This window comes from Aythya ferina (genome assembly GCF_964211825.1).
Source record: "Aythya ferina genome assembly, chromosome: 13".
NCBI lineage: Eukaryota > Metazoa > Chordata > Aves > Anseriformes > Anatidae > Aythya > Aythya ferina.
The window spans coordinates 12,871,127-12,932,074 of NC_140311.1; the positions used below are offsets into that span (position 1 = coordinate 12,871,127).

General features: G+C 38.6%; 3 protein-coding genes across 4 annotated transcripts; 2 read left to right on the top strand and 1 right to left on the bottom strand.

The window, feature by feature from the left end:
• Window positions 1–9,950: 9,950 nt before the first annotated feature.
• On the top strand, window positions 9,951–19,771 carry TMEM185A (transmembrane protein 185A). Of its 2 annotated transcripts, none has more exons than XM_084534355.1 (7): window positions 9,951–10,108; window positions 12,578–12,754; window positions 13,684–13,891; window positions 15,397–15,480; window positions 16,409–16,585; window positions 16,913–17,036; window positions 18,826–19,771. In XM_084534355.1, the coding sequence occupies exons 1-7, from the start codon at window positions 10,071–10,073 to the stop codon at window positions 19,068–19,070; spliced, it is 1,053 nt and encodes a 350-aa protein (XP_084390481.1). In that variant the 5' UTR covers window positions 9,951–10,070; the 3' UTR covers window positions 19,071–19,771. The 2 variants fall into 2 exon arrangements, with proteins under 2 accessions (XP_084390481.1, XP_084390482.1); XM_084534356.1 differs by lacking the exon at window positions 9,951–10,108 and adding an exon at window positions 10,684–10,833.
• A 441-nt stretch (window positions 19,772–20,212) lies between these two features.
• LOC311443831 (EOLA-like protein) lies at window positions 20,213–22,944 on the bottom strand. Its single transcript, XM_084534357.1, has 3 exons — window positions 22,848–22,944; window positions 22,308–22,580; window positions 20,213–20,672 (listed from the first exon to the last, which is right to left on the bottom strand). Exons 2-3 carry the CDS (start codon window positions 22,558–22,560, stop codon window positions 20,458–20,460), a joined length of 468 nt encoding a protein of 155 aa, XP_084390483.1. The 5' UTR covers window positions 22,561–22,580; window positions 22,848–22,944; the 3' UTR covers window positions 20,213–20,457.
• Window positions 22,945–23,637: 693 nt separating this feature from the next.
• LOC311443874 (uncharacterized protein) lies at window positions 23,638–57,397 on the top strand (the record flags this gene model as incomplete). Its single annotated transcript, XM_084534448.1, has 5 exons — window positions 23,638–23,904; window positions 24,043–24,143; window positions 54,850–54,975; window positions 56,423–56,449; window positions 57,343–57,397. The coding sequence occupies exons 1-5, from the start codon at window positions 23,887–23,889 to the stop codon at window positions 57,395–57,397; spliced, it is 327 nt and encodes a 108-aa protein (XP_084390574.1). The 5' UTR covers window positions 23,638–23,886.
• Window positions 57,398–60,948: the final 3,551 nt, after the last annotated feature.

The window sequence follows — 60,948 nt, forward strand, 5'->3', positions numbered from 1 at the left end:
GAATAAAAACGCTTGAGAACCTTGTTTCCCCAACAGTAACTCACCCAATTCAGTACCTAACAGGTCAAGAAACAATCAACAGGGTGCTCACAAACCGGCACTATCCTTAGTACAGCTGCAGGATCAAATAGATTGTGCTGGGTTACTAAAAGAATGAAGTGTGTGTGTCATTCTGTTGGTTAGACAAAACCCAAGGATTATTTTTGTCTAACCTGACAAAAGAGATAAGTAGGTCCTTGTCAAAGAATACAGTGCAGCAAGTTGCTGGTTAGTGTTTGTATCTCTGTAAAAGCTGTGTGGATATTGACGTTTAACCTGATCCTTTCCTTTGAGTACCCTGCAGGAGGAGTTTATATTATATCCAATTACTGATAAGATGAAGCCTGATTTATAATTGTCCTGCATCACTGCATGAAGTAGATGTTGCACAGTGTTACTACACCACCATGCTAGTATTTTAAACCCACACATTCTATTGCTGCAAATTAGTACAGGGCTGCAAGGCATGCTGAACTGAACTCACCTCTTATACACAATGCTAAGATTATTTGTGCTATCTGGCTTCTGAAAGAACCACAAGGAGTCATGGACAGAAATCTCATTTGAAGCCAGCGTTATCTGGATGTGCAAATGCTTGAGATTCTTGGAACACCTGACCTGTCTCAGTACTGAAGTTCTTAATCTGAAAAATGCTTTGGGTAAAATTACCAGGTGCCTTTTCCTTAAAAAGGAGGCATGGAAATAGTTGGAAGCTTAGTCTTGCATGCAGAACTCCCACCAATTTTCCTAGGCATGATGTGGTAGGGACAATTAGTTCTTTCACCTTACAGACCTTGTCCTTTATGGTGAAAGGTTCAACTCCTAGAGAGATCTCCTTATTTAAAATACAAATCTTTAGTAAAGACAGGAGCTTTTAGTTTTCATAATAGGTGAGAAGTCAGCCTTTACCTAGACCTGTTAATTCATGTGAAAAGCTCAAATTGCTCTCACTTCATAACATGTAGGGCTGATCAAGCAGAGATGCAACCTGCAGTGTCCCCCTCTAACTGAAGTTCCTCTGTCAGAGCTCTGACATCTGACAAACAAACACATCAGGTCATTTATAAAAGTATAACCAAGTTGTTTAGTTTTTGTTACAGGAAAGAGGGAATTTACTAAATATAAACATATCAAAAGAACATTTCCTTTTGACAGAATGTAAAGACTTGAAATAATGTTCTGAATTGTAGTGAATCAAAATATTCTGCTCTATAAATGAATGATTTAGCTACTGACAACGTGCCTTTTAAAAAATGTTGAAGTTGACAAAATCACAGACAATTTAGAGAAAACAACCAAAATTGTACTGCAGTTGCTAAACTTATTAGATAGAAAACTTAATGTTAAGCACCTCTATATGTTTGTGATAAGAACACAAATTACAAAGTTAAATTACTTTGTTTTGGACTGAGGCGGTGCTATTAGTCACACAGTAAACATTAGAGCAAAACCAGGGGGAATTTGTATCAAATATTCTATCCATATCATTAGTCTTGTCTTAATGCATTAAAATGAAATGCAGTAGTTAAAGGTATATCAGAGAAAGCTGTATTCCTATTACATAAACCACTGAATGTATTTTTCCCAATGGTAAACTTATACAATTTGCTATTCAAAAATACTGCAAATTAAATGTTCTTTGCTCTTTATATAAGAACACTTCTGTTACAAATACACTTTTGTAATGGTAAACAAAAAAAAATGTGCCGCTTTGCCATTAAAAAAAAAATCCTTTTATTAATTCTAGTCATAGAATAAAGTACTGCAGGGCCACAAGTCTGCACTTTGGTTAGCTGCGTTGAGAATTTGGATGACTATTACTTTTGGCAATTAAACAAGAACAAAGTGTGAGCTGAAAGAAAATATGAAAATCAGCAGTGTGCTAACTTGAATAGACAAAGTTCAACACTGATCTAAAAAAACAAAACTCTCCAAGGGATACGACAGGAATATCAATGAATAAGTCACGTAGTGACACTATTCAAGGAGCTGTTAAAATCAGTAAAAATTAATTCTCACCAGTTCTGGATTTATTTACACTTAATAAAGAAATCTTATCTAAATTCCTGGATGAATATATAATGCTCTAACTAAAGAAATCTAAAGCCAGGTCAGATTGATTTGTGTTCTCCAGTTAATACGAAACAGACCTCACCTTGACTCTATTTGAGTCAATAAGGATGCCACCAGTACTGGTTTTTGTAAGAGCCATATTGGGCTGCCACTTCAGGGGTAGTTTCTTGGTCACTATGTGCTGAAATCTCTAATGCTGTAGCAACCCTACTAATCATTTGGGTATGGTGGTTATGCCAAAAATTAGAAATTCAGTTTTGGTTTTTAAGAATATAGCATTATATACATTTTTGTTCTTATCCACCATCAAAGCCTAACAGAATTAAGAAGGCCTGGAAGGCAAGCACTGACTGATGAAATCACCACTACTAGGAGATTGATGGGTTTTATTTTAGAGAAATAATCCAATACCCACTTTTCCAGCTTTACTTCAGCAGCTCCTAAACACAGTGGAAGGGAAAAAAGTGGCAGAGAGCTCAGGCAGTGAGCAGTAATTTGTCAGCTGTGTAAAAGCAGGAGAAAGACTGCATAAGCAAAGGGGTGTGGAGCATAAATACTTTAAATGAACTTCCTCTCGACAGGAAGACAAGTACTGAATGAAATTGGCAGAACGGATTAAAATTAAAGTGTAGAGTATAATTACAGCAGATGCGTTTTTTGCAGGTGATGTTAAAACGTTGCATCAAATCTTGTTTTGGCCAAATAGCTGCACAATATGTTTTCTAGCATCCTGCTGGCACAATAGCTTACAAAATTAATAGTTTTTTGTTGTATGATTTGCTTTGAATAACAATCTTAGTTAATGTTAATACAAAAAGTAACTAGCTAACTAACGTGACAGTATAGGTAATAGTTTCAGGCTGGAGGATACTGATTTTAGGGGCACAATACCCAATAAATGCAAATAAAATGATTTTAAACATTTGTCCTTAAACTAATTTGCCAAATAAACCACAAAACAATATTCTCACAAAAATTACTTAAACCCTGATTGAAACTGAAGGCCCTAATTTCAAAACTAGGCAGCTGCATGTTGTGCCAATGACAATCACATCTGTGTAGATAATAGATCATTACTGGTTTTAACTGTGCAAAATTACAGGCTGGTCTAAGGATTCTCTAATAGGTTGAGTGATATGTTCTTTGCCAATTATCAGTAAATCTCTATTCTTTGAGTAAATGTTAACAGTAAGGCCTACAGTAACATCAACAGAATTTCAAGTTGGGATTTTCAAGCCCAGAGATTAGTTTTTTGTAAACAATTTACTGTTCTGTCATAGAGCGGGAGTAATGATCCTGGAAACAGTTCACGGCTATGCTGTCATCCACCTAAGTGAATTATTACTGAACTGCTACCCTTCCTTTAAACGTTACTGTATTCCAATAATCTAACAGTGACACTTCGAGACATCCGTAAAGCAAACAGGACACATGAATTATCATGTGTGTTAGAAAGGTGTCAAGGCTGACTGTCAACAGAAAAGCAAGCTTGACAAATTAGAAAGCTGATTCAGGTTGTGGGTTTTTTTTTTTCCTTCACTTAACTTCATTCAGCCAAGGACAGGGAACCTCCTGGTTTATGGTTTTTATACAGAATGACTACGAGTAGGTATCTTATGGAAGCAGTAATGGCACTGACTATGAAACAGACACTACATGATGTGTTTTTTGAACTAATTTGATGTACTAGGCATGTGGAATGAAAATGAAATGTCTGTTTCGTCTCCAACATAAATCACAGGGGATTCAATTCCTAGTATACAAGCCCCAACCAGCAGCAGACAGGAAGTCTTAACAAAAAAAAAAAAAAAGTAGACAACATGCTGCTTTTTTTTATCCCCTCTCCATATTTGCCTCCCACTCCTTTAAATGAACATCAAATGTAAATTCAAGAGAAATCTTTTAAGTCTTCAAGTTCAGACAACACTTAGGCTTTGCTTTGCTGCTCAACTCTCCTCAACATCCTCCAAACTACAACATCCAGCCCTGGCAATCAAGAAACCCAAAACTACTGAAAGACCTAAGAAAGCCCCTAAAGATCCCCATTGACAGGTTACTTTTACTTCAAGCCAAAAAATTAGCTTTCCTGAGGTAACGTCCTCTGTGGAGGACTGAAGTAACATACAGAGGTTTGCTCTACAATTTCCCACATTTTACAGACTTTTACAGCTAGGTAACCAATCTGCCCTAGGGTTTCTAGAAGCAGAAAGCAGCAGGGCTGGTGTTTGTATGCAGACAGGTAATGTGTGGATCTGTGGCAGCTATTTTATTTTTGACTAGTGATGGTGCTGGAAACTATTTGACTGCTTTCCAGTAAAAACAGCAAAACCACCACTACACGTACTCTACCAAAAAGGATGATTGGGTATAAAAACACCTTTATATTGGTGAATACTGTCTTTATTAAAAATAAATATAAAAAAAATACAGCTGACTTGAATAGCTAAAAGTTTCATTAGCTCAATAGTTTTGTCGCATGGATGACACAGCACTGGCATTTTTACTGTTATGTTACAATGCCCAGTGAATGTATATTGACAAAAATATATATTTACAAATAGCACATATGTGTCATTTTTCATTGCAATCACACTTGGTCGTGACAGATTTTGGCCTTATATTTTAACTTAAGCCTGCTGATAGAGGGGCCTGTCAGAGCCTTTAGTCTTTCTGCTTCATTTTAATCTGTAAAACACAGCCCATTGTATCAATCAATATCAGAGCCTTACTGTGAGCATAAATAAGAGCTTGTAGCATTCTTTAGAAATGTTGATGTACTGAAGAATTTAATAACTTCACAGTTCAATATCACCCAAAAGTTTGTGTGTTTCCTGCACAGTTACTTTAAGCAGAGGGATACAACATGAAGTGATTGTTCTTCGTCCCACAGAAGTGCTCAAGGGCTTACCAACCTTCAGGCACAAACTGTTGATCAGAGCAGAAAAGGTGAAGCACATCAAAGGGGAGAAAGCCAATTGTGACTCACTGCACCAATAGGTTCCAGGTAGGTCAATGGTTGGTGGAGGACAATTTTTGGGAAGCTTTTGCTCAGGAGCAATGACAAGTCAAAAGTATTATTAATTGTCAGCAGTATACTCTTCAAATGTTTACATTTTGCACCACTTCCAGCCTCCTGAACAGCTTTTAATCACCTTCACAGAAATTCATTTCAGGTATACAGGAATGTAAAAGAAATATTGAAATACTCCATTCACACACAGTCCTCTTTAAAACATGCAATTGAATGGGCTGGCATGAGGGGATCATCAGGCACTTGCTTCTTCAGCCAAAATCTATGAAAAAACAAGGACTAGTCCAGGACTACAAGGACTACTCAGCTCCAGGTACATATAAAGGTTATATACCTTTCTGCTCAAAATTTGTTCACTCATAATGCCTGTTGTATGACAGAGGCCACAAAATGAACTTCTGAGTCTTCTCTTTTAAGTTCCACTGAAGTATACAAGAATGGAATAGTCAGAGCCTTCCTTCCCAGAAGCTAGATCTGTACTCTGCAATAATTTTTAGCCTAAGTAATTTAAGCAGGTAATGTTATCAGCAAGACTGTACAAGTAGCAGTACAGAAATTTAAAATTATTCCATTTCAGTGCACGTTATCTACCCAGCATATTCAGCCTGGCAAGTGTTATTCCTTGGGTGCCTGCTGTGGAGGCTCCCTTAGGCAAGCAAAGCAAGTCCTGTCACTCAGGTAAACAACTCCAAGTACATGTATGTACATATTCTTTTCACCTAGCTTTTCTCAGAAGACAAATCATGATTATCAAGTAAATACATTTTTCTTTTGTGTAAATAAAGGTATTTTCGTTTGTTTTTTTTTTTTCCCTGTTTTTTATATATGAAACATCTAGCCTTTAATTCCTTCGCTTTCATGGTGAACTTAAAAGGTCTTTAAACAACAGTAACAAATATCATTTCTGCCAGCAGCTTTACATCAGATTAATACAGAATGTGATCCTTATATCATTACATTATCGTGCTCTTTACTAACCACAAAGAAGGCAGAATACTGCTGTCTTGCTCTCTCGGAGCGCGCTCTGCCATCTTCTCACCCGCCTAAAGGTACAGGTATTCTTCTTCTTCATTTCCAAGTAAACTTAAAGGAGCTGTTCTCCAGTGACATCCACATGGGATAAATCCCCTGCTGTAATCTTCTGGCAGACAGGTTTAATTGAGCCTTTTCACTCAAGTACTCTAATTTGGGGCTTGATTGTGCCAGGCGTAGAACACTGGCAGAACACAGACATACAAGAGGATGTGTATGCACAGGAATAACACAGTATTTCATATGCACTTCTTCTGAGCAATAAAATTTTAATATACTTTACACTTGCAGAGGTGGAAAGGCTGCTGGCCTAGACTAGTGGCTATGTAAAAACAGCTATTAATGGATAATATTTCTAGCTTTGTACAGCAATCTACTAAAACACAGAAAACACGAAAACTGTGGTATTCAGGCGTACAGGTTACAGTTAGATTAATCATTATCTTAAGCTACAAGAGTATCTCACCTGAACTTAGCTACAAATTTAACAGGAATTTATGATATAGTAAGTTTTGGGTTATTTGAAAGTCACAGCTTCAACAGATGATTTAAAGTGGGGTGGGATGAAGATATCACAATTAATTATGTCTCTCCTATCTTCTATGAGCCAGGAAGAAAGGCAAACAAATCATTGTAAATCTTAAAGCAATCAAGTTCGGACTGAAAGATGGACTGTTTATTTTATCAGGGGAGAATGTATTGCTGTCATTTTCTCATTAGCAGCTCTGTTAGGTGCTGTAAACTATTAGCTGTTTTCTCACAGCATTATACGCATTTGGATGGCATTGTGAAGGAACATGTAGACTAATTGCTCAGATTAGGCAAATAATTTTTACTTCTGTGGTATTGGATTTACCTGAAGGTGAACTGTTGAATGGGAGTGACTGATATCAGAGTCCACTGTCAGCATACCATGGTGTTTTGGTTTTTGTTAGTTTTGGTTGGGCCCAGTAAAACACAACCTTCACCATCCAGGTCTCAAACTGCTCTGCACTGTGTCTCTGTGGTCTGGAACTTCACAGCAACCCTGCAAATGGAAGTTAACATTCTTTACCAAACTTCCCAGGTACAAATAAAGTGTACAAAATAAAAGATCATCTGAAAAGCTAAAAGCTACTTAAAGAAACTTACTAGTCAGGGAGAATACAAACCAAAACAAACAACAAAAAAAAAAAGGGCTCTGATTAGAAATGCCACTTAGAGTTGCCAGCTACGTACGCAGACATGCACACAAAGGTGCTCATCTGGGCTCCGCAGCACCTGTGAGCCCTGGGCTTGGTGCTGGCTCCAGCCTCCCAGGGCAGCTCGCCTGCACTCAGAAACAGCCACTGTCCCCATCCCTGATAAGGTACTGGATCGCATAAAGGATGAGTAGGGTGGTGAAAAGGAAGGGTGCAAGGAAAATGGCTTTGGCCACCGGGGACATGATGGGCTGCATGTCCCCAGGGGAGGGTGGGAAGCTGGGCGCAGTGAAGAGGCACTGATGCACCAATGGATGTGTCTGTGGTGCATGGACACTTGCACCCCAGGGAAACCTCCAGGGCCCCCACTGCACGGCCCTTTCTTACAGCATCTTCTCTGTGCTTGCTGTGTCCCCTGCTTCACAGCCCAGCTTTGTTGTTCTGCCTGTGAAACACCTCTGTTCTCCCTGCAAGCAATGTCACCCAGAGCGTTTGTCAGATCTGACAGCAGCTGCTAAGCAGCCAGATCTTAACCTTTCCTTTGGGGAAAAGTCCACTATCCCGCAGGGGGTTGAACTGATACACATTTCTTCAGGGAAGAGGCAGATAAAGTGGAGATTTTCTCAGCTGTGGCACCTGCAGGTTGGGTCTGACAGCAAAGAGCTGTTTTCTTTCTATCCTTTTTTTTTTTTTTTTTTTTCTTTTAAGCTTTGTCTCTCTGTAGCTTGCGATTTATTTTCTAGCTCTTTGTCCCCTGTAGGAACAATTGTGCTGCCTGGGCAGTCAGCCAAACATTGTAACTGCTGAAGAAATCTTTCTTGATTTACTCCTACGTGAATATTCTTGGAGTAGGCATGCTGCTTTATTAAGCTTCTAAATCATTAACAGTTTTCAAGTTAAGATAATTCCTTGTTAATATTGTTTTGACTTTGTTTTATAATTGCATCTGGCTGAGGGTAATGCCCACAGGTACTGCCTTGTCTAGGAGCTGCTTTATGTGTTGCGGAAGATGTATTTTATCTTGAATAAATACATTATGCATAGCCCTTCTCTTTTCCGAACTAGTACGGCTCAACTTTTTCAAAAGCAGAATGAAAAACAAAGTACTAATTTTCAATTCTTTAAGCCTGGTAACTCTTCAGTTTCTTACACACTTGTGTGCTGTCCTGCCACAGGTCCTATCACATGGGTTCTTTTTATCTCATCAGCCTCTGGAGCCTGCTTAACCTTCGGCCTTGCCTTGCCTTGCCTTCACTTTCCTTCCATTATGTTTTCATGCTTCTCGCTCATCCTGATTGCTTGCCAGCTTTCTCACACACCCTCCCCACTACCACTGCTTGTGCCAACCTGCCCTTGCTTTCTTGTGTGCTGTGACATACCCTTGCCTTATTGGAGTTGAAAATATGCAGAAAGCTCCTGGTGTGGAAGTCAGTCAGGTATCTGTGCTGCTGCCAACAGAGTTAAAACCACACCTGCAATTTGCTGTGAATATTTCTAGATTAATCGCATTTTTGAGTTGATCTGTATTAGCTGATGAATGCTGTCGAAGGCTAAAACTAGCTACAGCTTTTAATAAATAATCAAGCTGCACATAAGCCTAAGTTCTTAGCTGGTATAAATTAGCAGCCCATTTAGCATTGGATGAAGACTTAGACCATTTACTTTCCGGTTCTTTTTTTTATTTTTTTATTTTTATTTATTTATTTATTTTTTTTTATTTATTTCTAGTTGGAGCTAGAGAGCTCAAGAGGTCAAGATATGATTGCTTTTCCTTTTGTTAGCATTTTACTTGCCATGCAATCTTGATTAGTGAGGAGCTACCGGTATTTTAAGTTCAGAACAATCACCGGATGATCTGTCATGGTATAGATTTGTCATATAATCTGTCCTGACCGACTTTCATAATTTCATAACCTTTGTTACTGTCAAGCCCATTGACTTGAGTTTGATTAGCCTGTATATTCTGGACAGGTGCACAAACTTCATTTAAAAATGGAAAATCTGTTTCTTCGTTGTTTGTTCTGGCAGCTAATTAGTTTTACTTAGAATGAAAAAACACATCTCTGGTTCTTAACCAGAGCTTGTTTAGCCTAAGCCCTCAGCCTTGATTCTCGTTATGCCTTCCTAGCTCGGCTGAAGTCTTTTAGTACCTAGCATTTTCTCTCCGTGAGGACAATTTTAGTGTAATCGAGTGACATCGGTGTCTTTCAGCCAGATTCACTCAGTTCCTCGTGACATTTTTCAGAGCCTTTAGTCACTCCCCCAGCTCTCATCTCCCACAATTTCCACTCAATCCCCATGTCCTTGATGTCAGGACACTTCAGAGGCTGATGTGACCAGTTGCAGAACCCCCACTGAAGCAGCTCTCAACCCTTTGAGCACCGCCTTTCCCTTTTACCCCCCCTTATGTATCATGGAAAGCTGAGGGAAGGCTGAGGCAACCTCCAGCCCTTCAAGCCCTGCCCACAGCCACCCCCTGACGAGGCTTCGCGCTCCGCCACCGCGCATGCGCAGCACCGCCCGCGAAGCCCGCTCGGGCCCTGCCCTCCGCCCGGCGGAGGCACCGGCGCGGTGAGGACCCGGCGGGCGATGCGCATGCGCGGGGCGGGCAGCCGGGGGCCGGCGGCGAGGCCAGGCCCGAGCGGGGCGGGCGGCGGCGGCTGCGCCATGCGCGCCTGGTAGAGCGCGGCCGGAGCGGGGCCGGCGGGGCCGCCATGAACCTGCGGGGCCTCTTCCAGGACTTCAACCCCAGGTGAGGGCGGTCCCCGAGCGGCTGAGGCTCCGCGGGAGGCCCCGGGCCCTGCCCGGCGCTGGGGGAGCCCCGCTGGGGCCTTCTGCCGTGGGCTGCGCCGTGTGGGGTGGGGGGAGGCAGAGCGGCCCGGGGCGGGCACCCGGTGTGAGGGGGGGAGCTGCGGGGAGCGGGGCCCCAGGAGAACCGGAGGGGGCTGGGCTGCGCTTCGGGGTCTGCAGACCAAGGTGGTAGTCACCCCAAATCCTGGGCTCCTGGCTCTGCAAACTAAGGTAATAGTCACCCCAAATCCTCAGCTTCTGTCCCTGAAAACTGAGGCAATAATCACCCAAAATCCTGGGCTCCTGTCCCTGGAAACTAAGGCGATAGTCACCCCAGATCCTCAGCTTCCATCCCTGGAAACTAAGGCAATAGTCACCCCAAATTGGGCTTACACAGTCCTGCCGAGTAGCTATGGATGCACGCAACTCTTAAAAAAAAAAAAAAAAAAAAAAAAAGCCAAGAGACCTAGTTCAGATTGGCTTTGCTGTTACAAGATATTTTAAGACCGTGGAATAAAGTCTTCGGAATAACGTCTGCAGGTTGGCACGCAGCGCAGGGAGCCCTGGAAAATCTTGTTCATGAAAGAGGCCGTGCACGATCGCAGTTACAGAAAGCTGCGCTCAATCAGTTGTCTAGACGAGCGGAAGCATAACAAATGCTTCAGGAAATGCGTTGCTGCAGAGGGGGTGAGACAAACGCTCAAAATACATGTGCCTGAAAGTAATGGAAAAGTAGGGGGAGGAAGTTTCAGAAGCTTATTAGGCTTTGTTATTGCTAAGCAATGCTTGCAGCTTGTTTGGATGCAGTCTAAATGATGAATTTATTCATTTTATTCATCCCTTTATCAGGGAGTGTAGTGATAGGACAAGGAGCAATGGCTTAAATTAAGAGAGTAGGTTTAGATTAGATAGTAGGAAGAAATTCTTTACCGTGAGGCCCAGAGAAGCTGTGGATGCCAGGTTTTGGGCAACCTGGGCTGGTGGGAGGTGTCCCTGCCCGTGGCAGGGGGCTGGAATGAGATGGGCTTTGAGGTCCCTTCCAACCCAAACCACTCTGATTCTATGAATGAGCAAGCTGAATGCTCCACTAATGCAGATAACTGAATCTTGAATGTTTTGACGCTTACTGGAACATTCAGGGGGCCCTGGTGTTTAGCCACATGATGTTTCACTTCTGCTTTTATTGAGGAACCAGGGAAAACACAAACTACACAAATACCGAACACTGGAAGCGTGTGAATGGCCGAGGCAGCTGAAGGATCTCATTGCTGCTGTGAAGAGTGATTTGGTTTTTATCAGCCCGTCCTGAGGTCTTCCCGTCAGGCATGCTAGGTGGTGCTGACCCAGTAAAGCAGCTTTTTGTAATTAAAGGGCACCTGAAATTGTGCTGAAAAGAAACAAAGCTGCTTGATATCTAAAAAAGGCGGTGCTGATTTAATGGGCATTTTATCGCTATTTGATGAGAGTGGAAGTAGGCAGGGTGAGTTATGCTGTTGGAGTAAAGGTAGTAGTCCTGACTCGCTGCTCTACTCCGCAGTGAGCGCTTACTGTTCTTTAGGTTATCCAGGCCTTAAAATACATATAATTATCTCGCTGAAGTGGTGTTGAAGCATAATGATGTGTTTTCTAAAGCGATCTGTGATCCTCTGCTGAATGGCACTCTAAGCGTGGATGACTTTTTCCCCTTCCTGTAGTGTGAGGAAATCGTGTGCTGTGTAATTATTTTGTCTGACTTCTGGGGGTGCAAACTATCGTGGTGCCACAGTTTGCAAGTATTCTGCAAACATTGATTCATTCCTAGGCTGACTTGTTTATAAAATGTATCAGCGTAACTGTTTTAAACTTAGAGCAAGGATCCTCAGTTAGAAATCAGACTTTTTGTTAGTAACTTCGTTAAAAGTTTAACCTGCTCTTGTTTTAAGGGAGTAGAAAACCAATCTGTGTTTATATCACAAGACTGAACAGCTTTTCATCTTCAATCAGTCTTTGACATTCAAAATTAAGCTGCATAATTTATTTAACTTTATCCGTGCTGTTTTTAACTTATTTCATTTGATTTGTACGAAAGAATGCGCTTTCCAGAAAGTGTACGACTGGCATGTTTCTGAGCCTCTAATAACCCAGCTCCTGAGTGGATCCTTGTGGGAGGAAGCTATTTATAGGAGCCCATTCATTAAGTTTGTCATGCAAGAATGCTTTTGATGTGTTCCCTTGAAGCAATGGTTTTATGAGTGAAAGAGATGATATGCGATATTTGTGATGAAATATTTGACTATTCAGATCCAATTTGATTCTTTGCAGAGAACTTTGACACACATTTTTGGATTGGAAGTGTTCTGATTAAATTTTAGCTATGACTGATTTCCTTGTCCTCTAAAATCTTTGTGTTAAGTTGCATGCCATAATTTCTGTTTGTTTGTTTGTTTCCTAGCAAATTTCTGATTTATGCCTGTCTGCTGCTTTTCTCTGTGTTGCTGTCGCTACGTTTGGATGACAAAATTCAATGGAGTTACTGGGCTGTGTTTGCTCCGATCTGGCTCTGGAAGCTAATGGTGATTGTGGGCGCCTCAGTGGGAACAGGAGTGTGGGCCCGGAACCCGCAGTATCGGTAAGTTGAGGATATTTATTTTGCGGAACAAAGGGAACGGTGTGTGTTTTCCATACTGAATCAAATTCCTAAATAGGTTTTCAAAAAACATAAGATCTACCATCCAGAAGGTTTGCTTTTAACATACAGGTTATGATAATCATTTCAAATAACGTATGCAAGCAGTGTTATGCAGGTATGGATGTCTTCGTCCTAGTTGCAGCACTTTATCACAGTCTTCAAGAATACTGTCTTGAGGAAGCTAAAACTTCTCATGGGGTGACTCTCTGCATCTTTCCATTAGAACGCTGGGAATTCTTTGCTTTAATATAATCTGTGCAGACATGTATCTTTAGAGGTACCAGGAATGTGCTATATTTAATTGGGTTACTTTCTAAATCAGCTTCCTGAAAGGTACAGATCAGCTTGAAGAATGTTGGATTTTTTTTTTGGCCTTGTCATGTGTATAATCTCAGCAAACAGATGCAGGGATATTTGGTGATTCTTGAATATATAGCAAAGATGGAGAATTCTCAGACACAAACTGCAGTTTTACAAGAAATAGTCACAGACTTTAACACACTTGTATGTATGTAACATTTGTAAAGTAAGATGTTTTGGGGAACAAATTTTGTAAATTCCTCTTCATTTTTTGTCAAAGTTGCTTAACTGTGATATTTTAATTGTGAGTCTAGGATAAAGTAACTTCCAGACCTTTAAATGCATCAGTGCTGATCCTTTTTTGAAGGAAAAATGAGGAGCAAGTCCTGTTGCTTCATCAGCAGTGTATTCTAATAGTGGCTAGTTGGGAGGAACATATACATTTGTTTAAAAATCAGGGGTTAATATCCAAAAATTAATTCTCGCAAATGAAATGTCTTGGGACGTTTGCAGGATGGCGTGCTTTCCTGTTGGCATGTAAACTGAATATTTCTTTTACCTCCTTTTAGAGCAGAAGGAGAAACATGCGTGGAGTTCAAAGCGATGTTAATAGCAGTAGGCATCCACCTGCTACTGCTGATGTTTGAAGTTCTGGTGTGTGACAGGATCGAAAGAGGAACCCATTTTTGGCTTCTGGTCTTCATGCCATTATTCTTCGTATCTCCCGTGTCAGTGGCAGCTTGTGTATGGGGATTCCGACATGACAGGTCCCTGGAGGTAACGCTTTGTTATGTATAAAAACTGGGACAATGGAAGACTAGGAGTCTTTTGTTAGAGTGCCTCTCAGTAAAGCGTGATATGGATGACTGCATCTGTTGAATTAATTGTTTGCACTGATTACTACAGTGCAAAATTAGGATTGGGAATAATATATATATATATTTTTTTTTTTTACTAATCTCTTCTAATTTTTTTCAACTACCAAACTGCAGCATTTTAAATCTGCCTTTTTATTGCATGTCAAAAGAACCTGCTACAAACTGTGCAATATGAACTAATACTAGACATGTAAAAACCGAAAATTACTAAAACAAACAAAAAAACCACCTTCCACTGACAGTAAGCACTGTCCCTAGGCAGAATTGAACTTCCAAAGCCCTATGTAATTGGGGCTGCAAATTTCTTACCTTCCCAATCAAGGTGATTAATTTGTCATTTGGGAGTGCAGATGGCAGGTATAAAACAGTAGTTTTCTGTGTTCTACCTCTAGCTCCTTTCCTCTCTAACGAGAGATCCTTTTGGTTTTGGAAGAACTTCCACAGTTGTGGCAGCCTTGGTAGCATATATCAGTATCATGGTGGGGCCAGAAAAAGCTTTCTTTAGTACGTTACTATTTTTATAGTCAATAAAGCAACATTTATTTAAGACATATTGAATTCATTAAATTTTGAGCCTAGGCGCTCCAACCATACATGTGCTTGCCATACATAGCTCAAATGTTAACATGATTCTTAGAAAAAAAACTTTAACAATTGATCCTCTGATGGCTAGTTATTATTTTTATTCTTTCTATCTGCCATTGCGTTTTTCTGCTTGGTTGGTCTTATGCTAGAGCGTGGGTTTTCTGAGGTGTTTTCTAGTCATTTACTCTCTTGACTAAGCTAGCGTTACAAAACTACTTAAAATCTAGTTAACTCCATTTAATTATACAGTAAATGATTGAATTTACATGCTGTCTTTTATTCTTCCCAAAACTGACTTAAAACTGGACTGCTCTTAGTTTAAGTTGAAAATTACATATATTTAATACATTACCGCAACAACTAAAATACATCTTAAAAGAAAGACAAACTTGATAGTTTTGAATTTAAGGATTTCTTAGTACTTTAATTCCAGCAATATTTCTTACCTGAAGAAAACAGCTGAAGTTGTTTTCTGATTCTTTGTTATTTTGGTTGTGTTCTTTTTTTCTCCAACCTGATTAGTTTGATTTTTTTTTTGTTATTATTTCTCTGCTCATTCTCATAGGTGCTGTAGGTAGAGCTTTTATTTTTGTTTTAAATACCAGGAAGGCCTTCCCTCAGGGGATACCTGCATTGGCATTTACCATATTGGGATCACAGCTCCTCAAGTTTAGGGATGCTTAGTAATATTTAATATACATGCAAATGATATTGCAGTGATAAGTATAGGGTCAGAAAAGCCCTTTAACATATTCCTTAGTTATTTCAGAGATAACTTTAGAATGCTAAGTGTTAATTAACATTTTTTCTCTTTTCTAGCTGGAAATCTTGTGTTCAGTCAATATTCTACAATTCATATTTATTGCACTCAGACTAGATGAGATCATCAGATGGCCATGGCTTGTATGTAAACTGTGTTTTCTTCTTAAACTTGTTTAAATACTTAATTTCATTCAGATATTTGCTACAGGGAACAGTTAATGTATGATCAGCGTCCGTGATCTCCCTTTTACTTATTTAACAATCCTTCACTGATGGTCTGATGCTTCATTCAGTAGTCAAGGGAAAGGCTTTTCCTTGAGTAAGAGCACAGCATTCCTTTCTTCGGGGGAAGAGGGACATGCCATCAACTGTAATTAATTAATTTCTGGTCAGATGTTGGCAGGGGGAGGGCAGAATCCTAAAGAAAAGCTTCCAGTTGCAATACTAAACCAGCCAGAAAAATGATTGGTGAGTTAGGGCAAGTGTTGGTAAATATTGTGTGGTAATTAACTTGTTTTGTTATGCTACCATGCATTGAAATTGACCTCCTGTGGTCACTGTCAAAATATGCTGAGATGTACTGTTCCAAGTAGCTTTAGAATACAAAAGCTCTGTTCCTGTGTCTGGCTTTGTGTAAACTGCCATAAATCTGATAACCTGTCAAGATTATGACTGCCCTTACTATTTTCAAAAAAATGTGGAATTGATCTCATTTAGAAACACTTGGAGTAAGGTGTCCAATGTAGAAAATGCTTGCTAAAGTCAATTTCAAGTACTGTTTGAACTTACTTTTTAAGTTTAACTCTATTGACTTAATTTTAAATTGTTTCAGCTTGATGGGGTTTACAGCGCTTACTGAGGAACCCCAAAGAGCTGATATGGCTTTTAACAATGCATGTGATTTGCAAAGCTTTTCTGCTAGAGTTTAAATTAGTTAGACCATTACACTTGATTCTTTTTTATGCTTAATACGTGGACTTGCTTTATTTAAAAAAAAAAAAAAAAAAAAGACAAACACATCACTGGCTGGGGTGGAAAAAGCAGCTAACTTCTTTAATTTATCTTTCAGGTTGTTTGCGTTCCATTGTGGATCTTGATGTCCTTTCTGTGTCTCGTGGTGCTCTATTACATTGTGTGGTCTGTTCTGTTCTTGCGCTCCATGGATGTGATTGCTGAGCAACGGAGGACGCACATAACAATGGCAGTCAGCTGGATGACAATTGTAGTCCCACTGCTCACCTTTGAGGTAGGATAAAGTGTACGGTTTTATATATCTTGTTTTTTATTCAGAGAGGGGTGAATGTTGCTCTCTTTGAACTCGTCAAAATGAAGATACCACATCTTGTTCGGAATAAAATATTAAATGCAAATACGAAGGGAAAACCAAGAATTTTGTGCTTTTGAATTTTCATGTGTAAAACGCCTCACATTGGAACCGTAAAATCATATTTCTGTGGAGGCTGTTTTTCCTAAAAAATGTGTTAAGTTAAAGATCACTGTTTAAACGATGCTTGGAAATGGGAATTACAATGGATATTAGAAATTGATGTTGGTTTTTTCTTTTCTCCTTTAGATTTTACTAGTACACAGACTAGACGGGCACAATTCTTTCTCTTTTATACCCATATTTGTTCCTCTTTGGCTTTCACTGATAACTTTAATGGCAACAACATTCGGGCAAAAAGGAGGAAATCACTGTAAGTACTTAATAATCATGGAAACTAAGAGTGAAACTCGAGACAAAAATGCATTTTACTAAGACATCTATTTTTAAGAAGCTTTGTGCTGTGTTTATTTCTCATAAAATAGTTTAGATGCATTTGTTACTGCTCCCTTGAGATGGTTCTCTTAAGTTTTCAGTGTTTATAGTGTATCTTGGTCTTTGTTATTGATCTTAAAGCATGGGCTCTTCTGTTTGGATGCGTTGAGATCCCAGTGGGGTTTTAAGTTAGCTTTTTGTCCTTCCTTGTTCCTGGGGGTTTCATTCTCATGGGACATGACTAAGATCTTTCTATTCTGGGTTCTGAAAATAGTTTACCACCTACCATTGTAATTGGCAGTAGTAGCCTGAAGGAGTATTCTCTGTCCTCTCTGGCTAATTAGTTCTCTCTGCTGCTTAGATATGACTTCAGTTGCATGGGTGGCCAAGTGTAAATTTACCACGTTTTTTATTCCCTCAATAATTACCATTGCTGGAAAGAGCATTTGCCCTTTTAGCCATCTAACAGTACTGACTCAGTGCAGTTGAGTAGTTCTTACTACCCAAATTGCAGTTAGTATTGTTTTGTGACAAGACAATAAAACTTATTAGGATTTTTCAGAGTTGAAAGAAACCAACTGTGATATTAATTTCATAAACTTCGTTTTGGTCCAGTTGTGAAATATGTTGAGAATTTCTCTCTTCAGTGTGTATCTTCACATTTAGCTTACTCTTTTTTTTTTTTTTGTATGGAAAATTGTTCTGGGTAACTTCATTTATTATTTTTTTTTTAAAGCATGCTGTTGATGATTTGTAGCCAAATCAGTCATTTGGAAAGCCAGACATCCCTCTTATATTCTGTAGGGTTAGTAAGCACTGATTGTAAACTTAAAAAAAAAAAAAATAAAAAATTTAAAAAATCTGAAGTGATCCTCAGAAGACTTGCATGAATATCCACCACTAAAGAGTGCTAAGTGAAATACATCAATGGCCATCAAGTATGATCTCTGCAAAAAGATGGGTTGTATAGGATCTTCCCTGGCAAATACTCAGTCCCTTTCCTTCTTTCACTGAAAAAATTGCCTTGGTGGGCAGGCTGTTCCTTTCAATGCTGACCTTTTGGTATTGGTTAACAGAAGAGTGCCATCTGAGTTACAGGTGCCACTTATTGAATGCTATCTTTAAAAATCTTTGCAGAAAAAATAGATGACAAACAAAAGAGGTACTGTTGTTTTAATCTAGTGTAGATAATACCAAGGATGAAATGCTCATGTCATCACATCATATTTAGCAAACAACAAAAATTTTGGGGGAATACTGAACACATACACTTACCAAGCAATGTCAGCCTATGCCATCACAGCCTCTCTGGTCCTGTAACCTGTGTGTATCAAATGAAATTTGGTGTGAAAGTCTTCCTGTGTGACATTGATTGCTGGAGAGATGCAAGGCCTTTTGTGTTCTTTCTGCCTATATACTGATGTCATCTGTCACCGCTTAATACACGAGATGCTGTGGATTCTTGCTCTGGTGGCTTAGCTCTAATACATACATATGCACATTCAGGCACGTGCGTAGATACCTGACCTTCAATGCTGTTATGATAGATGTGACACTGAAAAGCAGCACTAACATAAATTTTAAGTTGTTCATATGGAAACAATTGAGAACTGAAGTAGGCAGATGAAGCAGTTCTTGATTTCTTTAATTAAATTCTTACCTATTTTGTAATCATGTGAAATCATTTTTTTTCTATTTTGTAATCATGTGAAATGATTTATTTTTAGGGTGGTTTGGAATTCGCAAAGACTTCTGTCAGTTCCTGCTTGAAATTTTCCCCTTCTTGCGAGAATATGGAAATATTTCCTATGATCTTCATCATGAAGATAATGAAGAAGCGGAAGAAACCCCAGTTCCCGAGCCACCAAAAATTGCACCAATGTTTCGAAAAAAGACTGGAGTGGTCATAACACAGAGTCCGGGGAAATACGTAATTCCACCTCCTAAGTTAAATATCGATATGCCAGATTAAGATGGCAACAGCCTGTTAAACTGGAACTGGGAATCAAAAGACAAATGCAGCTCATCTCATGCCTTGTCCCAATTACTTAAAAATAGCTATTGCTTGATCAGTGGCTTGGATCAGAGAAATCAGATCTAGAAGATAAATTGAGGTTTTTCAACAGAGATTTTGTGAACCTTCCTAATGGCTTGGTTGCACACTTGCCTGTATAGTATTTATATGAACATTTTAGCAGTGTAATATATTGTTTAAAGTCTCGTCCTGTACAGTATAAGTATTATCTAAAAGTATTTTTTTAAAAAGCCTGTATGAATTGCCTATGCTATTCCAAGTGTCTTTCAGGTCCTAAATATACACTTGATTTTCATGTCTGTGCTAAGTACGTTGGAGATGTCTTGGTATAGTACCTCTTTCCTTCTTTTCCTGTTCAGCCACAATCGTTACCTTAACTGCAAAAGCACAGGAGTTTTGCGCTTCTAAGGCAAGACTGGAAAGCTTTTGGGGGGGTGGAATGGAATGTATTGCAGCTTTTAAATGATGCTTTTGAGATAGCTATGTGAATTGTTAGGTAAGTATTTCAACTTTTGCACTGGCTTGGGAGTTAAGTGTTGCTTTTGTTGCTTTTCCAGGTTCAGTTTTCTAGCTCCTTTTGAGCAACGTGTACACCGTTCTCCCATTAGTTTGGCAGTTTAATAAACTCTTTCCTCTTGTGTTGTGTGTGTAATTTACACCAGAAGTATTAGTTACAGGTTTTATAGCTGGTATAAACATGGTAACTTGGTCTTCATTACCACTTTTTTTGTATAACTTTAGAAAATGACTGTTCAAAAATGTTAATACAGCATTTTCTTATTTGAGAGATCTGATTTTTATATGAAGGCTGTCGGTCACAGAGCCATATACTGCAGTCTGCTCCCTCCATCCTATGCACACATACCTAACCCATGAATGAGAAAATCTGGTCTTTTTTAATTTTTTTACAGTGTGGGTGTACATCTTATACACATATCCTAGCCGGTAACAATGATAGAAGTCTGCTCTCAAGCACCATTTCTCTGGAGAGTGTTTCAGATCTTTCTTCATAATATGCCTCCTCATATAACATTATGCTTGTATTTATTCACATTATAAATTGATACACAATAACTATATATTAGAAAACTCACATTTATTTACAGTTGCGTGTATATCAAAAATCTACTAAAACAGCAGTAATTCCCAGCAAGGGTCATAAAAATGAGATCCTGATGATCTTGCTTCAAAATAGCAATTCTTGCTACTTCAAACGATTCATACTGGAAGGAATACTAAGTAATTGACTGGTATTCAACATGGTGACTTGTGAATAACCAGTTTGCATTTAGGCAGGAAAAAATACAGCATGGGGCAACTCCTATCATTCTGAGGGGATCAGTTCATCAGGGATGTTCACTTGCCACACACCTCTAAACCCTCTGGCAGGAATTGGTTCCAGGAGCCATCTAGGATTTGAAACAACAGTCAAGTATTTCTGATCTAGATTACTAAGGACAGCTTTGTTTTCCAGCTCCAAAACCTTTTCAGGAGGTAAATTTTCTGGGTATAGTGATGTCTCTCCAATGTCAACTAATCCTGTATTATAAAATGAGAACAGTTAGTTGGTGATTGAATTCCTAGAAAAAAAATTTCCACAAGTACACCTCCCAGAGGACATATAAAGCAGCTAGTGTACATTACCAGAAGGTTGAAGTACAAAGCATGCATGCTTTAAGCAAGGTGTCAATCGCTGCAGAAGACAGCCTCTAAGACTGAAGTTAAGCTGCTTCAAGAACAGTTGAAGCATGCAGTAATAACACAGCAATAGATGATTCTGTTAAAAGAAGCCTGCATCTAATGAGACAGAGATGCTACCAAAAACTGAGCTACATTTGGCTTGAAGTAGCTTCATTAAAATACAATTGACTGCTCATATCAGGATTCTATTGTATTAACATCTTAAAATCATTAAGCCATGTGGAAATTCCCACTCTCTGGAACCCATTTTACTCATAAAATTTACTTACCTTAATGAAAGTCACAAAAGGGAGTTTCTATGTTTAATGATTAAACATTTTAAAATAAAGATCAAAAAAGCTCTTATACCTACTCCACAGTTTAGCATGCAATTTAAATGAAGGCTACAAATCTACATATTACTTTAATAACTAACGATTTCCAGAGCTGTAGGACTGGAACAATTTTCCAGAACATGTAATAGCCATAATTAACTTTGCAGGAATAGCTAAAAATATTCAAATAAGAATACAAGATAGATGGCATGAGAAAAGAATTGACACCTACAAAGGAAAGTGCAAAATGAGTACCTGATACAAACTTTGCAAGTATTCAGTACAACAACATTATTATATTGTGCTGAAATATAATATAAAAAGCACCACTCTATCCTAACTTTGTTACAGAAATAAAATTCTTTACTGCCCAAATAACAAGACTGCTGAAGCATTTGTAGAACTGAAATAGAATTTATGTAATAATCTGACATGCAAAGCAATAAAATGTCATAACTCCACTTGACTATGAGTACAGTAAAGTTGTTTCAGTAAGAGTTCGTAAGCTCAAAAATGAAAAAAAGGTGGAATTGACATTTATTATCATTAAATAAGATACTATCCAACCTTTTTCATACTATCTTACTGTATGAGTTGGCACAAATTTATTTTATTTCCTCATTTTTCGTAGAGGTCTGATTCTATCTTAGAAAGAATAAGGGTCTTTTACAGTATTGTGGGCTGTGTGAAACACACTCCTGTTTTTCTCTTGATGCAATTTCCACAGCCTGAGGTAACAGCAAGCAATTAAGCAGGCAGATACTTTCTTCTCTTGCATTTTTCCTGTTTTGTAGCAGACTCCAAGGAGGAGGTTCTAGGTGTCAAAGATAATTTTAAGAACGCAAGACCCTAAAACAGTTCAATATACCAAGTGGCCTGACTGAAACTCCTTATCCTAAAGGTCACAGATACTTCAGGACACCAATCTCCAGCACACTAGAAAAAGGATATGTTTAATTTGTAATGTTCCCCAAAGAGCTGAGCTTACAGCGATGGGGAATTGAAGTAGACCCCAGCCACAACTCAATCAGCGCTACCTCAAAGCAAGTGTTAAAGCAATGTTATAATGAGCATAGCCATGAACAGCAGGCGTGTGACTGAAGCAAATACGCTAATAAATGAAATGCTTGCTTGGAAAATATAACCCAGGGTTGCTTACCTGCAATAACTCCCCTGCCAAACTTCTCCCCTTCATCCAACAAGTCCTGCACTTGCTCTGCCGTCATACCAAACCTGCTCAGAAGAATATCTCGCCACGCTTCGTCCTCCCAGTCCTTGACGGCTATGTGGACGGCGATGGTGCGGTGCTGGTAGCGGGCGAGCACGGGCCGCCAGCGAGTCTCGATGGTTTTGACATTGTTTAAAACCAGCCCCGCGTAGGGCTGGCGGAACGAGAGGCAGCCGAGCTTCATCCTTCCCCGGACATCAGCACCTGTTGGTTCCGAGCACACACGAGCTGGCAGCCCTCGGAAACCCGCGGCCGCCCCCAGCCCAAGCCCAGCTCCGGGGCCGGCCGCCAGGGGGGGACCCGCGGCCCTGCCCTGCCCGCCCCGCAGCCGGGGCCTGCCGGGTCTCGCCCCGCCGCGGCGGAGCCGGGCTCGGCCGGGGGCCCCCCGCAGGGCCGCGGCCCCTCCGCGCCGCCGCCTCACGGCCATGGAGGAGCCGAGGCCTCCCCGCCCTCCTCGGCCTCCTCTCTTACCTGTCCCCGGGGCCGGAGGGAGGCTGCCTGGCGGCACCGCGGCAGGAGGCGGGCGGCTGGGCTCGGCGCTGCCGCCTGTGGGCGGTGCTGAGGGGGGACCCGCGCTGCGCCCCGCCCGCCGGCTGACTGGGGTTGACCTGGCCGCCACATGCTTAAGCGTGCGTTCATTTCCTTTTTATTTGGAAATTGTTTTCCTCAATTGCACAAAAATAGAGGCTTTCTCCCAGCCGGCTCCTCTCGGGGAAATGGGGGTAACGGCTCGAGCCCGCTGAGGGGAGAAGGAGCCCGAGGAGCCCGGCTGCTGAGGGGAGGCGGGAGCTGGCGACCCCGGCACCTCAGGAATTAACCAGACTTGGTCTCTCACCTCCCCGCTTGTTCTGCACAACCTTGTTTGTATGCTGTTGCCGGTTAAAAATGGATGTTTTGCAGCAGTATCGCAGCGTTTCTAGCTTGAACTGCACGGTTATTGTTTAATAATAAAAGTTTTATCTTCACTAGTTTCTCTGGGATCCCTGGTAGGCCATCCCTGGGACTAAGGAGCTGTAATATGTGAAGGCCTGGTGAACACAAGAAAAATCAAGTGATGGCACAGGAAAGGCTTAACATGGAAGAGAAGGGGCTTGAAACAGGTGCATGCCCCCACCATACGTGTTCAGTTTGAGTTAATGAACCTATATTTTACAGCTGCATACACATCTGTTATAACAGTTAATTTCTGTCAGAGACAAATAAAGTGACCTTCATAAGACACCTGCTAATGCTGAATGCAGACGGGCTGTGAAAAGTGCAGCAAATTAATCAGTTGAGAGCCTGTCTGAATTTCTGCATGTACAGAAGATACAAAATGAACTTGTATCTGTATGTAGCTGGAGCCATACCCAGCATTTCAGTGTTATAAATGTGAGAAGTATTTGGGGAGTTCTTCCATGCATGTAGTATCTTTGAAAAAGAAAGCGGGGAGGTGAGAATATTCACAAAAAGTAGTGAATTTGCAGTAGAAGTAAAAAAGCAGGAGAATAAAGCAGGAAATCTGGGAGAGATGGAAGAGGAAAAATTGGTAAGATTTACAAAGGGGAAAGAGAATTATCACCAAGCTCACATTCTGATGTTGAATTCTTATTTCAGTGACTTTCAGAGCTTTATTAAAGTGTATCTTAAACTGTGAGAAATCTCAAAATAATTTTATCAATTGCAGGATCTCAAGGGAAGAGAAGAGAAATTTGCTAGAATTCTGCTGAGAGCAAGATGGGCTGTTCCTTTACGTAAGAAAGGCAGAGGAACTTCATACAGCAAAAAGTAAGATTAAAATGATGTTTTTGTCCATGTCTTTCACTATGTGAATAACAGATATTTCCAGTAAAGTTTTTCCTGTTACTGTATTATTCTTTAAGTGCACTGGACAGCATGGTTAGATGATTTTCTTCTGATTATAAGCCCATCAGGTAGTTTTTATGATGGCTGTTTTTGGTGAACAGTTCAAATAGACCTTCAGTGATTGCTTTGTATTCTGAACTATTTTATAGCCGATAGAGTTTAACTATTGAGACCTCAATTTTCTTATTACCATTTTATGAAGTTCCTACTCTTCTCATAACCCCTCCCCCCCTTTTTTTTCTGGATATTTCTAACACCGTGTTCAAAATGTTCCTGATGGAGTCATTCTAGTCTTTTATCTAATGCCATAATGACAAAAGAAAGTAATAGATGACATGAATTTAAGGTCATTGTAGTTTTTACGGGGTTATTATTTTAAATGTCTTTTAGCTTTGAGCTATTTCCATCTCACTAGATGTGCATGGTTAGTTGAGGAACTTGTTGAATCTGTTTAGAGTTGCAAGTATGTAATGAGCTTTCGTGCTTTTTCTTGTGTTACTTTTGGTATTTTTCCATGACATAACTGGTTTCTGAGTTTATCTAGTTTATTCACGTAATTTTGGCTAATGTGGCTTTTTCACATGCTAACATCAATCCCAAATTATCTAATTTTGGTGTAGTATTTTGATATGATAAATTCAACAACAGGAAATTCTACAAGCTTGGTTCTACATTTCTGTAAAGTATACTTCATTCTTGTGTCTCTAAACTTGCTTTCCTTAGGGTATCCCTTATTTTAATTTTATGGTAGAATAAAGACTGCAAAATTCTCTCTGCAGAAAGTGTTACTGCTTTCTGTGGAGCTAAAATAATGTCTAGTACATCATTTATAAGGACTTAGGCCTGATCTCATCTAGATAGGCAAGCATTGCTGTGTTTCCTGTCAAATTTGCTTAGTAGCTGATTTTACATGATTCAGTACACAGCAATAAGTGCTGGGATATCTTAGGTCAAAATCAGGTCAAGATACTTGGCGATCAGTTACCCACTTCTGAAATGAACTGTAAAGATGCCGTGCAGTGTGTTCCAGGTGACTGGAGGACAGAACTGAAATTTCAGGTGTTGATAAACCATGAAATACAATACAGTGTGGTACAATTATTTGTACTGAGTGGTCACTATTTAGTAATAGTCATTCACAAGAAGGTAGGACGTGCTGACATATGAACATCTATTGCTGTTTTCTGCCTTTTAGGACATCAATGTGAAGTATGATTTGGTATTCTTTTGGTAGCAATTCCATCTGAAGGAGTTCTACCAGCCTTCTACATTTACCCCTCTTCTCTTAATTTTACTCTGGCGTTCATTCTCACTGTCATTTCCTGCTAGCTCAAAGTATATGTGAAACTATGGCAAAAGGATTTATTCCACATGTTTTAAATATATATAAAGTTTTGGGATTTAATTTTTATTTTTTTAACCCACAAAGGATATTTTAAACATTGATCGTTTGTTTCACTGATCCTGCTTACAAATGTCCCTATTTGGTTGTGTGAAAGAATGTGCACGGAGGGGAAACTGGGGCATGAATCTCTTACTGTGGCTTAGCTGTCAGGAAGAAGGTACCTGGAGCAATAGCTTTAGATTCATTTCCAACATTCTGCACGCTCCGCCTAGCATTTTGGTCTTTCAACTGCAGAATTAAGAATCCGCTTAAGGTCTGTTATATCAAGATTGTGTGGTATTCAGAGCCATAGTGACATAAAGGTCTTTTCGGCACTGGTTCTAGTATTAATACTGGAGATACACACCACAGGATCTTCTAGCAGAACATGTTTGATCCTCATCACTTATGGCATGGGGTCACAATTTTCACAAATTAGCATTAGCACGTAATGTGCAGCATATGCTGATGATGTGCTATTAACGTAGGCTGCTGGGTGTCAAGTGTTTTATCTGCATAAAGCCTTTTGGCTCAGAGTTAATTGGTCAAAATATTTTTCCCCACAAGCAGTTTGTTTTATGTGATTGAGAAATTTTTGATCTAGTAATAGAAATGCAGAAGAAGTAATTTTTTCTTTCTTGGTGACGTGTAGGTTTTGTTTAACGTGCATACTTCATTTCTTCTAATTAGTTGAGCTGGACCAAATTTTAAGAGTTTTGTTGACTTAATGCTGCTGTCTTCTCTGTGCCCATGCTTCTTGGTCTTCTCCAGCTTTCCCCTAGGTGGCACCACGACCCACAGAACAGCTCACGTAGACCAGAACAAGCCACTTGTGACTGAAGATGTGTCTGCTGAGTGATGCAAACACATTTTCAAACACTACTTGGTTGCCCTTCCTTTGAACACTAGTAGCATTTCTCCACAGACAGCATTCTTGTCCTGCTAGATCACAAATGCTGGTGATTAGAACATGGTCAACAAATGATTTTAGTAGTATGAACTACTCATTACTTGCAAAATTAACTTGGAAGTATCTCGTTTAGATAATTTAATTCCTTTGCATTAAAGGGAAGGAGGACACTGACACTTTGTGTCCACAGACTGCGGCATTCTTGTGCTCGCTTGGGTAACAAAGAGCTACTGTTGTCTGTGTAAGAGCTTCATGTTACTACATGCTTCATTGAGATCCTACCAGGGCTCCAGTCCTGGTCCTGCTATGCTGCCAGTGTTGCAAGTTTGCATCTCTCACATTGTTTCTCTAGCTGTTAAATATAAATACCTGTGGGGTATGTGAAAGCTCTGCTTCTCAAATGTACTGAGATTAAGCCTAAAGGATTTAGGCTGATGCTCTGAAGAGGCACATAACCAACTCTTCTAGGAGGAATGCGCTGTGTCTTTAGCTACATGGCTTGTATTCATACTCAATCTGAAGAAAGCATTCCAGTGCTTCTTTGGATTAGATGGCAGTAGAAATTTAATGATGAGAGGGGAGGGAAAAAAAAAAAAGGCTAATTCTAGCCCATAGCTTTGTTACAGACATTCATAACTGGCTATGAGTATAAGATACTTTAGTAAGTAACCGATGTCCATGTTTAGACTATTTAAGGCAAGAACGTTTATGTTGCAGTGAGCTATTCTAGAGCCAGTGTTCCAGCCACTACTGGACCAAAAATTGGCATGATATACCTGATGTGCTGGCACTGGAGATGGTGTTTGTCTGCAGCAGCTGCTCTGCTTTCGTGGTTCCCAAACAGCACATGTGCTGGTTTACTTCAGGTGGAAGAAACATTCTGTCCTCTGAGAGATGACACTAAAATAACAGCAGATATTTGGGATAAAGAGGAATTATGGTTTTTCTGCAGCAAGTGTTAAGTTGATGGTAGAGCTGAAATTGAAAGGCAATGTGATATCTACCCGCTGCCCAGTCTTACAGGTTGTTTGAGAATTTTGGCATAATGCAAAGGGTGATGGAATTATTCTTGTCTCTGGATGTAATAGTGTCTCAAAAAAGTTGGTATTATGAAAAACTTTTGTAGTCGTCTATTTGAAGCATGATACAGTTGGTTTTTTGTTGTTGTTTGTTTATGTTTGGTTTGTTTTTTAATGGTTTTACTGATTTTAAAATAAATAAAAACCGTATTTTGGGAGTTAATGTGATTAACATAGTCAGATCAGAACTGTGTCTTAGAATGCTTGTCTTGCAGACTTCCACAGCTTAACTGGGTATAAAGGAACAATCATCATGCAGGCAGTTTATTTCTGCCACATAAAAATATGACTTAGAATTGACAGTAAGGAACAAATAAATAAATGATTATGAATGGGAATGCTTCTAAGTCTGTACTTCTTAGAGAAAGAAATGTTCTTGATTTTAATATCTGCATGGTTGCAGCTGTCCTCTATTTGCTATCAGTTGCAGAATCGATGTTAGCAAAACTCTAAAATGCTTTGTTTCCATGAATCTTCTTCCTGCTTCTCTTCATCTGCTAGACTGATTTGTTGTGCCTGCCTACATCACAAACTACCAAGGTGTAGAGCTGGTGCTGTGACTGGTGTGCACAGGGTATGTATTGCAGGGGGTCACACTGCCTCTGATCTAATCCCACAGGGTCTGGTTCATGTCCTACAATTACTTGCTTCAAAAGATCCTAACCTGAACTAAAACACCAGTATAGATGCAACCTGTATCCACTGTATCTGAGAGCACCAAACTGACGATGTCCAATAAGCAAAATGTAGCTTAAGGTCTATTCACACACAGATGCTTTTGGCATTTTTAACAGGCCCTCATTGCCTTGTTACACTTCAGAAAAAGTGACAGTGCAACCTCACAACAGCGATGGCATGTTGGATGCCTGTTGTGCCTAGGCTTTTTTTGTCAGAGAGAGAATTCTTGTTGAACAGCAAATTCTCGTTCCTTTTCTATCAATATATTACTTTACTGCTCATCTAATCTGTTTTCTCAAACAGATCTGATTTATGTGATTGCTTAGTAAGGCAAAATCTTGCCAAGTTACTTCCTTCTGTTTTAATAAAAGCTAAATTGTGTCATGCTATGATCAGCGTTGTGTTGATCCGAAATGTGGTGCTGGGGGCCAACATTTCTTTCTGAATTCTTGTTGTGGTTCCAGTTCACAGATTTGGGGAAAGCCCTAAAAGCAGGGGATAGTCTTTTAGACTGACTGGTCTGGTACAAATATTCTATATTTAATATTAATATTTTGTATAATTTCATTCCCAATGTGCTGCCAATGTTTTTCCCTAGGTGATGGTTGGATATTAATGACAGAAGTAACAGTATGTGAGATCAGGAGCTCACTTGTAAAGAAAGAGGAAGTTAGGGCTGTGTGACAGAAAATATGACTCTGGACCAGGCTGGTCAAAGCGTCTTTTTTGGATAGAGAATTCAAGCTTTGATCTTACCTTGAGGGTGCCCAGGATCCTGGTGCCTGTAGTGCTCCCTGACAGGGCACGGGTTCACAGGGGTTCTGTAAAAAGTCAACTCAAGTGCCACAGCAATTGTAAGTTCAGTATCTCTGCTTGCTTTCTTTTATTCCTTTTATTTTGTTTCCATTTTTTTATTTTATCCTGTTATTTCTTAAAGTTCTGTTTCTTTTGAGCTCTTTTTTTCAGCTTAAGCATTTATCAAAAGCTTGATACTTTGTATGAAGAAGTTCGTGTCTGTTCTTAAATTTAAACTTTGATTAAGCTGTGCATTTCCTTTATCAGTGTTGTATCAGTAACCTCTATATATCACTAAATAGGGTTTTAATATGAAAGGTGGCATTTATATGATCAAACCACCTTGAAAAGAGATCTTCTGAGTAGGAATTTAGTGTGTAAAATCAAAATTTCAGTCTTGTTTGCTTGTTGTTTTTTTTCCTGAATTCGATATTTTTATATTTATATAACAACTGACATCTTACAGTATAGTTCCCTTAAATATTTTGATTCCTTCTGCGAACATTGGCTAAAAGGAAGGCCAACATTTAAAAATGTGGCTACATAAGTTTTGCCTGTGAAAATCTGAACATTTTTAATGTATGAGCTCGCTGCTGAGAGCGCCGACAGAAGTTTGTGGAATGAGTCAGTCACAGAGCGCTATCTGGAACATGGAGCTGGCAAGTCTCTCACTACGAGCCTCGTCAAAAGGAGGTGTTACCCCCTCTGGAAGGTGGCTTTGCTCTACTTTCTCATTAGGCTTCTGCATGCATGAGGAATGGATCTATAGAACTAAATAAGTAATAATAATCCTCTGCGGCATTTAAACAGCTGGCATGCTTGAATTTCGAGTGTGCACAGAAACTACCAGAGTAAAAACTAAATGTAGTTAAATCTGTGCAGAGGCTGAAAATAGCAGATCTAGATATAAATATTTAAACCTACTTGAAGTCTGATATATCAATTTTGGCAGAGTTGAAGACAGTAGAGCCTAACATGCTGTTAGTGCCTGTGAAAGTGGCATGGGGCAAATGCAGCATACCAAGGTTTTGCGGCTTTAGATTTCCACAAGTGAAGTGTTTCTTCACCCAGTACTTCAAATCTAAAGCTGTAATGGTTTTTAACCTCAGGAGCTATGGCTTCATGTTGCTGTGAAAGACTTTGTAGTGGCTTCACAGTCCCAGTATTTACCTGACCATCACCTATTACATATTCCTGCTGTTTAAAATGGTTGTAACATAAATTACAAGCTGCCTGAAACATTCATTGTCCTCTCCATGACACGATATTTTTCTGCTTAAATAAACCAAACTTCCTTAGTAACTTGTAAGCTGTATCTGTTCTATTTATTTTGTTAAATGCCTACTTCCATTTCAGTAATGTAGAATTTACTTTTTTCTATTTTTTTTTCTTGTAATTACCAGTTACCAAAGACAGGCAGTAATTTCCTATGAAGTTTCAGGAACAAAAGAATAAACAAATAGCTGCTAAGTACTGGTGTGTTTAATGTGCATACCTACCCACTCCAAACTGTAATTCTGCAATGCACAATTTTTATCCAAGTTATAAGAACAAGAAACTATTGATTCATTACTATTCTTTTTAAGTTGTATGACATATTAGTGTAGCTGTATGTTTTAACAAACATACTTGCAAGGAAAGTTACTAAGTCCTCTCCAGCTTATTATTAAAGTGAGTCCCTTCTGTGCTTTTTTTTTTTAAATCAGCTTATGAGCAGCAGCACTAATTCAAGCCAGTGACAAGAATATACATCATGAACATGATCTTCTATGTCCTGATCCTTTTCTTTCAATTATTTTTTTTTTTTATTTAACACTGCTTAATGCCAGAAAGGAAAAAATTAGTAGAAATAAATACATCGTATGACACAATACAAATGACCTATTAATAGAGTACACTGGGAAGAAACCAGAAACATTAATCCATATCATTTAAGCTTTATTATTATTCTATAAAAAGTTGAAAGATTATTTCATTTTCTTAATGAATGTAGTTATCTCAGGTTCCTCAAACAGGATGTCCAAAATAGATATATTACAGAAGTATGCAGATAGAAATGAACAAAAAGAAAAAACTGAATTTCCAGGTATCGTCCTGGAATATCAACAGCAGTAGCTTTTTTACTGTTCTGTGAGTACTGATCTGTGTATGGTGTTACTAAAGAACTAAATGAAGGAAATTGACTCTGACACTGAACATAACATTTACCTTTCTGTACTGTGGAGGCAAGAAGAGATTATTAAAGTATTCGTACTTGGTAAAGAGCTTTCAGATCATTGAATAAACAATGATTTTAAAATGCCAATATAGAATTTCAAAGTTTATGTTGTAGCAGCCCACCAGCGTTCAGTAGCCTGCCATTCTGTGGTAGACACAGGGTACAGTATCTGTGAGAGTGATTTTTTGTAAGAAAAAAAAAAAGATTAATCCATGATGGCATATTTCTTTGGCATGCACAGAGTCCAGTTTGTATGGATTCTGATCTAGAGGATACTGCTTGGTTCTTCTACCTCACAGTAAATGAGATAAAAATGGGATAACGGTTTTTATGGCCTTCACAAGCTGTGCAGCCATCCTTAATGAATCTTAGTTACCACTCTCTTCTGCAGTATCAGAAGTGTCCCTGCCCAAGTTCTCAAATACTCTTGAAAGAACAAGCTGTGCGCAAGGAAATTGCCTGGAGAAACATAAGAAAGAATCGATCCTCCTGAGGCAAGGGAACACGGAGCTGCCTGTGATACCTGCTGTACTTGGCAGTGTGCACAGTGACATGCAGAGTCCAATTTCATTCAGAACAAAACAGCCAGGCTTGTACTTAGGCACAGTATGTACACATGTTTGTGCTGTCCTTTTTAACAAGGATGTGTGTGTCAGTGTATCTGCTTGTTTATGTGTATATAGATATATATAAAGATAAAATAAAAATGTACACACATTAAATGAAATGTAAGCTGGAATGGTATCGTATTAAAAAAGTGGCTGTGTGATATATGAAAATAGTGGTTTGTATAATCTGGAACCTGTATAACTCAAGCAGTAGCTTCCAGGAATTTCACAGGACTGTCTTCCTAAAGTGGTCTCTCGCTTAGTTACAAATTCAGCTAAGTGATCCATGAAGTCAATCAATTTCAGTTTTACTCTTCAGCATCTAAATAAGCAAGGGACCATAAAAAGGATTGTTGTTTTCTGTCCCTTTCCCCCCCACACACGATTTCTTTTTGCTTTTATCTTCCTGCCTTGCCTCTCCCATCCGTGTTGGGTGATGTGACAATGAATCCTCATGAAATGTTAAAACTGAATGCTCACATAAATTATTGATAATTAAAGCATCATTACAGTCCCCTTATAGCATGTGACCTATTCTGCTTCTTGCCAGCTTTGCTGCTCTACTTACCATATTTTGGGAGTAAGTACCACCAAGACTTGCAGGGCAGGCTCAAGTGAAATGGTTGTTTGTGTAGGAAGAGAGGTAATGATATATTTAAGCACCCATAAGTGCTTTTTTTCTGTCACTGCTTTTTCCTTTTTCCACTGTTGTGTTTTGGTTTATTGGAGAGTCTCCCCCATTTTAAATGTTAGCAGCTACTTTATATATATATTTACCTTGTTTCATCATTTCCATTTTATTTATTTTTTATATTTTGCCTTTACTTTCATGTTTTAAGCTTTGCCCAGAACCTCTCCTAATCACAAGAGCTTTGAGAATCTGTTGTTTGCTTACTTTCAGATCCCATCTGCCCAAAGTCTTGGGAAGGGATTCTGTAGAAGGGATTCTGTAGAAGGTGTTCCTCCTGAGCACCGTCACAAATATTTGGATTTCGAGTGTGTTTAAGTACAGAGATAGCAAGCAGCCATTTCAGTTGTGGTAACCTACTGGGAACTTCATAGACATTTGCCTGAAAGCCTATTTGAAAGTAACATGAGTGTGCTAATTCTCCTTTGACAAAAGCACCTCTCATGCCACGCACAGGCCCACAGGGATGGACGCACACATGCTGAATTGCCAGGTGACCAAGGAAGCTAGTAATAACTACTACGGATGCAGTGACTACAAGATGAAGTCACTGCAGAAGTCTTGTCATGGGACAAGGTCTTAAATTCCTTGCAGGTTTTAGAAGCTTCCAAGTGTCAGTGTTGGTAGCTTGTGGAAGGTCTTTTCCCAACCTTAACATAAATAAATAAATAAATAAATAAAAATTCTAGTCATCACTCATCCATCATTCCCATATAGTATTTGAAAGGCCAACATTTGATGAATAAACTTCAAGAAAAAAAATATTAGATTTATTAGGTTTGCTTATTTTAGAAATATTTGTTTTCTTAGCTTAGTTTGCTTAGGTTTTAGAAATATTAGGTTTGCTTATTTTTTCCTTATTTTTAACTTCAGTAAAACACTTTTTTTTGCACCTGTTCAACTCGTGTCCTCATCCTAGACTTCCTGTGTTACTTCTGTTCATGCACTGGAGATTCAGATTACTGTCATGTGATCCATCAAGATGACTTTATCTTAAATGTTTTCATCATAGTATACAGACCCTAGTTTCAATGAGAATAAAATTTAATTATAAAACCTATTATTTTGGAAAATACTTATAAATAAATAAATAAATAAATAGTGACATGAGTGAGATAGAACAAAGGATATTTATTTATAAGTGTGAGTATTTTTTCTTACAGAGGTACCTGGAAATCAGAACTAATAGCAGAGCCCCTCTGTAACAGCAGTGCATACAGAGATTTTTCAGAACTATGTGAGTGGCTAGAAATGCATTGCTTTGGTCTGATCTCTGAACTGGTTGGATACAAGCCAGGTAATCACACCAGTTTGGCTGTCCATTTGTCTGAAACACAGAAAAATTTGGGCTTGCGTACTTTTGTTTTTGTGAACATATTCTAAGAAAACTCCTATTAATTTCAATTGGAGATGTGGCTTAATGTTTCTAACCAATTTAAGAAAACTTCTGACACACTCCAAGAAGGCAGTTTCTGTGCAAAACTGACAAAGAGAAATGAAATTGCAAAAGATAATATCATCTAACCAAGGTTACACAGGAAGTCTCTTCAAAAGTATTAACTAAGTAGAGATGCTGAGTTATGCTTCAGGTTTTTTTTAACCTTATATTGATTCTTTTTGGATGCAAAATTTTCATTTTCCATAGCTATCTTTTTGACATTGTCAAGAGGCAAATATTACAATTGTTTAATTTCTGCTTTGTATTGTGATTGCTATTGATTCATTATAAAGCATTGTCTGGACCCTTGACTCAATACCCCAGTGTCACAATTCCTTTTAAGAGTTTCAGCTATCCGGTAATACTAGCCAGAAATCATCATCATTTTTTCAGAACATTCGAAACAAGAGCCAAGAATTGTGTAGATTTCTTTGTGTGGTTATAAATTCAGAAAAACATTAGTAGGGTTACAGAGCTTGACTCTCTCTCATTTATATAGCTAACTTGCTTTTGAGGGGTTGATAATACCTTATATGACCTGGTTAGTGAGCAAAGTGAGTCCATCAAAGTTCCTGTTCAAACAGCATTGCACTACATCTAATTGCCTACTGTGTTTTTCTCTGAAAATGTTGATGTTTATGTTGTTATAATGTGAGAACGATGTCTTTTAACTTTTCTTTTTCCAAAGATACTCTGCTAAGAGACTAGACTGCCACAATCAAGACTCATTGTAATTATAAGAATTCTGTACCCTTTTAGACATCCTTTTTTATAATATATTTAGAAATTGAGTCAATATGATGAGTTATCCTCTAGACAAATTCAGAATTGCTATATATCTTAAGGATGTATCTTAGGAGACTTCAGCAAGGGTTTATTGCCATTTTTTGCATAAGGCTCTTACTGAAAATTATGGATTCCATTCTAAGAATCATCTAACCTTACCACAAGATATGGTGCTTCTTAAGAGGACGCTATCAACTTTAAGTTATCATTTATTTGTTTCAAGCTCTCAATGTGACATTTCTAAATAAAAATTCTTTCTAAATTTATTTTGCTCTTTGCCTCTTGAAATGCACCATTTCTTCACCTCTTTAATGCCATTGACGTATTTGGCTTTAGATTGTACCTGTTCTGCACAGCACTATTTGTCAAAGTTGTCAACATGACTTCAGAATAGTGTTTGTTCTTCAGTTTGTTTCCATTTAAACCTTGCTGAAGTGACCTTTTTAAAATATTGTCATAGAGACATCCATCTTGATAATTGTTTATACAGTTCTAGGAAATCCTGGCTATTTCATTCCTATTGCAGGCCTTTACCTTCCCTTTGCTATGTATTATTCATCAACATGAAATAGAGCAAGCGAGAAGAGTTATGTATATGTAAAGTTTGGAGTTTTAAGTGCATTTTGCAAATTCTAATGGAGTCAAATGTGATGCTAGCAACCTGAACAAAACTTGTTCTGTAACCCAAAGATGGAAGATTCTGTCCGGCAATCAGTCTGAGTGCCACTTAGCTTTATGGTTATGACACTTTTGAAGGAGTCCTGAAATATTTCATCAATTTATTATGAATAAGTCCTGGTATTTTCAAAAAGATATCTTAGGAAATCGTAACAATTGCCTATGTATTTTGTAAATATCTGTCTTAACAAACCTAAGTTAGAAGCCATAATTCTCAGCAATTTAAAGAGTTATTGATTCCTCACAATTGCAACTTCTGTTGTAGTCTCACTGTAAGGCTGCTGTTTTGCTTCCATACTCGCCTGGATAACTCTGCTTGGCACAACATAACAGGCCTTGGTTAGTTGAAGTGTTGGTAATGAAAAATGTAAAGGATGAGAAACCTGATAGCCATTAAAAGAAAGCTGCCAACAGAAGCTCTTAAAAACACATCTAATGTATATCTATATTTGTTTCAGTCTCTAAAACTAATTTGCTCTGCTCAGTATGTTTAAGCCATTGGAGTCAGCTTTAGTTTGAACTGTTTACTTGGATTTCACATCAAGAATCCACTGTACTGTATAACAATATGGTAAATGCCTTTTTTTTTTTTTTTTTTTTTTTTTAAGATCATAATATACTACGCTCTCTGAAAGTAAGTGCAAATTAAGGCAAAAAAAAGGGGGGGAGGGGAGCTAAAAATAAATAAATAAATAAAAATAAAGATTGAGCCACTTTCAAATACTTTTTGCCCTATCAAGTTATCATTCACAAGCTTTCTCATTTATTGTACTCTACATAAGAAGCAGTATGATAATAGCCCTTGGCTTGACACTTTGGAGTATCCAAAGTGTAGGGAAAAAGTACGTTATTTTGTTTGTTTGTTTGTTTTGTAATAATTTCCGTATTTTCTAGTTAGGGGAAAAAAACAAACAAACAAACAAAAAAAAAACACACACAAATTGCAGGATTCTTTCTAATTTTGTCTGAATGAGTTCTGCATGTATATACTAGGAAAAGCAGGGTGATGAATGAGAAATATCTTAGAATTGCGAATAGACAACCAGGTTTTGTGGTTACAAAACCGGGCCTGTTTCTTTAGATATGCCTAATTCTTGTTTAAATAGGTTTCTTAGAGACAGCACGGTAGATTTGAGAGCTTTCTCCAAACTTTCTCTGGTATCTGGCCCACTAGGCAATTCCTCCACAAATACTGTTGTTAAGCCAAAGCTGAATACCTAACTTCTAAAAATATAGTTTTTAAGTCTGAATCCAGAGTTTTTTGCCTCAAGCTATTTAGGCCTCCCTTCGTGGAGTCACAGATCGCTTTCTGCAGGTTCACAATACCTTCAGGTATTCCAAGTTAGTGTCGGTGGCTGCTGAACTATCTGAATGCCTTATAATCATACTATGAGGACAGATGTTTTCAATGCTTTGGAACCCTTTCACATTGCTGAAAGTAGATTTCAGTAATTCCGTCAACTGTACCTGATACAGCCTCTCCCACCCCCTTCTTTTTCTTTTTAAGTCAGTGGAGACAATTGCACTATAAAATGGTTAAAGAAAGACTTTCTGCAGAGCCTTTTACTTTCTACTTATAGCAAATTGGGTCTTAAAGCTGGAATTTGTGAATTTGGCTGCCAGCTTTGGACACTCAGTTATTATTTAAAACATATACACCGTTAAGGCAATTTTGAAATAGTCAGCATCAAGGTTGAAGATAAAATGTCTAAGTGCTCTTCATGCAGTGCTGTGTGTGAGTGTATGTGAAATAGATAGGAATACTCCAAATCCATGTATTAATTAAGCTAATCAATTCATGGACTGGGTAGGACACTGAGCTACTCCTTATATAATCAAAGTCGAAGTGCAAAATGATAATACTAAAGCTGTAAATAAGGATTTCAGTTGGTAAGAATATCGCAGTTAAGGTACTGCCAGTTTCTGGATTAGGCAGAACTTCAGGCACTGCAGAAGTCAAGGCACGGATAGTTTGATCTGTGACAAGCTGGCTGTTCCTGCCAAAAGTGGAACTCAAATAATGAGAAGTGGCTTAGCTGCTGGGAGCTTGTACTTTATCACTGATCTCTTAAGTGAAAATTGCCGTTTGTCAGAGTGTCCCAGAAATCAGTCGTGCTGCCTGTAGAGCTACAGGTACCTCAAGAAAACACGCATTGTGATTACTGGGACAGGTGAGGAGTAAGAAGACAATGAAGTGTTTTATTCTGGATGGTTCTTCACCAAATTAAAGGTATTATATTGAAAAAGGAGGGGGGTTGTGTGAGATGGAGCTGTGATGGCTTGGTCAATCAGGGTCGCTAAATCCTAGAGTAAAAGAGCACCAGAGATTTGTGCTTATCTTTAGACTCTTAATCATATTTGCTTTGTCACAAGGAAATGAAGTTTAAAATACCATTTACACTGAGAAGCACTAAAGCAGGGATTAACAACCCACCACACAGGTTCGAACGATGATGTGTAAGCAGGCGCCTTGTGAGTGGCACAGAGCAGGGCCGGCAAAGGGCCAAGATCTGATAGCCGGAGGCTGCGGCGTCTTGAGAAGAGGCATCTGTGAGAAGCAGTTGCTGCCAGCTCCCACTGGGGTCTGATCTCGCTTACAGCTGGAACACAAGCAAGATTCTGGGGATCAACAGCATCTGGCCTGTGAGAGGGAGAAACTCTCATTTCCCACCAAGTTTCAGCTGTCACAGTGCACTTCAATTTGTAAAATATAAATACAGAGCAGCGCGTACCCATCTTGAAAGAAGTATGTGCTAATGGGTAGGGCAGTCAGAGTAGATCATCAAAGGGGAACACGTTACTGAAGTGCTTTAAGAATTATGTTAAAATAGCTGGGGAGTATTATTATGGTTAGTTCACCGCAAATCTTGAGGATTTGTGTAGTGAATTAAATTGATATAATTGCATTTGTATTGTACGTACTGGGTGTGTCCCCAGTAAACTGCTGGTATTCTTTAATGATGCTGCCCTACCTGAAGAGGCATTGTTACCCTTATTTTCTAAACAAAGCTTGAATGGTAACTATCCTATGCTTGCGTTGACGGTTCATTGCTTAAAAAGTAAAATGTAGTAATTCTGCCTTATTTATGATTGCAGTCCTTGTCAAAGAGGTCAAGTTGTGTCTAGAATTCTTAATTTTTGAGTTCTAAATTACGTATTATTCACAAAGTAACACTAATGCTATCTGAGCAGAATATCTTTTACCAGTTTCATTTTGCAGATGGGAAATTGAAGCACAGAAAGTTAGTGACTCTGCAAGTAGCAACACCATATTGAAAGTCACTTGTACCTGGAAAGTTCCCTTCTTCTGAAGATGTACTTTTCAAGGTATTATTCCTTTAAAGTGAGAACACAGAGGCTTGCTATGGTGACAAGCATCTGATGAATATTCAAAGCAAAATTCAGATTCCTTGGATTTTTGTGGATTCTTTTCAGATGGCTGATTGGGATGCAAGAAAATTATAGCTGGGCCCAGAAAAGGTAGAATTTGGAGCTTATATATATTTTTATATTTTTTTTTTCTACTGTCTTTCTTGTACTCTTTATTATAGGATCTGACTGTTTTGAAAGTGTACATACTCAAGTTTAAATCTTTATGTGCATCTCTACTTTTTTTTTTTTCCCTGACTTTTAAGAAGGCAGGACAATACTTGAACAGAATAAAGACTTTCTATAAGAATAATTTATTGTGAAGAAGTTATGCTGGTGAAGCAGGTTTTGCATTTTGTTTTGAATGTAGCAAAGCCGACAGTCAGCTTTAATCCTGGCAATGAATTCAGTAGTGTAGGTCTTACTACTGTGAAGTCCTAATTTCTGTGATCCTGAATTTCCCTACTGCTGGATGATAATTTAATTCCTTATAGTTACTGCCTAGATGACAGAAATATGTGTTACCTTTTGGCTAGTTCTGTGGCTTCTGGTTGCAGTAAGATGGCTTTGGTACCTGATTTGTTCCTGCAAACTATGAACCTCTGCACTGAGGGTAGAGGCCTTCCAGGCCCATTTACAGGTATCTGAGCTGCCTACACAACACAAACTGATAGGCAAATATTCGTGTATCTGCACTGGAATTACGTCCTTAAGCTTAGCATGCTTCTTTATGCAAAGTGAAAGGAGATATAGTGAGGTGCATTAAAACTTAACATGTTTATCTGACTTTACTAATGTCTGCATTTTATTTTCCATTCTAAGTCTTTTACAATGTACTAACTATTTAATTTGTGTGCAGGAAAGAACAGTAAATAGTTTCTTAGGAGATACATGAGAAATGTTGACAGATTTGAAACAAAGCATAGAAGTTTCCAGCTGAGATTCATACTTACTACTGTGTGATCTGCTGTATTATCTGTAGAAAATATCTTTGTACATCAGAGAAACAAGAAGACCTTCAGCAGATTGTTTTATTGAACTCTTAATAGATATTAAGAAACATAACGCCAGCACTTCTGCCACATTGCTGTCATTAAATAATAAATCATTGCTGTAGCTGCCTAATGGGATATGTAGCAATGCTGATGGTGGCAGTCTAGACCAGAACTGAAGTGGATTAATTTAAAACACTGAGCAAAAATAGTAGATAGCAGTGCTCAGCAGAACCGTTCTGGGGCTGGAACCTGGTGTCTAACCACCAGAAAGAAGATAATAGAAATTAGATCTAATCAAAAAATGATAACAATATCTTTCACAGTCCTTAGATATCTTCCAACACCTAATTATGAAACTGTCTCATAAGCATTAATGAACGCATTTTCAACACTCCTATTTGTCTAAGATGGCTTATCCTAAAGTACAGACAGAAAGCAGAGGCATCAGAAGACAAGAAATGTTGATAATCTGTACCCGCCTTTCATCCCAAAATGAGTATGAATGCACAGGGCTTTGGAAAATAAGGTCGTGTATTGCTTATTGCTAATCCAGCGCCTTAGTCACAAAACATTTTTAGTTCAGGTTGCTGCTGAAAGGTGTTTCCAAGCAAGCACAGCTACAGGGCTTCCCGTAGAAGCTGTAGTGCTTCTGCCTCACATCTAGCCACCTGACAAAGAGGTCCAGAGGTGTTAAAGCCTGTCCATGCCGGCCTGTGTGAGACGTGCCCTTGTGTTCTGGGCAATGAAGGTGGCTGGGTGCCAGCTGAAAGCCCCATCGCAGGAACTTGGGGGCGAGCACAGGGTCCCTCAGCGCGGGCGGCCTGCTCAGGCATGGCGGGCCTGCCTGCCTGCCTCAGCCCGCAGCCCTCAGCTGCCAGCGGCCATTCGGCCTACTGTAGTCGTGTGTAGCACTTGTAACATGACGTGCTTTATCAAGTTATTAAAATATATCGCATTTTAAAAATTATTAGTCAGGTTATTTAAAAAATGACCTGTCCCCAGGTGACAGGTTGCTCTGAAACAAATAGTAGTCACTGTGAGGAGTCCAGCAGTAGGAAGCCAAAAAAACGGGAAGCACTTCCTCTGTCAGTGTGATTTTGGTTGTTTGCCCTACGTAGGAATCTGTTGAAATGTGCAAACGTTGAATTTGTGAAACTAATTAGCACATAAAAATCCAGCTGTAATAGTAATCAAAACTTGCTGCTTCAACAGACTGCGGGTTTTTGGAGTATGAACGCATCCTGCACATATGGCCCCCAGTGGAAGATCTGGAGCTGCTCATATCAGCAAGTTGCTATCAGGGGATTTAGCCGTAGCTTTTATTGGTGGCAGTTGGGGAATCTACGTGTGGTCTGACTGGTCTGACAATGCTTTTAGCATTGTCTGCATCTGTAAGGAAAAGAGGAAAATGTGACTGGTATTGCTCTTGTTACACTGTATGAAAATAAGGTACAGTATTGTTTTTAGACTTGGCTGATACTTCTGTTGGAAAGACCTACAGTTGATGAATTTTTGTGGCCTTGCTAGAAGTTGTAACTACAGCAACAAGGCAATACCAGTGGTTTTCTGCAAGCCACTGCTGAGATTTACCTGCTCTTATTTGTTTAATTACAGGATCTTGCTGGCATTTTCTTTATTTTATTTTTTTTGTGTGTGTGACAGCATCAAAGAATGAAGAACATATTGTTTTACATCCTTTGGGAACACACAAACAAGCAACACACACACTTTAGGTTAGCTATTTCCCACATGAAGACAGGTTATCTTGTAAAATTTAATAAAATTATTTCAAGGCATCTCTTTCACTGTGATTTTCAAATTATGACTTGGTAAATTTTAGCTTTTTTAAAATGAAAATTAGAAGGAATTTTAGATGTTTCAATTGAAAGAGAAATAGAATCTATTTCATATTGTCTTAATATACCAAAGTAATTACTGAATTGCAAGTAGAGAACTGCTTATAAATGACTAGTAAGGAACTTTTACTAGATCGTTTATATACCAGGCACAATTTCTGGTGAGAGACTTTACTTAGTGTGCATATACAGTGCTTTTGGCACGATGCAGCTACCTTTGATCTCTGTAAATGACTGGCAGTAAATTATGAATGTCGGAAACTGACCAGTAGGATGTCTTGGGGACGATGAATGGATGTGATGTTACCTTGCAAAACCTGCAGAGCATTAACAGCTCATATTTTGGTGGGGATCTGTGCAAGGCACTTGATGGTGCTTGTGCTACGTATTCATAAAAATGCATATAATAAAGCACTCTTCTTCAATTATGTCAGGGAAACTAGTACTCTCACAGTGAGTAAAGCAACCTAGACTTAGTGGATAATATGCTTATGCTGCACTCCCTTCTCTTCCAGTTTCACTTCAAAGTGGTAAGAATGGTTTTACTAGTCCTTTTTAAAAGCACTTAAATTCTTTCAAGCATTTTTCTCCTACTTGAGTGATGTAATTAAGCAGTTTTTGCTCTGTTTAGTCAAAACAAGATAATCGGATTCCTTACTTTAATCATAATGGTTTTGGTTGTGATATTTAAAATAGCTGTGCATACTTTTTAACTGAAAAAGCATTGCCTTTTATTTCCAAGGTGAATACTTGCATGCAAACTGTTTCATGAGATAGGACAACTTTATTGCAAGTAAACTGCTTACTTGCTTGAACAAAAACATGTTTAGTACTAAAAGTATGATCCTGTTCTTGTCTTGAATTATGCATGCCATGTGGTATTGGTGTATTTTTCCTATATTGTGTTCCACTCCCTTTTGCTCAAGTAAATCGAAGACTTTATAATCTTACTTTAGTTTGTAATCTGAAATTCTTTGTGAAATATAGAATATAAGAAAGCTTAAACCTTTCAATGAAGTCTGGACCATAGAAGAAATCTTTCAGTTCTGTGAATTTTGTCCATTGACTGTGCTATTGTGGATGATGTTATTTGAATGAACCACATAGAAAATAATAGACAAAAACACACTTGTAAGGGTAATGTTTCTTTTTTTTTTTTTTCTTTTTTTTTTTTTTTTTCTTTTTCCAGAATTACTATGAGGGTACACATTGAGAATTCAAAGATCTTTGATTTACAGCTATCCCATATTTTAAGTGATGAAAAAGCAGCTGTTATTACTACTGCAACTGAATCTAAGCACGAAGTATGATGAAGTTAGAAATGAGAGTTAGGGATTTTGTATTTTATCGGATTCTCTCCCCCTCCTCCCCCCACCCCAGCACTTAATCAAAGCCAGTCATTAATATCATTATGTAAATTTAATCACCTTGCAGTACACTAATAATTTTATTATGGTCTTTCTGTTTGACAGTGCTTAGCTGCTTATAAGTTTAAAATTTCATTACACACCTAGGGTAGATTTGCTTTCAGTACTTTTGGTCTCTCTATAGTAGCTACTGAATATGTACAGATAATAAGCTAAAGTCTTCCCTGAGTTATACTTGCAAATAGTTTAAACGAGCAAGCTTTACTTTATTTTGTATATCTGTCTACATACATATTGAAATCAAATTACTACAGTTACAGTGTGATAAAACTGCATGTATCTGTTACATATCCATAATGCAAGAGAACTAGAACAAATCCCTTTTATGAAGAATGTGCCTTGTAGTTGTACATGTAGTCACTAACTTTCAACTCTAGGTGTTGTACAGTCTTCGAAAAAAATATCTTCTGATGTTGGTATATAAACCTGGCCCAAGTTTATACTGAAACAGTGACCTAGACTGTGATCCATCAAAATATTTAATAATGTGCTTAACTTAAGTATGTGAATAATCCCTTTGAAGATCAGTGGGACTACTCAAGTGCTTAAGACTGTGCACGCTCTACTACTTTGCCAGGCTGCAGCAAAACTTCCTGCAACTGTATGATGGAAACATGCTGCAGCTTTAACATGTGTTGCATTTCAACAGTTGATCAGACCTTTTTCTTATAAAAATGTAAACATACGGACTCTTAACACATGGAAGAATCAAACAAGGTGGAAAACGGTTCAGATTGTTAAGATGAGAACAAACCAGAATCAAAGGTCACAAGTTGCAACAAGGAAGGTTTTGATTAGAGTTGGTGGGAAAAGAAAAAGAAAATAAAAGAAAACAACAACAGCAACAACCAAACAAACAAAAAAACACCTTCACAACAGTTACACAAAACCAAAACAAAACCAAACCTTCACAACATGGTACTCAGCAGTAGAAGAGGTTGTTCAGAGAGGTTGTGGGTTCTCTGCTGTTGGAGTATCTCAAAACTTGCCTGGACAGGCAAGTTGAGCAAACTAGACTAACACTTAGCCCTCTTTGGAGCAGGGTGTTTGGCTAAATGGCTTCCAATGGTTCTTTTCAACCCAAAGCATGGATATTACAGCACTAAGAAAGGAGAAGATTCAGAAAGCAATGCATTTAGCAAGAGTGGTCAGTAGTAACCAGAAATAATTCTGCAATTATGTTGTTAATAAAAAGAAGACTTGAGGTAAAGGTAAACACATCAACAACAGGCACCAAAAAGCCAACAGTTGTGTTGTTTTTTTTTTTTGTTTTTTTTTTTTTTTTTTTTTTGCCTTAGACCTTATGTCAACGGAGGCTATGCAAATGATAGCAACAAAGTGGTAAAATTTCAACCACTGCAAGGAAAAAGAGGCTGGAGGGGAGTGAGAGATGCTGTATATTTTGTATCCAGCTGCATCTGTTAGAAATGTTATCCTCAAATTGACAGTGAAGTTACTTACTTAAATGCTTGACTTGCTGCTCATGCTTAGAGCACATACCTGGTGTATTTTTTGGCACCTATGGTGTCAGACTGGCCGTACGCTGAATACAGGGCAGCTTGAGATGGAGAGGCTGAAGCCTGGCTGTATACCGGGCCAGAACTTACTCGTTGGAGATTCCTAACAGAATTTGGCCTAATGACAGAGACGTGAAATACCAGCTGCTGTTTTTCTGAGGGAATATTTGTCTTAGTCCTGTCTATGAGCGGTAAGATGGCAGCGGAATAATTTATGGAGTACTCGGTGTGCACTAATGAGTGCAGCGGACGTTCCTGGTGTGCTGAGCAGCATTTGCTCTTCCAGAAGCATACTGATAACACCCCTCCAAAGTTTGGAGTTAACTTATTGCCAACCGCTTCTTCAATTTACCAATCACCACATGCTCTGTCTTGGAGTCCTTTGGTTGTAAAGCTTGCATTGGAGAGACACCACAGAAAACAGCCATGATAAATGTGTAATTTTCAGTTTCAGCTTTAGTTCTTACTATTTCCTCCTTCCCTTTACTTTCAACGTAACAAGTTTCCATTTAACACAGTTGCTTTTACGCTTTTTGCCTTGCCCCTGGCAAAAATGAAATGCCGCTCTGCCAGCATATGATTTATGTTGTTTTTCACATTGAACTTAATGTTAACGTTCTCAGAGTTCATTGTTCTTTAACCTTCAAAATGTCCACGGACTAATTTAAGAATGTGTGAAAACTGCTGCAGATAGCACTAAAACTAGTTTTAAAAAAAGTCCGTACAATTTGTCCTTGACATACATTACAAGCTTCATTAATTTAAATATATAATCTGTATGTGCATTCTTAAAAATAAAGTCTTCCCTCAGGTATGGATAAACAGCATTCATTTATATCAGGAGGGATTGCTTGTAGATGTGAGCATGAAGTACAGTCCTGACTATAGTAAGTGATTATTATATCTTTTTAACCTGCTTCCTTGAAGATGTCAAATGTTGGTTATCTCAGGTCCTTGGAGAGGAGAGGAAAAAAAAAAAAAAAAAAAAAAAAGAGCCCATTTTTAATATTCTTTGTAATTGGCCTGGTTTCAGACGATGCAAGCCGCCAAACTGCTAGGTAATTCTGGTTGTGTTAGTCAGGAATTGGCTAATTGGGTGTTGTAATGGCCAGATTTCTTAAAGCCAGAGATGTTTGTAGGCCACTAAGAGGCACTTTTGTCAAGACCAAGATTTCTGGTTTACATGAGAGGTCTGACTCTGTGAAAATACACTCTCAAGTATAATTGGAGTAGGCAGTTCACTAAACCGAAGCGTTGAACTGTCATTACAAACAGGAGCAATGTTTTCTGAAAAGCTTCAGTAGAAACTTGTCAGTACTTGTTTATTCACAGGAGTGGAGAAAATGCTCCAGAAGAACTAGTTGCACAGGGGGAGTGCTGGGAACTCCAGGTTCATGCCTGTGATAGGACTCGAGTGCTGAGGGTGTCTTCTCTTTTCAGACATGGCAGGAAATTTCCAAATTTCCACTGCTGGATTTTTTTATTATTATTATTTAATGTATTATTTGAGTTAGGGGCTTGAATTTTTATTTTTATTTTATTTTATTTTTATCACAGCAGTCAAATGTCCTAATCAGTGCACTGTTACATATTCTAAAAGGAGGTTGGTTTCATCTGTGTTTTTTGAGGGGAAAAAATCATTACAGTGCTAAGTAGGTAAATAAATGAAATCTTGATTGTCATGAGATAGGAACAACTGTTTCTCATTTGGCTCTCGCTCTCCACACTACACTACAGGCAATGCAATATCTGTGGTTCAGACTTTTATGATTTTGATGTAGGGGGAGAATCAAGTGAAATAAACTGCAGTGGAATCCAGCCTCACTTCTTTGACTTTCCCAGCCTGACGTTCAGGTGCTGGGACAATGCAAGCAGGAGCTCTCAGGATACCAGTGACCACATGAGGGCTGTGTTTATCTTGGATGTCGTGGTAGCTGTTGGCATACTGGGCACTTAGCAGTTCTCTGGCAATCAGGTGAATGAGGCAAGTATGTTTACTTTAAAGTTGAATGCAGCAGGATACATGGAGCGTGTAGCTTGTTTTTTTCTACACTACTGGAGCAAAGTCTTAAAGTATAATGTATGCTGTGTGCTTTGGAGAAAGAATGGAGGACATAGCGTGAGAGTAACTTTCTTTTAAGTGTGCATATTGACATAATCTCTATTATTTATGGTAGCTAAAACCAATGGGTTAATTTATGTCTTCTGTAGAAGAAAAATAAAGAACCAGACCATGTCTCCTGGATTAATTCTACCTTTCAGTGACTGTGTGTCTGGGGTAATTGGACATTTATCATTTACCCCAAAATATTAAAGAGCAGGTTGTTATTTCTGGTTTAACTTGAATTAATAATTTACTCAGGTTTTACATTACCTAGTTAATTTTATATACTTGTGTAGTTACTCTTTGAATGGCAAGGAATTCTTGAAGCTTATGACTTCCAGAAACCATTTTTAGCTGAAGTAGTGTTTCCGCTATTTATTATCAACAAATAATTTTATCCCAAATCATGGATAAAAAAGGAGAATGCAATAATTTCTCTTTTCCCCAAGTTGATGCAGCCTTTCAACAGAACCATTGAAAAATCTCCCCCCTCTCCCTTGTTCATTGAGGCATTTACTTTTTCTTTGCTGTGACTGCATAATGAGAGCCTGCTGAGCCTGTGTGTGTAATACATACTTGTACGCATCAGAACCATGGGAGCTCAGACTTTAATCATAGGTCTCTGTTTACATGGAAAAAAAAGAAGTTACGTGGGTGTTCCAGTCATACTGTTGGATTTTTCTTTGGGAGTTGTTATGCATTTCATATCAGATTAAAAATATATATTTTTAAAGTCTGGTCTGGTGTGAACACCTGTTGGTATAGGAGCCACATGACTCAGTATGAACCACAGGAAACACCTGAAAATAAACATATGACTTATAAATACAAAAATTATAATCCATTATTTAGGAGAGGATTCATTTTCTATTTTTAAAAAGCACTTATTCATGATTATGCTTAAGTTATTTGCATTATTATTATTGCTGTTTAGCTTCAGTCCCAAAGCAGAAAGAAGAAGCTTGAATCTGCTTGATGCTGAGCAATTCTTCACAGGCAGCGTATACAGGTTTTCTGTCCAAATTCTGTCCAGTTGCCCAGGTGCAGATGGCTTCCACATTTTGAAGTTCCATTAAACCATGGGTTGAAAACAAGACTGAAAATTCACATTCTACTGTGAAGCCTTACTCTTGCTGTAAGCATGTGCTAAAGCTTGCAGGAGTGCTGGGGGCGCTTTCCATGCTAATCAGGTGCCGGTGTACCTGAGGAAGCAGCTCCCCATTACTACATTGCCTGACACCAAACAGCAGGGACAGCGTCTTGGAGCTGTACTTTCCCAAAAGCTAGGAAGGATGTTTTGAAAGACAAGAGTTTGGATGAAAGTTGAATTTTCCTTAGTGACATCAGTGAAACCAATAATGGTCTGTAAAGCCTTACAGGAGCCTTTTGGGACATCACTGAGCAGGTATTACAGACTTACAAGGTGCAACTTAATCCTGTTTTTCCTTCTAGTGAGTTTATTTTTCCTTCCTTTCTCCTAATACAACAACAAAAGTCAAATGCAGTTGGCAAAAATTAAGATTATATTAAGATTCAATTCAATATCTGCAGTTTGCCATTATATATAAATCAATAAAGATGCTTTACATATTGCTGTCACCTGTGGAAGTTAGACTTATAGACCACACCCATTTCTTTGGTCAACAGGACTTAGATTCAAAGAAATTAGAAAACAGAACCCACAAATAGCTGGAGTTTCAGTTCTTAGCCACATGTCATGCTTTCTCAAGTGTGGACTCAAATTTGCTTCAAATGTCTTGAGCTCTTGTGAATTATTCCTGTTCAGTGGATGTACAGTGCACTCCCTCTAGACAGTTACCACAGTGAATGCTGTCTGAAAAGCTGAACATCTTATAATGTCTGCAGGAATATAACTCCCAGGATCAGTCAGCCTCATTTATTTTAGCTTTTGTAAAAGCTTTTGATTACACAGCAGCTGCCAAGTTCTGAACTCCCCCACCCACTGTAGGGCAGTTTTTCTAGTTACACATTGGGCAATGTTTGTAATTTTTCACCCATTCCCTTAGGCACAACAAGAATCACATACAAGGTTTGCAACCTTTGAGAGGGAAAAAGAAAAAAGGAAAAAGTTATATTTAATTGAGATATACCTCTCGTGGTACAGACTCCAAGTAGTGTATGGGTAGATAAGAAAATTCCCTTTTCTTTGCATATTGTAATAAGCAACTGTTTTGATCTTTATGGTGCCAGCTATATGGGAGCTGACTACCATACAAATATATCAAGCAGAGTGGGTACGAGGAATGTTAATGTCTTCTGAAAGAAGCAAGCTGCAGGTCTAACAGATGCAGGACACAGCCTCACCTTTCAGTTGTGCTTTGGCTAGAATGCAACCAAATCTTATCTTACTTCAGAGGCTATAATTGCAAGTTATGAGCACATTAGTAATACCTCCTCATTACAAAATTTTCTATTTTTCTTGAATGAAGAGTGAGGCAGACCTTCGATATTGTCCTGATCGTATTAGGGTATTTATTCCCAGGTCATATATTGCTCTTTAATCTCTGTGATCAAACAATTTCCTATGCTGCAGAAAAAAGCAAAGTTAGAAATACAAAATGAGTGTCTGAATAATAAAAACTAAAAGCATTTTGAATTTGCATGCATGCTATGTCAGGTGGTGGTACAGTATATGAGAGGTGTGCTACTGTATGCCAGTTTAAATACTGTTAAGCAACTGGCTATTTCTAGGAATAGAAATAATTTCATGAATGGATTAATATGAATAGCAATGACAGATCATTTCACTCAAATCAAGCTTTATAACCAAAGCCATATTGATTGACTGTATTATTTTGAAATACAATAGGCTGCAAAAGTGTAAATCTAGCTCAAAGTATTTAAAAGGAGAATAAACTTGGTACTTACTGCTCTACAGCATTAGTGTTCAGACACTCATACTAGGGCTACTGAGTGAAAAAGGAAAAAAAAAAAACGAGGAACTGGATGTAAGCAAGATTTTTTTTTTAAATCAGCATTTTTCTCATTAATATTGCTTGATTACTTTACTACTTTAAAATCCATCTCAATTTGCAATGAAAGATAAATAGTAATTTATATAGTCCAATAATTGATAAAGGTATTATTTGCAATAGTCAGTTTCCAGCATGATTGTACGATAGGAAGTTTGAAACAACTACTGCTGCAGTATAGTTAAAATAAATAATAAAAAAAGTAACAGCTCTCGAATATTTTGAATATGCATTTAGTTCTGCTCTGCTCTAGGGACGAAGAGGACATCGTTTTGATTTGTCCACAGCTCTGTGTTTACTGTGAAAAAGCTTGCTTTGTAATTTATACACTGTGATTTCGCAGAGGCCAGCCAGTGGTGTTGCAATGCACAAATGTGTTTTGATTTCTTTTTTAAGAAAGAAACTTCAAATGAATGTGACAGGATTTCTTTAAGCTAACGTGTTAATTAATCGCCTTTTGAGATGATTTTTTGAATCGTTAAGCCATTTTAATACAAGGACCTCCTCTTAGAAACTACAATGGGTGAATGAACCCATTGTCAAAACTGCATTCAGTATAATGCAACATCCATTTAATGTCTTTGTCATCAAATTAAGATCAAACACGAAAGGCTAATGAATCTATTCAGAACTGAAGTATATTGTGCAAGGATGACATTTTTATTCCAATGAAAAAAAAAATAGAAAACTACACACTGACACAGTGCCTCCATCTATTTCTAAAATTCCTTTCAATGGGGAAATAACTTGTGGAATTTGGCAGATTTTCCCTTAACTGTGAGATAAAGACCATACATAAACAATAATATCCTGTTGTACTTGGTACCAAATTAGCTGACATTTATTGCCACTGAATAGAAATGTGTAGTCTGGCTGTTTGCAGAGTTCATACTTGGAATTCCAGAAATAACAATATTGATGGAGGCCACTTCAAAGGTGCTTATTAATCATCAGGAAACTTTTTGACTGTTTGCTGACTGTTGATCTTCGCACTCTTCTACACGGAGTTTCCTTGAAATCACAAAAGAAGCACACGCTTCGTAAAGAAGTTATTTTAAGCATGAAATACAGGTTCATTGACCAAGTCGTCATTTTGCAATCAAGAATTATGGTTATTTCTGGAAAATATGGGTTACTTTGAGTTATGTAAGATCATCACCCTGAAGAAATGGTGGGTCAATGATGCCTTTTTTCCCCTGTGCCCTTCCAGTGAAATGTAACATGGTTAGCTACTGCGTTAATCCGAGTATTTTGACCTTGATACCTGAAAGATTTCATTTCCCTAGGACAGCAGTGATTTGTAGAAGAGAGAGGACACTTGAGCTGTGATACAGCTGAGAATTCCCCAGCTCTGCCATTGGAGACTGGATTTGATCTTTTTAAGGCCACGCTGTGATGATTGTTATCCCAGACTTTCAAAGGCAGGATTTGGGATTGAAAGCTGTGAAATAGCACTATTTCTGGGGGGTGCTGTTAGTTGTTCAACCTTTTGTTAGTTGGAAGTGGGCCATGGCATCAAATGAACTGCACAAGGATCCTTTCCAATACAGTTTTATCTTTTTGTTGTATTTAAATAGTCATTCATTATAGTTAGGCAGACTAAAGACCTACAATGGCTGGTGGCTGAATGGGTGTTCTAAATTTAAATATAAATTTAAATATATTTTTTAGTGATAGGAATTACTTCAACAATTTTACAGCTTTTGTAATCCGAAGTAATAGGCATCTAAAAAGCTGTTAAAAAGAAATTTCATGTTGATCTGATTTTTTTTAACCAAGTAAGAGTTGCATATTTTCTTACTTGCATTTGCTGACACTGGTGTTTTGCGTATATTTTTGCTCTTCTTTCTGCATATGTATTTATTGATTTTGTGTGCTTGTGTATGGATGCCTTTTTTGAGGAATACAGGGGAGTGAAATGCAAGCAAGGCTTTTCCCAGGAAGGCATTTAAATTTTTTACTCTTAACATTGCTTTCAGTTGATTAGAAAAGCTAAAGTTCTGGATTGTTTAAGGTTTGCCTTGCATTGATGCTAGAAATACAACAGAACAGGAAATGGGAAGCAGAGAGGCCTGTGCTTCCAGCGATGCTACCAGGAGCAGCCCGAAGCGGATCTGCTTCCAATTAAAACGCCGGTGGGAACTGGGCACAGTGGCCTTCAACAAATACACGGTGCTGACAGCAGTCTGTTGGAACAGACCTTCAGGAACCATCACTGTACCAAACTGAAAGTGTGTTGGTATTTTAAATGCACAAATTCTAATAACTGGAGTTGCAACTTTGCCGGGTATTGCATTTAATTTTCCTAGTTTTACTGAGCTTGCCAAGGGACCCTGAAGGACTTTTCCAGTAAGGTGCAGGTCCTTAATTTATTAGGCAAGTTCTGAAGGAGCCATATCTATGAAAGAAAGTAGATTCCCTCCTAAGACACAGCTAGGAGAGCAAAGCACTGTTTTTTAAAATGAAATCTCATATCACAACTTTGTGTATATTATATTCATTTTGTTTAAGTGGCAAAATACATTCTTAAATTGGGAGATTTTAGCTTTACATTGTGTGCAGTTTTTCATAAGACAGTGTTTCAGGAAAAGATGTTAAATGGCCATCTTGATTTTTTACATTCTCACTCTAGTTTTTCTCCACTATTTAGTATAAGCAAATGAATAAAGTGAAAAGTGAATACAAAATGATAGAAGTTAAAATTTTAATGGTAAAAATATCCTTTTGAAAAACCTGAAGCTAATATAGATTAAGAGGTTGCCTGTTCCCTTTACTTATAAGCTATGATTTAAAGGCAGTCTTCATGTTAAATTTATGTCTGTACTAAATGAAAATATAATTCATCCAGTTTTAACAGTACTCCCCTTGTGTTATCTTTCCTTTACCCTCTTTAGATCATGATGCTTTTCTCCTTCCTTTCTGTGTTTTAACACAAAGACCATACATTCCCAAATTAGGTTAAATTCATTGTGTTTTAAGACCCAAGAGCTGGATGTTTCTACAGAAATCCCTTGATTGTCAAAAAGCTTATAGTAAATATTAAGAGAGATGACAATTAATCTTTCAATTTTTAGCCTTTTTTGCCTATTGTGTTCTTTATTTTTTTATAATATGTCGATCATGCCCTACTCGTTTAGACTTAAGATGAAGAAACAGACATTGTCACCACATCCCTATTATGTTTTCTTTCTTTGTTACCCTGTGGTAAGCAGCAAATTTTGATTCTTCTTGCTTTTAAAGCCTCTGTTCTAAGGGCTTGAGCTTTTAAAATTTCTGTTATTAACACAAGTTTTGTTTTCCCACCTATGAATTAACCTGCATAGAAAGGCTCGTGTGTATACTTCATACTCAGTATGAAGAATGTGAAATAAGCAAAATTGTACATTTGTTTTGCTGTGTTTGAGCATGGATTCCCTATTCAGAGAGCATCTCTCTTCTTTTTGAAGCATATAATAAATCTGACTGTGCACTTCATTTGGTCTTTGAAAACAAAGTGGTATCCTCTAGACGTGAGTGGGTTTCATAACACAAGCAGACTGTATAGATGCAGTTCTTAAGCTCTTGTGTTTGTTATTTCAATGTCTCCAAAGCTTCTGTGCCCTTCTCCTCAGCTGTTGATGCCGTGTATTCTCCTGGGCATTATGACAAATCAATCTCCTTTGTTTCCAACACAGCACGATGCAAGCAAGAAATTAAAAGGTTTCTAAGAAAGTATTGGTCTCTATACTCAAATGGTATATTCTGTTAACAGCGGTGTAGGTAGTTATACTAACTTAGATCTGAGATGCAGTTGGAGAAAAAGGGAGGGAGAACACTTGAAATTAAAATTGATTGTAGCACAAAGAGGACAAATATTTTTATTTAAATATAGGCATTTATACACGTACCTAAAACACTTAGGAGGAAAACAGCTGTTTTGGTAGTGACATTCTTTATTACAAGCTTCTTCTGGGACAATCTTTTCTCATAATCTTTCTGCTAAAGACAGTTAAGTTGCAGGCATGTTTTCCTATATGCATTAAAAATTATCTTGGTTATCTTTTAATTACTTGCAAAGATGCGGATGAAGTGTCTGTGGCTCACAGTTCTGTGAACTATGAATTTTGTAAGAAAAATTCAGGTTCAGTTTGTACTTTATAAAGTATTTATTTATGAGCTTCTTAGGATTATATATTTATCTTAGAACATATTCCTCTTCTCGGTTGCCATCCAGCTCTCACAGGCAAGTCCCCGAGGACCAGATTTAGTTTCTGATACTGCTTAGGGAAAAAGAAAGCAAGGAAAAAATCTAAGAAAATCTATCAAGACAAAAACCAACCTTTCCATGCCTTTTATTAGAAAAGCACAAAGGTTACATGAAGATACTGCTTAAAAACCCTTTGCTGCTCACTGTTCATTAGAAGAACACCTGAATTGTCACCGCTCGGTGCAGTGTGCCTGGCGGTGGGTGCACCTGGGACCGTGTCCTCACTCCCTTTCCCAGCACACTGCCACCTGCAGCTCTGCCAGGGTTCCCCTGGTCCTTCCACTCCCCGCCCAGCCCTTGGGCACCTCCCAGCACGACCAGACAGAGGGATTAAAAAAGCTGTATTTTAAAAATGTGTAGCCTCTGCCACTTGGCGTATGTAAAACTTGACCTACATGTACAGAGCAGCTCCATTTTGGTTTGCTTCTGGGATGTATTGACAGCAGGTTCTTTGTTCCTTTCTGTGAACGACTAATACAGAAAAAATTTCCATGCTGCCAGGACTCAGGCAAGCTGAAGTTGAATGTTGGCAGCCAAAAAAGTGAATGTATTTGCCAGGCTTACCTCTCCACTAAGGGACTTTAACAGGGAGCAGTTAGCCTTGTGTCTTCCAGCAAGCCTGCCCCCCTCCTAGCTGCACACTAATTAAGCAGGGCTCTTCCTTTTGCATTCCTCCTTTGAAGTCCCTTGCTCGCCTCTGGGAGAGGCTGATTAGGTACCCAGCGGCCCGTTAGCTTCTTCCAGGCTCTCCTAATGGGGAGTACAAACCCTGCATTGTGTTGCCACAAAACCGTCCCATCGGGAGTGAAAGGAGAGAAAGGTTGTGGAAAATAATTAATTATCTCCTACCCCTTTCCAGTGTTACGTACTTACAGTCATCCCTCGGCGGTCTGTCGGGCTTCTACGCAATCGGCACAGCACAAGTAGAGCGGAACCTTTGGAGTGCCCGCTTACTAGAGCTGCTCATCACAGAAGTCCCGCTGACGTATGCTTCACAGAAGACTGTAGAAGTGAAACTTCACATCAGCAAATTTTTTTTCATGAATTTTAAGATCTATTTAAAGTGCCACAAGTGACGCATCGTTATATCTGAGTTGATGGCATGGCCTTCTTTGTGCTGCTGTCCTCTTCGATATCTGGCCCCTTTCTCGTTCCTGGTAATGCTGGAGTAGAGTTAGTGGGAAAATTAGAGGTGAAGTTCAGAACCATCTCAAGCAGACACCATTGTAATGTATACAAGTTAGCTTTGTATATACGTTACATGGGGAATTACACATTCCTGAGTGGTTATAATGCTGGGTGAGGGAGCTGCCTGCTCAGGGAGGCTCAGTGCTGCTCAGCCAGAACAGATTACCGTCCTTGTGCTGGTTATCACGCTGTCCTTAGAATTCTGCTAAGAATTGTAAAAAATTAAACTAAAATGTAGTAACTCAGCTTTGTTCAGAATGTCTCATATGCCATGGGACACTACTGAGAAAGTCTAGAAGCATAATTTTCGCACCATTTGTACTCTGTTTTTCCCTCTTATAAAATGCTTTTTGCTTTTTTCCCCCCTGCTAACAGTCATGAATGGTTTATTTATAAAAGTTGGATGTCAGCTTTTCACCCAAGATTTTCATTAAGACATAACTTTAACACATAATTTTTTACACTCTTCCTAGATAAGTAATGTAAAACCCATCTACAACTCTTTCATTCCATGCAGTCATTTCCTTGTATGTTATATCATCTGTCTGAAAATTATGCCACTAGAAATGAGTCTTAAGAGCCTGGAGTTGGTAAGCACTGAGTGTACTCAGTGCCTTGTTTGTTAGTTTATTCATAGACAGATGAATTATGATGGTATCTGCAATTCCTTCAGCTTTGCTGTATTCATTGTAGTATCAATCTACGTTAAATTCCCTCTAATTAGCCTAGTCCAAGTGCAGACTGAAGAAATACTGCCTATGAAAATTTACTGAATTACTGTAAAGCACGGCTGTGTTGGCAGCTGACAATATCTGCTCACTCCCCTGCAAGGCCATCCAGCTGGAATAAAAAGGTAGGAGTTTGGCGTGGGTATGGGCAGTTAATCTAAAACTCAGTTCTGCAGGGAAGCCAAAACTGAAAATCTTTGGTTCATGGAACTTGAAGCTTGTATATAATGTATACACTCATTTTAGTATCGTTTTCAAACCACTCATCTACATTTGATGCTAATTGGTACAGTCAGGTTTGTTGATGAAAACTATCAGACCCTCTGTGTTATTCTCATCCTTTGCTTCCTAGAAAGTAAATATGGGGGAAAGTATTTCAGCTGGTAGTGCATGCATAGTCTGAACTCATCTTTAGTCCAGCAGATTCTCGGGGTAAATCATCACAGCAAGAAAATACAGAGAACCACATATAAAGTGCTTAGGCTGAGTTACTTTTTATAATGTACGATTTTTCAGTCTGAGAGATAAACAGCATAGTGAAAGGTAAGCTGGAGAATATATTGTAGTGAGACAGAATTACTTATATAACATTATTATCACGAGGCTAGAAGGAAGGAGGTGAGCTGGAGAGCTTTGTGGAGGGAGAGCGCTTAGAAAAAAAAGGGAGGTCAGTCGAGGTAACACACAGCACTCTTGAGGAAGAGTACAGGATCAGCAGTGGTGATACCATCGTGCAAAATAGGGAGGAGAAACTACAGATAATCGCTGCTGAGAAGCTGTAACTGTTCTGGTTGCGTAGATATGGTGTAGTTTCTGTTCTAGGAGGTTTATCAGACTTGCACAGACATTCGTTAGAATGGCATCTTTTCATATGAAGGAAAAATGTATTTTTCCCCATTTAAGTGGTCAAATGATTGATTTATTATAATGTCACAGAATATACTGAGAAATAGAAAATTCAATTAGCAAATCAGGATGGAATTAAGTGTTTTCTAAGACGGGTTGTGTGTCACTGGAGTTACTGGGGACAGTCAGTAGCAGAAGATAGACATGCAAGCAGCATGAAGGTACTCTACTCAAGTGCAGAGTACCTGATTTGTGCTAGATAAGACAGTAACGATACACCAGGTACTTCAAGGTAGCATGCTTACAAAAATAATATTGCAGAGCCTGGCCATTCAAGCAGCACCTGCTGGCAGCAGGTTGCTTTGTCTCCTCTCAGGTTACCACCATTTCTTAGTGCCTGAGCGTGGGCCCCTCCTGGCTCTTTCATGGTATAAACGTCTCATGAGTCCAGGAGGCCATATGGACCTAGAGGAGATGCACTGGTTTTGGCGAGCTGTCAAGCTAGGAGTGTATGCATTTAGGAGGGCTGATTGTGTTGGAAGGAATAGTGCTGCATCCTTACTTGAATGAGACTTTCTCTGTCTGTACAGATACACGCAGTCCTCACACCTGCTGGGATCTCGTGTGATCCGTGGTATTGATTGATCGGATAAGTGCTGAAGCACTTCAGTGGTACATATACACAGAGAATCCCTCCTGTCTGGCTTGCCAGAATGAGTGGCTTAAATCTGTGACAAGAGGAAGCAGAAAGTGCTCTCACATCTCTGCCTTATCTCAGAGCGGCTCGGTGACACCAGAACAAACCAGTCTGGAAAACCCCATAGCTGCAAGAGCTCCATGAAAAGAACGGTCACTGCTTTCCTAAACAAGGAGTGCTAACCAGGTTTGATTAAAATGCATGGTGGCTATTCTCACACTGCCACAGTAAAACTAGCTCCTGAGAGAAACAAATTTTCTGCTTATATGTCTGTCCACAGAGATTATTGTTCCTGTTGTTAAAACAAAATAGCTTTTCACTTAGCTACTGACTTTGAACTAAGCAATAAAAATGTTTTCTGCACATTATGTTCATTAAATCTCAGAATAAGCTTGTTGAAGTGGGGGCTTTGTCTTTATCTGTGTAGGCATTGCTGTGCATATTAATAATGTACTGGTTTTGGTCACTTTCTTGACTGGTAAACTGAGACACTGAGCAAGCTAAATTGATTAGCAAGTCAGGAGGGAGCAGCAAATAGGTACTGGGAAGTGTGCACTCCAAATACCCCACTAAACTGTGACTTCCTTGCAGTATGAACTGTGATTTGCATCTTTCCTTCTCTCTACTTAGCACTTCAATGGGATGTGACATGTTTCTACAGAACAGGGAAGAGCAGAGGTTATAATTTAAAAAGTGGAGTGGGTAATATTTGCAGAACCAGGTTATTCAACCCCTGGATGAAGATTGTCTGGTCAGATGAGCCTAATTTATGCAGAAAGGAAGGTGTGTTATTTGCTGAAAGGTCTGCTCTTTGCTATCAAGCTTGATGGATGGATTAAGGGAAAAGGAAGAATTTCATTAAAGGCACATTTCAAAGTCAGCAAAAGGGATGCATCCCTACAAATATTTCCACTAAACACAAGGCAATCCATAATGCCACTGAATCTGGATCTGAGTTCTGTTTTCTCCTATGTGTACCAAATGGTAAAACTTTTTCCATTCTTTTAATGCTAGCCTAATATTTAGCCATTACCAAGTACCATCTTTTCCTCTCCTACAAATAAATAAATAAAAACCACATCCATTTATGCAGTTACTCTCATTACTTCGTACACTAATCCTAAGGATTCTGAAAACAGGTTTATCAGTCTTGTATTTCTTGCATGACTTCAGTAGGGTTGTGTCTTTCCTTCTCTTACAAAGAATTCAAGCATTTTTGTTAGGGACTGGCAGGTGATTTACCGTTTTTCTCTGAAATGAACTAAGATAGCTGAAATTCTTTTGCAACTACTGTCTTTCTCCCACTTCTGCTTTTATGCTGCTTCTCTCTTCTGCCCTATTTTTGGAATCTACATTCCATCCCCCTCTTTCTCAGCCATACAGGGTCACACAAATAAAAGCTGGCAAAGATAGACTATTTGGGGAATGTGATAGAGAGGAAGAGAATCAAATTTGAAGGAATGCAAACCAAGGATCTACTACTAATTTCCCAGGTTTTATTCCATACTTCGACCATAACACCTTTTTGTAGCTTCAGGGTACCACTAGAATGCAACTGTGCAGTAACAGCACCTTCAGTTTCTTAGCTTCATTTTCTTTAACAACTATCATATTCTTAAATAACACCAGTTTTGATCATGTTATGTATCTGTGATTTGGGAAGAGAAAGGTATGTCAAGGTTAAACATACTAATATCAGGTAGACAGGTGAAGGAGTTTTTCTCTTGCAGACTTGCCTTGAAAAGAGCCGAGCACCATGTTATTCACATTCTAAGGGACTACAAAAAAGAGCTAAAGCTCTAACAGTAGATCACCTTTTTCTTGCGGGTATTAATGTTCCTAATATTGGAAAGACTGCAAGCCAGCCTTTGAATGAGAAGCCCCATATGCTTTTTCATGCATTGTTTTATTAGCGTATGTAAGCGGTGACCTGTGGCAGCTCTGTCCTACTGAAGTGCTGAACCACCCATCGTATTCCACCAGGATGCTGTACATGACCTGCAGCACTGTGATGTTCCACGGAGACAGAAGTATAAAAAGCAGATACAGTAAGTGGCCACAGTGCTGCTGTTTTCACAGAGGAAAAATAACCTGAGCTGTGGGGGGTTAGTTTGAAGAGGAAAAATAATTTTTTCACCATGATTTACCTTTGTCAGACAAAGCTGTAGGGCATAGTAGAGTGAAGTCAAAATGCAGGGAGGCAGTACTTTCTCTTGCTGCACCTCCACTTACGTATGACTTTGATGTGGTATAGGAAATAGAGATTTCCTATATAGGAAATAGAGAAGAGGAGTAGAGATAGAGAAGGTCCAAGATTTTTGAGCTGTCGTCAAAGACACTGCAATCTCTGCATATGGAGATTGAAGTTTGAAAAAACAACAACATGTAATTAGTCGCTGTTTTCTTTTTTCTTTTTTTTTTCTTCTCTTAACAGAAAGTACATGATAAAATAATCAGGGGCAATGTTGGTAAAAGTTGATATAGATATTTTAAAAGATATGGCTAGATACGTATTTTAAACATATTAGGCTGTAAGCATAAAAACTACTCAGATGGGAATGTCTCCCAGTAGACTTTGTGGTCACTTTCCATACCTCAACTAGACCATATTTCTTTACACAAATAACATAGTTCACTTCTCTTAAAATCTTACCATGGCCTAGTCTTCCTCTTATATTCTTTTGTTAAGTGATCTTTAAACCACTGCCCTTTACTCTTTATGATATTTTCTAGTCTGAGCTGTCAATTTGTATTTATTCATTTGAAGAAACACATTCTTCTCTTCTCCCTTATTTCCCTGGTATATATCCTATGGCCGTCTTTGGTTGTGTATTTTGTATATCAGTAAAGTGCATGGTAAATCTATCGCTCTGCTTACCTGGTAAAGTAGCTTACCTTATGTGCATGGGTTTTCCAGCTGGAAAGAACTTGTCAGTGCCTCAGGCTGTTGTTTCTGTTTCTTGCTCTTACAACTATCCCTGTAAACAAGAACTATGTCTGCATTTAGATTTAAATTTTGCCAGAGGGCTTTTGTATGCTGATTGCAAGAATCTGTAGTCAGAACTTATAGTCAGAATTATTTTATGTTTGGTTTTCTCTGCAGACAGATACTCCTAGTACAATCCATTTTCATTTGGGGTTTTAAAAAGGTATTTATGTTCAAATACTAGATCTACCCTTACAGTAATAAGAGAATATTTGAGACTTGGTTAGACCTTTTCTGTGCAGGTTGTGGTATTTGCGTGCTATGGTGTCCAAGTGGCTGTGATCACAGCTGTTCAGTGCCTGACACAGCAGTGGTATTCACAGTAGTGAATAGTGGCTCCTTGTTTGTACCTAGGTTTTCTGTGGGTTGGACAAATGCATTCTTGCAACCCTGAAGCACAGGCCTCAAAACTGTGTTCAGGCTCCAGGCTTACAGCAGTCTTCAGCAGGAATCTTATAGAAATGCATTGTCATGGTGTCCTGAGGATTTGCCAAAGTTTTCGTACACATCTTA

Coding starts and splice junctions, on each gene's coding strand:
- TMEM185A (XM_084534355.1), top strand. CDS start 10,071: ATGAACCTGCGGGGCCTCTTCCAGGACTTCAACCCCAG. Junction 12,755..13,683: donor GCCCGGAACCCGCAGTATCG/GTAAGTTGAGGA, acceptor ACCTCCTTTTAG/AGCAGAAGGAGAAACATGCG. Junction 15,481..16,408: donor TCATCAGATGGCCATGGCTT/GTATGTAAACTG, acceptor TTTATCTTTCAG/GTTGTTTGCGTTCCATTGTG.
- LOC311443831 (XM_084534357.1), bottom strand. CDS start 22,560: ATGAAGCTCGGCTGCCTCTCGTTCCGCCAGCCCTACGCGGGGCTGGTT. Junction 20,673..22,307: donor TGGCAGGGGAGTTATTGCAG/GTAAGCAACCCT, acceptor TTTATAATACAG/GATTAGTTGACATTGGAGAG.